Here is a 71,774-nt window from a genome sequence, read left to right on the forward strand (position 1 = left end):
ACAAAGGTGACATCAAAAACAAAACAAAAACAAAAACGGCTTGAGATTCAAGAGAGAAATAAACCTCCCAGAAGTGACCAAAATTTGGGCTCCAAATAGAATGAACATTCAAGCTTGGAAACTGTGGTCTTCATTTTGTGAACAGGAGGACCCTTTGTTTTGGGGCTGAATTTATTGTTTTAAAGAGAATGTTGGAACATTCTGGAGAAGATAATTAAACCCAACTGTAATGATAATGATATTTTACATCAAAGAAAAATCTCACTCACAAATTCTCTTGTCTCCATTCACACAGCTTCATTAACTCTCACTTTTTATCACTGCACTTAACATAGTATTTCTCCTCCTGAGTCAGTAGCTGCCAAGCCTACAGACTAAAATCCAGTTCTGTTCTCTTGACTGAAGACTTCCACAACGTGGCCCAAACTACCTTTCCAATCCTAGTTCTTGGGCTTCATCTCATATACTCAGTGGCAACTCAAATCCTAAATGGTACATGTATTGTCAGCAGTTTGCTTGGTTTATTTTTTGTATAAATTATGAAAATAAATATTGCTTCCTTTAGAGAGTTCTGCTAAATTCAAATCCCACTTTCTGTATTTCTTAGCATACATGTCCTGTTTTTGATAAGCATTTTTTTATGTTCCAGGTATAATCATGTATTGTATCTTCCTACTTTGAACTTATCATTCATATATAACTTCTTGTGTTTCCTAAGCTTAAGGAATAGTGCCTTCATAATGAAGATATAAAAAATAACTGTCCTTTATGTGTAATCATTGTTTTTGTATCAAGAAATTATAAATATCAAAAACTTCTCCCTTTGAATACATATTTATATTTGCTTATATATGCATAATATATATCTGGAATAAACAACTATCAATAATAACTGTCTATAGGGAAGAGAAAATTTCACTGTATACCCTTGTATATGCCTTTTAAAAAAAACATGTGAACTTATAATCTACATAAAAAAATTAAATTTAAAAATTATGAATACTGTGAATTTAAAGGAAAACAACCTTTAGACCACAAAGAGAGCTAGGAAGGATCCTGTGATTTAAGGGGTTGTCAAAAAGCCATCTTCCTCAAGAACATTTTTCCCACTAGCCACCATGACTTAACTCCCCTGGTTAAATTGCAAACATTCTGAAGACAGTAAATTTATTATGCCATTATCCATTATCAAATTATTGAGGGTTAGTTTATCACATTAGCATAATAAAGGAAAGTCACAAAGAGGTTGTATATAATCTCCCTAATCCCGGTTTCTTTTTCCTTTTTCCCCTTAAGTAACTAAATTAAGTTTGTTTTACTCAAAGAACTTTTGTATTCATAAAAGAACTCATTTAGGAATTCTAGAAGTCCTACCCAAGCCAACTGGCACCATGGATTGCTGTGTGAATATTTTACTGTCTCTATAAACATCTGGCCTCTCCCATCCAGTCTTCTCTATCACTCCCATCTACTCAGCCTGAGAGGGCAGGGACAGGGAGATTCTTGTTCATCTTTGAATCCTCCCCAACACTAAAAACATTGCTCTGCATTTCCAGAGAGCAATTTCCCAAGCTCTTGGTAACACATATTGCAAGGCTCTGACCCTTCTCTAGGATGCTGGAATTAAAATTTTGATTAAAAATGGCAGTAGGATTGTCTTGTCTCAAACAATAATCCATTTATTCAGGCAAAACTGATCTATTGAGAGCCTACTATGTGCCGGGCACAGGCACTCAGCAACTAACTAGGCAAAAAGTGATCTAATAAGATCATAATAGCAGATATGTAGCAGATATTCGGTAAATTCCTATTAATTAGATTTGATCAACCACGTGAACTCTTCTATCTGCTTGAACTTTGGAAAGTCTCTCATTAATGTTTTCTTCATATAGCAGTGGACTTTGGTTTCCCATATGCTACTAAGGGGACTTTCTTTTATCAGCCTTCTGATCATCATGAATTCATTGCTTATTTTTGAATTTATGGGCCATAAATGAAGAAACATCTAGTAAGTAACAATGTGAAAGAGAAAATCCATAGACTATGAGAATAATTGTAAAAATCATTTTCCTTTTTTCCATTATATGAAGATGCACTTTGTATGGCAGGTCCAGTAAAGAAAATATGTTTTCTAAACTACTGATTCACTTTTGCCATTTTTCTCTTTCTGTTGCCTTGGTTAGATGATGTGCTAGGGTCAAGTAACTGTGGCCAGTGAAGCTGAGGCTCTTGGGCCAGACAAGTTAACTGGCCTGGCATAAGACAACTCTCACCCCAGGAGCAGGGCAGCCCCAGGGCATCATAACTCCAGTCCACTGGCCTGTAACAAAGTCCAAGTTTTTCTAAAGTGGGGCCCAGATATCACCTGTAAGACTTTCCTGACCTTACAAAAAAGCTTCCTTAGTACCTGTATATACCGCTACATATTATTTCTACTTGAGTTGAAAATTATTTTTACTATTTTAATCAATAGTAATTCCTGCCCCCCAAAAAAATCAAAATTCATGCACATATGGGAAATTCCCAATAAATACTAATACTGGATTAATGGGAGGGGGAAAGCATGAGAGAACAATTTTCTTTATCATCATCTGCAAACACTGCTTGAGTTCTTTCTAAGTGCAAGATATAACAAAAGGTGTCAATCATGGGTGCTAACCACATGGAGTTTACAGTCAATAAGTACACTGTGAAGCATGCAGAAGCATTTTAAACACTCTAGACACAAAAACCCCTTGTCACTTTTAGTTTGGGCTTCTTTGAGGTTGTTTACTTTTAACGGTGTATGCATTTTTTTTTTCTCTATAGAAGGAGACCAAGAAGAAAAAAAAGAGGAAGGAAGAATGGACAGCTAGAAGGATAGATCCCAGCCTCTGACCTGTCTGGCTGATACTAGAAGAATCCAAAATGTGTAAGAAAAATGAGGATTCTTTTCTTCATGCTGAATCAAAATTTCTGTAGTGAAGTAGTCACTGTATCTTAAGAGGCACCATTTGGTTCACTACTAAACAGCCTCCCCCTCCACATATGTTAGATGACCTGTGTGGTCCAGCGCCTACCCCCACAGAACTGACATGTTTTATACTACACCACATGCTTATGCTTCCATTCATAAAGAACAGAACATTAAAAAAAATACCTAAATACAAATTAGAAATATAGCACAACTAGAGGAAGGGGTAAAATAAATAAACAATACAGCACAACTAAAGGCTTGAGTAAATAACACCAGTCCTGTCAAAAAAATAAAATTTTATGTGAAAAATACGCATTTCAATTACAATATAGAGCTTAGAAACTACATTTTCCTAATGTCCTTATTTTCTCATTTAAGACTACTCTAAGAATCCAAGTTCCAAAGAACGACCAATAATCTACTTTCCTTAAAATTATACTTCACTTCTTCTATTAACTGAAATCTTCCGGTTGTATACATTAAGGATTACATATACTGCTTCATTTTCTGTCACCTTTAAAGTACGATTTTCTCGGGGCACCTGGGTGGCTCCCAGGGTCCTGGGATCGAGCCCCGCATGGGCTCCCTGCTCCACCGGGAAGACTGCTTCTCCCTCTCCCACTCCCCCTGCTTGTGCTCTCTCTCTCACTGTGTCTCTCTCTGTCAAATAAATAAATAAAATCTTTAAAAAAAAAAAAGTACTATTTTCTCGAATTCCTCTACTAAACCATCTTTCTGGATGCTAATCCAAGTTTTATCTACCCAGAGGTATAAATGAGCTGGGGGGGTTGGGGAAATGTTGGTAACCCACAACATAAGGCTTCTACGGCTTCAGAGGCAAAATGCAATACCCCGGGTTTTGACCCTGACTTCATCATCTAAACTTCCTGCTCTCACTTACTAGGAACTCTTAATCATTTGACTCCTATTTTTTGTCTCATAAGTATTTATCATTATCTACAAATATCTCATTTGTTTATGGCCTGATCTCCCATAAGAATATAATCTCCAGAGAGCAGGGTTCTTATGTGTCTCACTGATTCAATCCCAGCTTCCAGAATAATCCCTGGCTCATATAAAACACTCGATAAATACGTATTGACTGAATTATAATTTCTTACAATACTCTAAAGAATGGGGACATCATTTATAAATCAATAAACCAGCTTGTAAAATCGGGATCCTTATTTTCTATCATTGTAGAGAAAAATCAAGAGGAAAAATACACCTGCCCACCAACTCTTGCTAAATTAGATAGGAGAAAAAAGGACTGTTACATGAAGGCTTTTAAAAGAAATTAACATTACTAATTTTTGAGACTACTGAGGAAAACAGAAGCTCCTGTTACTTAATATACTGAACTTTTTTTTTTTTTTAAGATTTTATTTATTTTTGACAGAGAGAGAGTGTACAAGCAGGGGAAGCAGCAGACAGAGGGAGAGGGAGAAGCAGGATCCCCACTGAACAGGAAGCCCGATGTGGGACTCAATCCCAGAACCCTGGGATCATGACCTGAGCAGAAGGCAGACGCTTAACCATCTGAGCCACCCAGGCACCCCAATATACTGAACTCTTAATCAATTTACAGAGTGAGGATGCCTGACTCCCTTACGTACAACCCTCCAGCCATTATCTGAGGGCTGCACTCAGAAGTGACCGATTCAGGACAGGGTAATTTTGATGAAGAGAGTGATGATATTTACAAAACAGTAAGCAGATCATATTATAAGCAAATACAAAACCCAAGGGGGCAATGGTCCTTCTAACAAATATTTTTATGAAGTTGAACCACTGCCATTTCCCTCACCCTAAAGTGGTTGGGCAATTTCAGTTTAATGACAGTATCATTCAGTCAAGCAGTGAGTGCCAAATTATATTGTGTATTGGTTATGATTTCAAATCCACATTTTTAAATTAAGTGAAGTTGTTTGATCGGAGGGTGAATTTGAGAAACCGTGTCAAGATGAGATCTGCAGAAGCACTGTGCTCTTGAGTGCTTAGCCATCTAAACCTATGGAAGAATAAGTATGACGTAATGGACACTCAAACTTTAAATACCAGTAATTTGTGTGGACTCTACCCAGAGTGCTCAGTCTGGGCAAGGCTACTCTCTGCTGATCTGAACAGCTCTCTGCAGATCTTGAGACACTTGCTCTTGCTGTGGTCAGGCAACTCTTGGTCAGCAGGGGTGTTAAACCAGGCAGCAGTCTCAGGAGGGGAAGGGACATCTGTTTCTGCCTTGGTGAGCCTATTTCTCACAGGCAGTGGTGCAAACTGTGTAACTGTCCCTAAAGCACTAAACTTCAGAGCAGCTCGCCTTGCCTGCCAACACAAACGCCACTGTCCACCAGCTCTGTGTCCCAGCAGCTAATACCCAGCTTTTGGTTGAAAGCACCGACTCTACCAAGAACCAATTCCAAATCAATCAGTCAGTCAGTCAATCTGGACTTTATTTCCCCATCGCCTAGAACAATAGTGTATTCATCTACCACTGGTTTATGGAGTATAGTTATTTCTTCACGGGCTTATTTAGAGATATTATCCTGTATCCTATTGGCTTATGAAATGTTATAATTCTCTTAGTAAACCCATGTTAAATAAATCACTGGCAGAAACAAATCTCAGCCTCAGCATAATGCACCCCAAACACAACAAGCTAACAAGCTACAACAGAATCAAGTTTAACTTAGAGGGTTACCAGAGGAAGCCGGGAGGTTGATCAAGCAGCGGTTTGGCACTAAGGCAGAGAAGAGCTCATTCCCATCTTCCCTAACCACCGCCCTGCTGTCTCACACCTCACTGGGGGTACTTTTCCTTTTGTTGCAAACTGAAGTCATTTCTGACATCCCCTTTCGAAATCACAGACACTAGCTGGGGCTGCGCTACTGATCTACGTAGTGGACGGCAGGATGGGGTGGTGAAAAGTGAACACAGCGTTGGGTGAGAGGTACTGCCAAGCCAAGTTAGCCTCTCTGAACAAGTTTCCGCGTCGGTAAAAGGTCATCAAGTTACCTCCCCTAGGGAACGGTTGGAAATACAATGACCGATATAGGGGGCAGCGCGTGCGCACAGTGAGGGCTCCGTCGCCAACCGCAGAGCGACATCCAAGATTTGGGATGATTATTCAGCTATCAAGGTTGAGCCCGGGGATGGCTGTGGAGCAACTACATAGCCTAACAACGTGCATCTCGGCGAGCATCTCGCAAGCCCGGAGGAGCCCGGAGCCCGCCTCCCGCCGGAGCTGGGGGATCGCTCGCAGCTGCCGGCCGGGCCGAGCAACGCCAGCCCCGTTCCCCCCGGGCAACCGGGGCGGAGAGGACGGGCCCCGCCGCCGCCACCCGGGGCTCCGAGAGCGGGCGGCTGGCACCGGAAGCGGGGGAGGGCCGGGCCGAGGCCCCGGGCGCGCGAAGCAGAGGAGAGACCCGTACTTACCCCCGGCGCGCGGCGGGCGGCCGCGGCCAGCCGTCTCCAGGCGGCGACGAAGTCGGGCGGCGGGGCTCGCCGGCTCCGGCAGACGAGGGAGAACAGGGTCCCCAGGAGGAAGGCGGCCGCGGCGCAGCCCGTGTAGAGGCTGAGCCCGAGCAGGACGGTGCACGGCCCCGCGCCTCCGGCCGCCTGCCACCAACCGGGCCCCAGGCAGGAGAGGCACACGGCGGCGAGTGCGGCCACGGCCACCGGCACTCGCCAGCTCCCGCCGCCAGGAGCCCCCGGTGCCGCCGCGTCCTCCCGGGGGTCCGGCCGCAGCTCGCCCGGGGCGCTCGGGGCACGGCGGCCGCCGGTGGCTGCGGCCGGCGCGAGGTTGAGGCCGGCGCCGCTGCTGTCGGTGGCATCGGGGTGCATGCTGCTTCTTGTGCCGCTAAGGACAGGCACATCTCCTGCCCTGGACGGTGGCCTCTGCGCGGCGCCTCCTCCCCTCGCCGCTCCCGCCGCCGCCGCTCCTGAGGCACAGGCAGTCGGCGCTCATGCCCTCGCCGGCGGCCCACCGAGGGAGCGGCTCCAACAGACGCCGCCGAGCTCCTCTCAGCGAGCCCTCAGCGCCGCCACCCGGCGCCCGCCCCGCAGCCGTCCGGCCGGGCGCGCCCAGGTGGCCGGACCTCGTTGTGACTTAAGCGGGCGAGGCCCGCGGCGGAGCGGGGGTGGGGGCGGCCCCGAAGTGCTTCTCAGGCGGGGGGGGGGGGGGGGGGGGGGGGCCGCCGCGGCCTGTTGAGGGGGGGGGGGGGGGCGGGGGGGCGGGGAGCCGCCGCGGCCTGTTGAGTGACAGGTGGGAGGCGCCCGGCCGCGCCCGGCCCCCACAGCCCACCCGCGGCGCGGGGGCGGGGTCCGACCGTCGCTGCCCCTCAAGCGGAGGGGGCGCGGCCAATCGCCGGGATAACGGCTCGGTCCGGCGCTGCTCCTCCCCTCCCCCCAGGGTGCCTTGCGTGGATGGAAAATTTTGCTGCAGGTGTCAGAAGCAGTTGTGATTCTCCGGCTCCGGTGATCCCTTAATCCTCGCTCTCCGCTCTTCCCTGACAAGTGATCTCCCATGCTTACGGTTCCCCAGATTTCTGCTTTGTTTTCACCTGCTATTTAGATAAAATCGGCAACCATTCCTGATCCTCACTTTTTTTTTTTTAAAGATTTTTTTATTTATTTATTTGACAGAGAAAGACACAGCGAGAGAGGGAACACAAACGGGGAGTGGGGAGGGAGAAGCAGACTCCCTGCCGAGCAGGGAGCCCGATGCGGGACTCGATCCCGGGACCCCAGGATCACGACCTGAGCCGAAGGCAGTTGCTTAACCAACTGAGCCACCCAGGTGCCCCTCTTTTTTTTTTTTAATCATTTTTTTTAAGATTTTATTTATTTATTTGAGAGAGAGAATGAGAGACAGAGAGCAGGAGAGGGAGGAGGGTCAGAGGAGAAGCAGACTCCCTGCCGAGCAGGGAGCCCGATGCGGGACTCGATCCCAGGACTCCAGGATCATGACCTGAGCCGAAGGCAGTCGCTCAACCAACTGAGCCACCCAGGCGCCCCTGATCCTCACTTTTAATACAGTTTCCCCCAACAACCTTCTTTTATTTCCTTCATGGAAAGAATCCGACGAACGTGGAAGAGTAATGAAGCCTGCAAATGCTAGTTATCGAAAGGCCCAAAAAGTCGCCCTGGTGCCAAAAGTGTGTACACAGCTGCCGTAATCACTTTGGCTCCAAGTCCCTATATTTTCGTTACCAAAGATTCAATACCAATGTTATTACCTACACAAGCGAAAGAGGTCCAGGTAATTTTTAGAGTACATTATTTTCCTATTCTCCTATCATGATCCCATCGTTAATATACAGATGTTTACTGAAAAGATGCTAATATGCTAAATACTAGAAATTACTACTAAGACCAATAAAGCAGCAGCTGTATCTTTGATAGATGAAAGAATTGGAAAGGAAATGAAGGAATTCTGAAGAGATTAATGATTTAAAAGGATGGGTGATAGGGCCAATCGGGCATAGAAAGAAAAAAGGGAAGAAGTAAATGGATGAGTGATACAGGGAAACAAAAGCAAAGTCTCAGAACTCTCTTCTTGTAGCAATCCTGAAGAATTTCAACAGTTCAACAGCACTATTGTTTTCCAATCAAATGAGTTATATCCTGCTTCCCAGGGAGCATAGTGAAGAAAAGTAAGCATTAAAATATATTTTTAAATTACTATGACTATACTGTTTTTCTATAAGGAATCATCTGTGTATTTCAACGAAGGAAAAAAATACAGCATTCATAGGAAGTAAGATATTTGGTGGATTTTTTATTATTTTTAATTCTTTTTTGTAATTATTTTTTAATAATTTACATACAATGAGCCGTGCAATTTGATTTTTTTATCTGCCAAATATTTTTGTTTGTTTCAAGTTTTTATTTAAATTCCAGCTAGTTATTTATTCTTTTAAAACTATTATCCAGGGCGCCTGGGTGGCTCAGTTGGTTAAGCGACTGCCTTCAGCTCAGGTCATGATCCTGGTGTCCCAGGATCCAGTCCCGCATCCGGCTCCCTGCTCGGCAGGGAGTCTGCTTCTCCCTCTGACCCTCCCCCTCTCATGCTCTCTCTCTATCTCATTCTCTCTCTCAATAAATAAAATCTTTAAAAAACAAAACAAAACAAAAACTAAGTATTATCCAAGAGGTTATTATCCAAAAGAAGACACACTGGAAATATGGTGTGTCAATTATCTATTGTTGCATAACAAGCTACCACCAAATAACAACTATTTCATTTGCTTATGCTTTTGTGGGTCAGCAATTTGGACTGGGGTCAATTGGGCAATTCTGCTCTTCTTGCCTGGGGTCACTAATGAAACTATGGTCTCCTGGTTGCATAGGCTGGCGCTGTTAGATCTATGGAGTCTCTATTGAGATGGCTTGTCTCTGCTCCCTGTGTACTTACCCTCCAAAAGGTCAGCTTGGCCTTCTTCACACGACAGTCTCAGGGATGCCATGTGCAAGGTTTTTTTAAGCTTTTGCTTACCTTACGTTTGCTAATGTCCCATTGGCCAAAGCAAATCATATGGCCCAACCAGTAATTAAACAGGGAGAGGTCTACACATGGGCTTAAATATGGGGAGTAAAATTCATTGGTTGCATTACTTTAACAACCTACCACAATTTGCTTTGACAGAATACACTAATCAGTATCTAGTGGATCATCTGGCTGCACACCAAAATCAGTGGTATCCAGTGACTTATCACTGTAAATATGTTAAAGTTCACATTTCTTGTTCCTGGAATTGATAGTTCTTCATAATCTAATCCCATTTACCTATAAAATGAACAAAACGACCTAGGGAAGGATAGGGGGAAGGGAGATAGTATACAACTATGTTTCTCAGTGAAGAGTTTGGGGTTATAGCTATATCATTTAGCTTTATTTTACTCTAATATTTTCAAGTTATGAAACAAAGTGAAAAAAATTCTACAGTCACTTAGATTTGATATCCAGTATTATTGGGCAGCAGATGATAAAGAAAGAATATAAATTGTGTTTACTTATTATCTAATTTCTCCAAAATGCATGTGGGCCAAAAAAAAAAAACTTTTTGAACTGATCTTTATGCTTTTTCATGATATATATTATGAGCAGAGTAAAATATAAAGTAGGCAGGACACAATATTGATTAAATGTACTTGCATAAATTAGGAAAGGATTTTGAATATTTTCAGATTAACACTATATATTTAATATTATATAAAGCTTTTATATACTGCCAAAAAGAAGCCCGTGTCTTTCATTTGTCATTTATTTGCTCTAGGAAAGAGAACATACCTATAGAAAGTAAAAATTAATATTAGAGTATGAATAGGGGTTGCACAGAGTAGGCCCTTAATACTTTTGAATGAATAAATCTGATATTCTTCCATGATACTATATCTAGAATAATTGAGTAGACCCAAAAAAGTAGTAAAAATAATCTCATATTTTAATGGAAACTTTTTTTTTTAAGATTTTATTTATTTGAGAGAGCAGGAGAGCACAGGCAGATGTCCCGCTGAGCAGGGAGCCAGATGCTGGGCTAGATGCCAGGACCCCGGGATCATGACACCAAAGGCAGACACCTAACTGACTGAGCCACCCAGGTTCCCCTTAATGGAAACTTCAACTTTTGGAAATCCTTTTTAAAACATATGTTCCTCACTATAACTCTATTATAAAGGACATAAGGTAAATTTTATAATCTCATTTTCCAGATTAGGAAACTGAGGCTCAGCGAAGTTAAATGACTTGTTCAAAAATCACACAGCTAGTAAGTGGTGAACCTAAATTACAAGATTCTCCTCCATGATGCCATCTTTCAAATAGTTAAAAGTATTGTCAAAGGGCAAAACAAACTGCTTTCTATATTATACAAATAATGTCCTTACAAAACCAGTACAATAATAATAGCATTCATCCGGCTTTTAAATAGACTGTAAACTTCTGGAAGGTAGTATGTGACTTTTATTCATTCTTTCATTCAGTCCAAAAATATTAGCTAGGTGCTTTGTTAGAAAACAGTATAAAACACAGTCTCTGGGGACGCCTGGGTGGCTCAGTTGGTTAAGTGTCCCACTCGTGATTTCAGCTCAGGTCATGATCTCAGGGTTGTGGGATCGAGCCCCACATCAGGCTCCCTGCTCAGTGAGGTCTGCTTGAGATTCTCTTCCTCTCCCTCTGCCCCATCTCTCTAAAATAAATAAATCTTTAAAAAAATATGGTCTCTGTCCTTGAAGAGCTCACATTCTAATTGGGGGGGGGGAAGCATAAAGCAATGTAATATATATTACTAAGGTATTATAAAGTTCTATGGTGGCAAGAAGAGAGCTACTAATTCTGCTTTGTGGAAGTTCAGGAAATTCAAATGTGAATCTAAGTCATTTTGCTTTCTCAATTTCCTTTTACAGCATTTAGATATTTTGAAGTACCCCCCTTTAGATACTTAAAATATATGAAACTTAACTACATTTAGTTTCAATTTGGTTTATAAACTTCAACCCCGGAAAGACTTCATCCTTCAAAACTTAATTCCTAAGTTTTTTTAAAAAAATCCATTTACTCATAACATAAAGTTTAGCATAGATGAAAAAACCTCCAGCTATTATGCAAAAAGGTCTTTTAATAGCTCTCTACAGAAATAGTCAAGCCTATATTCTGTTTCAAGAAGTTTTTAATAAGTGAAAAACAACTTTTGAAAAGGGGTCAGGGGATATTATTTTCATCTTTTCTGATAAAAGAGTCCAGATTCAATGAATCTGGAGAAGATCCTTTATTTCACTTACAAGTTGATGACCGTTTCTGACCAGAATTATGAAGCGGCACAAAGAAATTAAAATCTCTGTCCTGAAGAAGCTTATTTATAGGGGTGCTTGGGTGGCTCAGTCGTTAAGTGTCTGCCTTCCGCTCAGGTCATGATCCCGGGGTCCTGGAATCAAGCCCCACATCGGGCTCCCTGCCCCGCGGGAAGCCTGCTTCTCCCTCTCCCACTCCCCCTGCTTGTGTTCCCTCTCTCACTGTGTCTCTGTCAAATAAATAAAAATCTTTAAAAAAAAAAAAAAGCTTAGGGCGCCTGGGTGGCTCAGTTGGTTAAGCGACTGCCTTCAGCTCAGGTCATGATCCCGGAGTCCCGGGATCGAGTCCCGCATCAGGCTCCCTGCTCGGCAGGGAGTCTGCTTCTCCCTCTGACCCTCCCCCCTTCATGTGCTCTCTCTCTCTCATTCTCTCTGTCTCAAATAAATAAATAAAATCTTAAAAAAAAAAAAGCTTATTTACAATCTATTTCATATGTTCATTGATTCATTCATTCAATATGGACTAATGAGGATGTGCTCTTTGCAGGAAAAGAAAACCAGGGAAAAGACAAAATTTTATAAATTTATAGTCCAGAAAGAGCCAAAATTAAAGTTTAAGATATAATCTTTTTTTGTTATTTTTTATCATGATAAAACATACACAAAATTTAATATTTTAACCATTTTTAAGTGTACAGTTCAGTGGTACTAGGTACATTCACACTGTTGTACATCCATCACCAGTATCCATCTCTAGATCACTTTCGTCATCCTGTACTGAAACTCTGCACGTATTAAACAAGAACTCCCCCTCCCCTCTCCACCCCCCAAGCCCCAGGTAACCTCTATTCTTTTTTTTCAAAGATTTTATTTTTAAGCAATCTCCACACCCAACATGGGGCTCAAAACCGCAACCCCAAGATCAAGATTTGCACACTCCATCAGCTGAGCTAGTTAGGCACCCCACTTCTAGTTTCTGTTACTGTGACTTGCCTATTTTAGGTACTTCATACAGGTGGGGTCATATTTGTTCTTTTGTGCCTGGCTTATTTCACTTAGCATAATGTTTTCAGGATTCATCCATGTTGTAGCATGTATCATAACTTCATCCCTGTTTATCGCTGAATAATATTCCTGTATGAATATACCACATTTTGTTTATCCATCTGTTGATAGACATTTGGGTTGTTTCCATCTTTTGGCTTTGGTGAATAATGCTACTATGAACGTGGGTGTACAAATATCTGTTTGAGACTCTGCTTTCAATTCTTTCGGGTATATACCCGAAGTGAAATTGCTGGCTCATACGGTAGTTCTGTGTTCAATTTATTGAGGAACTGCCATAGTTTTTCCACAGCAGTCACACCATTTCACATTCCCCTGAGCAATACACAAGGTTTCCAATTTCTCCACGTTTTTGTCAATCCTTTTTATTTTCTCTCTTATTTTTATAATAGCTATCCTAATGTGTGTGAAGTGGTATCTCATGATTTGTTTGCATTTCCCTAATGATTAGTCATGTTGAGCATCTTTTCATGTGCTTGTTGGCCATTTGTGTAACTTCTTTGGAGAAATGTTTCTTCAAACCCTTTGTATAACAAACTTTTGACCACAGAGTAGACACTCGTCCCTGGGAAATGGTACCAGCATAGTTTCATCAAGCAGAATTAAGTGAAATCCTGCCTTTTAGCCTACAAAAACAACAAAATGATCCTGTGTACTTGTTGGCAATTACAACCCAAAAGTACAAGATACATTGTAAAGCACAAAAATAGAGTCAATTCCTTAGTGACACTCCCTAGGATATGGGTAACCCATAGTTCCTAGTTTTCTTTGCACTTTCATGTGAAAACTGTATTGAGTACCCATTGCATTAGGTTTCTATTGCTGCTGTAATAAATTACTACAAACTTAGTCTTTAAAACAACACAAACTTATTCTTTCTGTTCTGGAGGTCAGAAGTCTAAAATCATGGTATCGACAGGGCTGCATTCTTCCAGGAGGCTTCAGGGAAGAATACCTTTCCTTCCCTTTGTCAGCTTCCAGAGATGCCTGCTTTCCTTGAGTCAAGGCCCCCTTACATCACCCTGACCTCTTGCTGCTCTTTTTAAATTAAAAAAATTTTTACAGTTTTATTAATATAACTTATATATAACAACATATAAGTCTAAGGTGTACAACATAATACATGTATATATTGAGATGAATACCACAATAAGTCTAGTTAACATCCATCACCTCACAGGTACATATTTCTTCTCTTGTGATTAGAATTTTTTTTTTTTAGAGAGAGACAGAGAGAGAGAGAGTGAAAGTGAGAGGAGGGGCAGAGGGAGAAGGAAAGAGAGAATCTTAAGCAGGCTCCAGCCTCAGTGCCTAGAGCCTCACATGGGGCTCCATCTCACCACCCTGAGATCATGACTTGAGATGAAATCAAGAGTTGGGGGTTTAACTGACTGAGTCACCTAGGCACCCCTGAGAACGTTTTTTGTCTGTGATGAGAACTTTTAAGATCTACTGTATTAACTTTCCAATATGCAGTACAGTATTGTTAACTACAGTCACGGTGCTCTACGCTACAACCTCTTGCTTCTACGACCGCCACTCCTATTAATGGCTCCAAACTTCTTGACTCTCTTTTAAAGATTTTATTTGACAGTGGGGCGCCTGGGTGGCTCAGTTGGTTAAGCGACTGCCTTCGGCTCAGGTCATGATCCTGGAGTCCCGGGATCGAGTCCCGCACCGGGCTCCCTGCTCGGCGGGGAGTCTGCTTCTCCCTCTGACCCTCCCCCCTCTCATGTACTCCCTCCCTCTCTCTCAGATAAAAATAAATAAAATCTTAAAAAAAAAAAAAGATTTTATTTGACAGAGAGACACAGCGAGAGAGGGAACGCAAGCAGGGGGAGTGGGAAAGGGAGAAGCAGGCTTCCCGCTGAGGAGGGAGCCCGATGCGGGGCTCGATCCCAGGACCCTGGGATCATGACCTGAGCCAAAGGCAGACGCTTAACAACTAAGCCACCCAGGCGCCCCTTGACTCTCATTTTTAAGAATCTATATGATTATATCAAACTCACCTGAATAATCTAGGTTGATTTTCCCATCTCAAGATCCTTAACCACATAGCACCGAGTCCCTTTTGCCATGTTAAATGGCCTCTTCACACGTTCCAGGGATTAGGAAGTGTACATATTTGGGGCACCATTATTCTACCCCACCTACTGTGTGCCTGTTGAGTTCAAATCCGAAAAATTATGGCATTCAGCATATTCCACAGATTTTTTTTCTTGTTTTAACCACCCACTTCATTCACCAGTAGTCAGAGGACTTTCTAATGTGTTACCAGCTCTTGGATCATAGAACCAACTGGTTCTTTGATCTGAGCTTTGCTGATAAAAAGAATGACAAAGTCACAGCTGCCCCCATTTACTACTGCTGTTGTTTTGGTAAAAACTTAAAAGATAATTGAAGCCACTTTCCCGATCAGCCACCGTAACAACTAGGTCCACCCGCATTGCCATTAATAGCGAGGACAGTAGCAGTAAGACCCTAACGGTGCACTGGGCAACTAACGGCCTCCAAGGTTTATTTCTTCACGTGTCCCTTCCCGCTCGGGAGTCGCGGGCCTCGCTTCCCCCTCCCCGCCTCCCGCAAGGGGGCGCGGCGCTCGAGCCCCTCTAGGCCTTCGGCGGGCCCACCGCGCTCTATGACGCCCTCCGCGAGGAGCCACGAGGAGGCGCCGAGCCGCACGCTCCGCCTCCATCCAGTTCCCGCGGTACTCGCGCCGCTCCCTCTGCACCCCCTCCTTTCCCTTTCCGTTCTCCCCGCCTCCGGAAGCAAGAGCCGTGCCGCTGGGAGCCGCGTGCGGGGGTTGCGTGCGCGCGGTGCTGCGTGCGCGCGACCCTGGAACGCCGCTGGCGGCGTGCGAGACGGCTGCGACGGCCACGGCAGCCAAGTAAGCGGTGCGCCAGCAGCCCCTTGTTCCCCGCCCGCGACGCGCCCGCCACGCTCGCCTCCGTTCGGGATCCGTTTCCCCTCTCTGGAGCCCAGACAGCGGCGAGCACTCAGGGTCGGTATGAGGAAGCCAGCGCGGGAGGTTAGGAAGGCGGGCGGGCCGGGACCCCCAGCCCTTTGCTCCGTCGGCCCTGCGGCCCAGCCAGCCCCTCGGGTGGCGTGTGTAACCACAACAAAGGCGTCCGAGCCCGCGGCCGGCGGGTCCGTGGGGCCGCCCGCAGCCCCAGCCGGCCCCTATGGGAACCGCCGGGCCTACCTCCGGGATGCGTTCGGGGATGGCCTGGGGGCGTCGGCCCTGAGTCAAGAAGGGGTGGTTACTGGGAGCCGGGTTCGGGTCGGCGCCGCCCACCCCTGAGGACTCGACTCTGAACTCCGGAGCCTCAGGGGCTCTCAGTTATCTTCTGCCTCCCGTGCGGGGCGGGGAAAGGGGATGGTCAGGAGGGGGTGGTGAACGGGCCCTTGACTCAAGTCCCTGGAAAACGGGTGTTTACTCTGGGCCGAGATTTTCGTGGACCCAATCTTGTTTGGACCGTATTATACACCTAATTACAGAAATAATGTGATGTCACAGTAACGAAATGACAGTTTAAAAAATGCCAGATTCTTATTTGTGTTTTCCTGATGTATCTTAAAAAGCTTTAGTATTTCTGTTGCTGGCCCTGCAGGAGCGATGCAAATGGTGGTGAGTGTCCAAGTGACGCTCAGGCAGCTTTGACAAATACCGGTTTTCATTGAGCCCCAAAGACTTATTAAAGGAATTATCATTTAAGTTTTATCCTTTCCCAATATGTTGTAAAGAGAATCTTCACAATCTTAAGTCCACATTTTTATTTTCCAATGTAAATTGAATCTCACTAACTTTGAAATAAGTGTTATCGGAAGGATTGCTTAGTGGATGGGATCGTTGGATAATTTTCCCATAAATTCAGTTAAATAACCAGAGAGCTTAAATCCTTAATAATAACCCTATCTGTTGGATGTTATGCCTGAAAAGTCTCCCAGGTGTTATGTGCCACCTCTCATGAACTGTGACGACTTAGTAAGGTGGGTCCTTAACTGTTGAGGACTACATCAACCATGTGAATACAGATAAGGGGATGGTTAATTCTGGTGTGTGTGGTAGGGGGGCGGGCGGGGGGGACGATTGTGGGAAACTGTCAAGGAGCCAGCTCAGGGAAAAGCAGTGATTTTTCTGCTTACATAGCAAAGAGCAGAACTAGAGTTCAATCTTAAGTCTCCTAACTCCACAAACTCCTTCATCAGATAAACATTCTTTGAATGTCTAATACTTGTCAGATCCTACGTTAGGCACTGCGGATATAAAGATGAGCAAGATCCAGGAGTTCCCTGTTTGGTAAGGAGATAAGGCACAAACTGTTAGCTATGAAAAACACATTTCAAAGAACTACCTAATCATTTGGATTACAAATAGATGTTGGGATTTAGACCTAGTTCATAAAATGTTATGGTTGGGAAAATGATATCCTCCTAATGCATGAATTCCCTCTGTGGCATCCCAACAAGTGGACATTCAGTTTTTGCTCCAACGTTATCTAGTGACTCGTGGCTCATAATCTTAGAAAGTAGCCCATTCCATTTTGAACAATTCTTAGGTTGATTTAAGAACAGGTTTCTTATATATTACATCTATTGATGCAAGTTCTACCTCTGAACTACAAATAACAGCTCTAAAATTTTTTTTTCATATCACAGTCCTTTAAATATCTGAGCATACCCTTTCTCTTAGCCATTACTTTTACTAGCTATGAATCCCTTGTTCTATGAACCATTGATCATGACTTAGATTCTAGACTCTTCACCATAGCACTGAGAGCTAGATGCTTCATTCAAGAAGTAGTTTGACCAAGCAGTATATAATGCAAGTTACCTTAAGACTGCATATTGCTATCCCGGTATGATTTAAGAGCATTTTAATCTTGATTTCTAAGTCATGCTTTTGCCACTTGGTAAGCTCCCAAGTCTTTTTTCAGTAAACCTTCTTTTAAGCTGGGGCCCACAGTGCACCTTCCCTCCTCACCTTCCCTCATTCTGTGTCTGTGCTATTGTGTTATTATTTGGCTATTTCAAATACACCTCCCCATTAGGTTTTTGGCTTATTAATTTTCCTCTGCTTGTTTCAGTATAGCAGAATCAGTAAGACTGCTGACTGTCTGGATTCAAATCCTGACTCTGCTGCTTTCTAGCCATGTGGTCTTTGAAAATGTCAGTTAACCTCTGTGCTTCAGTTTCCTTGTCTCTAGCCTCAGAGTTGTTACCAGTATTAAATGGTCAGTGAAAATAATCCATGGTAAGTGATCAATGAAAGAGTGCTTAAAACAGTGCTTGGCACATAATAAAATCTATATGAACATTAGCTTCTTTTCCATTTATCCAGAACCTTTGAATCCTTATTTTCAACTGTCCATCTCATTTTTTTTAATTCACAAATTCGATAAAGCTTGAAGTCGTAAAAGGCATACTTGATACAAACTAATTTAAATTGTTAAAGGCATTTAAATTGCTAGGCCTTAGTCTCTTCATTCCTAATGTAAGGGGGTGAAATTTTTTCCTTTCAGGGCTGTTGGGGAACTCTGAGGGTAGGGGAAGGGTATTAGCTCTAACTTGATTATTTTGCCATGCACCTTTGTAGGGGACTTTAAATAGGTCTCACTCAAGGTTATCAGGGATCACAACATTTGACTTGATATGCCAAACACATAAAGAGGAGGCATGCTGGAAACATTTCAAGTTAGTGACTTCCAGAATTGTCACTCTCCTTGTCAGAAATACCTTTGGAACTCACTACTGTCTTTGGAAAGGTGGTTTGGTCACAAGCTCAGATTGGGATAGAGAGGGTCATAAGTTAATTTAAAGTTCTGAATTCTTATTACCTAGATTAACGCTTTTTAATTTACTCAAGGCTACTACTGGTTTATTTAATTTATGGTTCCAGTGAGGTTTGTTCCCATTTACTTTGTTAGTGGAAAACTGCTACATAGCAAATAAATCCCAGCAAAATGTGTGACAGTCACTGGCATGTGTATCTAATTGTAACTGTACAGACCATCCTTTTCTGTTCCTAAATCCATATTGCTAAATAGGTCCCATTTTCCTTTAAAAGTCCCAGTGGTGAGAACATCTTGTTATCTTGCTGACAGTTCACTATCAGATAAATCATAGATATCACAGCAATGTATTCTAAAGGTTAAAAACAAACAGATCTTACTTAAGGACCTTACTTTGAAGCAGAATAAACAGTGATTAATAACATCCTTAAACTATGCCTGCCTTAGAATCATGGCTGTGCCACTTACCAAGCTATGTGACTCTGGGCAAGTTCTTGCGCTGCTTCATTTTTCTCATTGGTAAATGGGAATGATAAAAACCTCTTAAACTTAGATACATTTTAGCTGTTAGTTGTACTAGAATAGTAGCACTAATACAAATGAGACTTAGTTATGTTAGTAATTTTGTGTATTTCCTGAAAAATGTAAACAAGTTTTTCTGAGGCATGGTAGTGAGAATGATTTGGATGATTTGTTTTTGAAAGAGTTGTTTTTTAAACTGACTAGGGAAATTTATGCTCTGGGCACTGCCATGAAACCATTTGTTTTTAAAATTTGAAGAAACTTCAAAAAAAATTTTTTTTTGAGAGAGCGCACAGGCAAGCAGAGGCGGAGGGAGGGGCAAGAGGGAGCAGGACAGAGAGAATCTTAAGCAGGCTCCATACTCTATCTCATGACCCTGAGATCATGGATCTCACGACCCTGAGATCATGACCTGAGCTGAAATTGAGAGACCCTTAATGAGGCTGAGCCACCCGGGTGCCCCGCGCCCCCCCCCAAATTTCTTTAATCACAAAGGTATTCTTAACCACGTAACAAAGTGAGAGAGAAAAAATATCTGCAACCCTTTTTTATTCCATCCCTTGACATTTGGATTAAAGAGTTAATTACCTTACAAAAGAGGGTAACTTTATTGAGAATTTGATGACAAAATAATGTTTATAAGAGCTATCCACCATTCAGTGGCTGCTTTGATCTGTTGGTTTCCTTTTTGAAGTCAGGTGAACAGAATTAGATTGACAATGTTCAGTCATAATTTTTTTTTTTAATTAAGTAGGCACTACGCCCAACATGGGGCTCCAGCTCACAACCCTGAGATCAAGAGTCACATGCTCAACTTGCTGAGCCAGCCAGGTACCCCTCAGTCCTATTCTTTGTGATGTGAAGACCAATGATCACAGGCCTCTGCCAGGTTCTTTATTTTTTACCCCCTGTGGGCTTCTTCACCTTCATCCTTTCTCTCCCCTTACAGCCTCATACTCTTAGCTGTTGAACGATGTCCTTCCAGTCCATGCTATGTAATTTTGTGCCCATGAGGAATTCAGTATCATGTGTGTTTTAAGTTTTATATAATTGTTCATTTAATTCTCTCTTTTTTTTTTTTTAAAGATTTTATTTATTTATTTGAGAGAGAGAGAATGAGAGAGAGCACATGAGAGAGGGGAGGGTCAGAGGGAGAAGCAGACTCCCTGCCGAGCAGGGAGCCCGATGTGGGACTCGATCCAGGGACTCGATCCAGGGACTCCAGGATCATGACCTGAGCCGAAGGCAGTCGCTTAACCAACTGAGCCACCCAGGTGCCCCCATTTAATTCTCTTTTAATAAACATTTTGTATATCTCAGCTCATCCTTTTTGATGGACATATAGTATATCTTATACAACATTTTGCTTATCCGTTTTCCTCTTATTAGACACTGAGTTTTTTCCTAACTCATTGCTATTACAAACAGTAGTGCTATGATGAACATCCTTGTACATGTGCCCAGAAACACAATTGGGAAGTGGCAGAACCAAGTTTGAGCCTGAGTGTGTCTGACTCCATTCATTCTTTATCATTGTGCAGACTCCCAGTCATCACTTATTTGCTTAATTTATTGCAGGGACACTATTCTAAAAACAGTAATGGAAATATTAAAAATGCAGTGGAATTGTTGGTTTTCTTCTAACAGGTCAACTTAATTTTGCCCTTTCCCCCCTAGTTTTTGTTTAAATGTGTAAATTGTATTATTATTCCAGTGTGGATAACAGGGGTTTTTTTGTTGTTTTTTTGTTGTTTTTTTTTAAAGAGTTTATTTATTTATTTGACACAGAGAGAATGAGAGAGAGAGAGCACATGAGAGGGGGGAGGGTCAGAGGCAGAAGCAGGCTCCCTGCCGAGCAGGGAGCCCGATGTGGGACTCGATCCAGGGACTCCAGGATCATGACCTGAGCCGAAGGCAGTCGCTTAACCAACTGAGCCACCCAGGCGCCCTGGATAACAGTTTTGTATTGTGCGTTTTTCATGCTGATATATCACCTAAATCAGGGGTCCACAACTTTCAGTAAAGGGTCAGTTGGTAAATATTTTAGGCTTTGTGGGCTATATGGTCTCTGTCACAGCTGCTCAACTCTGCAGTTATAGCTGTCAGAGACAATATCTAAACCTGTGGCTGTGTTCCAGTAAAACTTTATTTACAAGAACAAATGGCAGGTCAGATCTGGCTCATGCACAGTAGCCTGCTGACCCCTGATATAAATAATTCTTTTGATGGAGTCATAATATTCTTCTCTTCAAGTTTTTTTCAGTATTACAGGTAATACTATAACGCACACCATTCTTTCTTTTTAGTATTACATTCTTAGAATGAATTTCAGAAATGAAGGTACTGATTCAAAGGCTTATGACTTTCTTATGGCTCTGAAAATTAATTGCCAAATGCCAAGGAGATAAGTTTCAATTTTTATAAATTAAGAAAGTAAACTTTAATTTCAATGTGGATAAATATGACATCTGAAACCTTATTAAATATCTTTGAGGATCTGTGGAGGAGGCATCCTTCTGTTGATTTGAGTTTTGAAACTTACGAGGGCATTGATCTGTGCTGTGGGAAATAATATTTCTTGTATTTATTATTTCGGTATAAGTTATCTGATTTTTCTTAAACTTTTAAGATCTGCTTACATATCTTATCTCAATTTAAATCTAATAATGTGTTAGAATTTTAAAACTCATTTGTACTTTGATTAATCTTCACTTAGCTTAATTTTCCCTGAACATTCTATACTGTTTATGAACAGCACAACTACAATTTTGGTGTATTTTATTTTCTTAAGTACCTTGAACCCCTGACAAGGGATACTTACACATCTAATAAAGGAAGTCTAGCTAAGCACTTAGACATTTTTAGTAAATCTAATAAGTCTTAACTTACTAATTCAATTAATCAGATTTCCTTAAGCATTTAAAAGTTGATTGCAAATAGTTAAATTTTTTGTTTAATATGTCAGAATCTCTTAAATTCTTCAAAACCTTAAAGGCAGAAAAAGTTACCCAATGATGATAAAATGTATTACCACACATACCTCGAATCTGTCTTATTAACCTATTACTAATAGTATGAATTTGGTTGACATTTAAATCATGTTTGTACTTGTTTTATAGGTTGTGGGATCACTTAAGCAATTAAAGGCTCCAGAGTATTGTGGCTGATTTAGAAGACAGATTACATAATTTTTTATTGTAGTAGAATTAATCATAATTTGAATATACTGAGTGCATAATTGGATTGTTGGCTATATATTACTAGAAATTTATACTTACCTTTCTTTAACGTACCTCATATTATTTGCCCTTTTGAATATCTTTACGAACTAATAGCTTTCTACAGAAGTACTTTTTCATTTTTAAGTATATTTTGTGTGATTTGTTTTCCAGTACTAAATTGTCCAGTGTGGACAGTGGAAGCCCCTTTAAACTAGAGCTGTTGTTGTATTACCACGATATCAGGCATATTTGAATACTGTGCCTTCTGATAACAGTAAGATATTCTAGGCCCTTGTTTTTCTTTCCCTCCAAAAATAGAATCAGCTGCCTTCCAAGTCGTTACGGTTTTTTGATTGTTGGTTTTTGTTTTTTGGGGTTTTTTGTGTGTGTTTTAGTGGAGAATAGTATTAGAGGTCAAATTCTAAATTCAAGATGGCTTAGCTGATGTGGGGAGGTTGTAACACCATCCCTTCTTATTCTAAACTCTAATTGTACTTATAGAAGGTAGATTTTCCTTAGGGTTCACCTAGGTTCACCTAGGTGTATGGATATTCACCTAGGTATATGTTTGTGATATGTTTGCCTTGAGTACTCTTGTGAACTGAACTATTAGACTTACTTATGTTTCAAATCACAATTTATTATTACCCATGTAGCCTGATTATCGCTTCACTGAGTTACTATTTTTTTTTGGTGTTTTTTTGTCATGTTTCTCTATAATCAAACTTCTCAGTTTGGGATCTGCAATTACTATAAAAAGTGAAAAGTATTGGGAAATTATTCTTTGGTTTGATGATAACACTGGCCTCTTTTTCAGATATATTTTTACCATCATGGATCGGTTTATAGATGTATCAGAAGGTGAAGTGGACCATTCCTTCTTTGACAGTGACTTTGAAGAAGCAGAGAAATGTGAAAGTAACTCAGTTTTTGGCAAGCAAAATGATGACCCTAAAGAGAGGATAGATAAAGATACAGAAAATGTAAACTTGAAATTTGGAATACAAAGGAAGGAAAATGCAATAAAGGAGAAAATTACTCCAGAACACCACCCTGTAGAAAATGATAATATGCAAACCAGAAATTCTTTATCATTGACCACTTCAAGATCAAAAAAATTGTGGGATGCTACAACAGGGCATAAAATACACTTGCCCACTCCAAGTAGAAGTCCCAAAATTATAAAAGAAGGTGAAGATAATTATTATACAGATGGAGAGGAAAGCAGTGATGATGGGAAAAAGCAACATGTCAGGTCCAAGTCAGCTAAACCATCTAATAACTTTAAAAAAAACATAAGTAAAAAATATTCCAAAAGTAATTCCTCCTCCTCCTCTTCCTCTTTGTCCTCCTCATCTTCAAGTTCAGGCACAGATTGTTCAGATGCAGGGTCTGATATCTGTATTTCTGATTCATCGCCATCATTAAAGAAACGTCTATGTGGTGTAACCCACTTGTCACCAAAACAGAAATATAAACCAGGAATGAAATCAACAGGAATACAGCCTTCAAGTGCTAAACCAACAGTCAATGACTACCATGAGGAATCTGAAGATACTGTGACAGATGTCACTCCTCTGTCAACTCCAGACATCAGCCCTGTTCAATCTTTTGAACTGGGAGCATCAAATGATCAAAAAGTAAAAGTTAAAAGGCAAGAAAACGTGAGTCAAGAAGTATATGGAAATGTTGAGGATTTAAAAAATAATTCAAAATCGATGAAATCAACCAAAAAAGGGCAAGATAAACATGGGCCTGATCTCACATCAAAATCTTCAGTGTTAGATTCCAGTTCAGACCACAGATATAAACAAAAAGCCCTACATGACACAATGGACCTCAATCATCTGTTGAAAGGTAATTTTCTTCTCTTTTTAAAAGCTGTATATATTGGACTTAGATATTAAACTTCATGGTATTTTGAGCTTAAATATCAAATGCTATGAATTTGCATTGATTTTTCTATTAGATATATTTTATTGTTTGGGATAATTGATGTAGTAACTTTACCTAATATCCTATTTTACCATAAAAATACCTGGAATATCATTAGTTATAATATTGAAAAGCTAATTAGGACTAGAAACTACTGCCCTAATTCTGTTTTAGTGTCTTACAAAGTCATAAAGTCTAGAGGGACCAGATAGATAACAGAAATGAGAGAAGTGGAGCCAGATGTTTTTCACTTTTGAGAGATGTGTATAAGATACATTTCACTTTCTTCTTTAAGAAAGGCAACAGTACTAAAGTTAAAATAACCTGACCTGTTGTCTTCATATCAGAGAAAGTGGCAAAAATGCTGGCAAATGAAATTTTCAGAATAAACTGTAGGGAACTATTCAGACTTTAAGTTAAAGGTTAAAGAGGATTACTTGAAAATAATTACCAAGTTGATGAAATAGCATAATTCAAGTTTCAGTTCCTTTAAGATGATAAATTTTTTGAGGTATAATTGACACAGAGTATTTTGTTGGTCTCAGGTATATATATATATCACAGTGATTCAATACTTTTATACATTATTAAATGATACCCATCATAAGTCTAGTTACCATCTGTCACCATACAAAATTATTACAATATTACTGACTTTAGTCCTTGCGCTGCACATTACATCCCTGTGACTTAATTTATTTTATAAATGGAAGTTTGTTCCTCTTAATCCCCTTCACCTATTTTGTCCCTTCCCATCCCCAACCCTTCCTCTCCTCTGGTAAGCAACAGTTTGTTTCCTATATCTGTGAGTCTGTTTAGTTTTGTTCTTTTGTTTTGGTATTTAGATTCCACATACAAGTGAAAGACAAATATGGTCTATTTGTCTTCATCTTATTTCACTTAGCATCATACTCTCCCCGTCCATGTTGCCACAAATGGCAAGATCTCTTTCTTATGGCTGAGTAATATTCCATTGTGTATATATACCACATCTTTATCCATTCATCTGTCGATAGATACTTAGGTTGCTTCCGTATCTTGGCTGTGGTAAATAATGCTGCAGTGAACATAGGGGTGTGTGTATCTCGTCAAATTGGTGTTTTCATTGTCTTTTGATAAATATCCAAAAGTAGATTGCTGGATCATATGGCATTTCTGGTTTTAATTTTTTGAGGAACTTCCATTCTGTTTTCTGTAGTGGCTGCACCATTTACATTCCCAACAGTATAAGAGGGTTCCCTTTTCTCTACATCCTCACCAACTCCTGTTGTTTTTGTGTTGTTGATTTTAGCCTTTCTGACAGGTGTGAGGTAGTACCTCATTGTGGTTTTGATTTGCATTTCCCTGAGGATTAGTTACGTTGAGCATCTTTTTATGTACCTGTTGGCCATCTGTATGTCATCCTGTCATCTTTGGAAAAATGTCTACTCAGGTCTCTGCCCCCTCCCCCCCCTTTTTTTTTATTTTATTTTTTTAAATATTTTATTTATTTGACAGAGCGAGAGCAGGAACACAAGCAGGGGGAGTGGGAGAGGGAGAAGCAGATCTCCTGCGGAGCAAGGAGCCCGATGTGGGGCTCAATCCCAGGACCCTGGGATCATGACCTGAGCCGAAGGCAGACGCTTAACAACTGAGCCACCCAGGCGCCCCCCCCTTTTTTTAATTAAAGTGTAATTAATATACAGTGTTATTAGTTTCAGGTATACAATGTAATGATTCAGCAGTTCTATACAGTACTCAGTGCTCATCATGTAACAAGTAAGAACAAGTGTTCTGTTACTCCCCTTTCTTTATTTACCCATCCACCTACCCAATCTCCTCTGGCAACCACCAGTTTGCTCTCTGTATTTAAGAGTATTTTTTTTGTCTTTTTTCTTTGTTTTGTTTCTAAAAGTCCACATATGAGTGAAATTATATGGTGTTTGTCTTTCTCTTATTTCTCAGTGTTATACTCTCTAGGTCCATCCATGTTGTTGCAAGTGAAAAGATCTTATTCTTTTTTATGGCTGAGTAATAGTTCATCGTACATACATACCATGTTTTCTTTATCCATTCATCTATGTATGGACACTTGGGTTACTTCCTTATTTTGGCTACTGTAAATAATCAGTAAACAAGGGTGCATATATCTTTTCAAATTAGTGTTTTGTTGTGGTTTTGTTTTGTTGTTTTTTAAGTAGGTTCCACGCCCAGCATGGAGCCCAGTGTGGGGCTTGAACTCACAACCCTGAGATCAAGACCTGAGCTGAGATCAAAAGTTGGATGCTTAACCATCTGAGCCACCCAGGTGTCCCACAAATTAGTGTTTTTTTATTTCTTTGGATAAATACCCAGTAGTGGAATTACTGGATCATATGCTATTTCTATTTTTAATTTTTTTTAGGAACCTCCCTTACTGTCTTCTACACCAGTTTTCATCCCCACCAATAGTGCATGAGGGATTCTTTTTCTCCACATCCTCACCAACACTTGTTATTTCTTGTCTTTTTTATTTTAGCCATTCTGACAGGTATGAGGCAATATTTCATTATGGTCTGCTCAGGTCCTCTGCCCATTTTTTAATCAGGTTATTTTTGATAGTTTTTGAGAGTGTAAGTTCTTTATATATTTTGGGTATTAACCCCTTATCAGATGTATGATTCAAATATCTTCTCCCATTCAGTAGATTGCCTTTTCATTTTGTTGGCGGTTTTCTTCACAGTGCAAAAGCTTCTTAGTTTGATGTAATCATATTTATTTTAGCTTTTATTGCTCTTACCTGAGGAGACTAGTCCAAAAAAATATTACAAAGACTGATGTCAGAGAACTTACTGCCTATGTTTTCTTCTAGGAGTTTATGGTTTCAGGTCTTACATTCAAATCTTTAATCCATTTTGAGTTTATTTTTGTATATGGTGTAAGATGGTCCAGTTTCATTCTTTTTGCATATAGCTCTCCAGTTTTTCTAACACATTTATTGAAGAGACTGTCTTTTCCTCATTGTATAATCTTGTCTTCTTTGTCCTAGATTGACTGGATATGTGTGTGCTTATTTCTGGGCTCTCTGTTCTATTCCATTGATCTGTGTGTCTGTTTTAGTGCCAGTCCATACTGTTTTGATTACTATAGCTTTGTAGTGTAGTTTGAAATCAAGAAGTGTAATACCATGTTTTTTTAATCCTTTCTTAATATTGGTTTGGCTATTTGGGGTCTTTTGTGGTTCCATACAAATTTTAGGATGCTTTGTTCTAGCTCTGTGAAAAATGCCATTGGTATTTTGATGGGGATTGCACTGAATCTGTAGATTGTTTTGGGTAGTATGACATTTTAAGAATATTAATCTTCTAATCCATGAGCATGGTATATCTTTTTGTAAGCTATAAATATTTTTTAATTAGTAAACATTTTTATTGCTGTATTTCCATATCAATTTATTATTATTTTTTGAACATATCAATTTATTATTATTTAGTGTGAAAGAAACAATTTTTTCCACGTGAAGTAAAAACAACTTGAAACTTTACCTTTACACTAGTAAATGTAACTGTAATAGGTTTGCAGGTTAGATTTTAGGTCATTTGAAGATAACATTTTTAAATTGTAAATAGTATTCTTTGTCTTTGTTTGAAATGCTGTTGAAAGAACAAATCTTTAGGTACATAATTTATATATGGTGGTAATGTAAGAAGAGTATAAGCAAATCCCTTATGTAGTCAAATGATTCTCACAGTCAGAAGGGTAAAGTATTTTGGAGGAATTTACGCTTGCCCCCTTTTTTGTAGGTTTTCTTTTCTCTCTGCTCTGATTGTACCTATTGACTGTTTAGTGTGTTGAAAAATCAGGCTTTTGGAATTTGGCCATCACCATCTAGTTGTTACGCCTCCACTCCTTCCACTCAATCTCTTAAAACTTTCAGTATTCAGTTTTTTTGTTCTTGCCCCTTTGCTTCTTCCCCTAACAACCCGAGTGATCTTTTAAAAATAAAACTAGTCTTACTAGTTTCCTTCTTAATTCTTCAGTGGGCTCACTCTTATGTTAAGAATAAAATCCATGGGGCGCCTGGGTGGCTCAGATGGTTAAGCGTCTGCCTTCGGCTCAGGTCATGATCCCGGGGTCCTGGGATTGAGCCCCGCATTGGGCTCCCTGCTTGGCGGGGAACCTGCGTCTCCCTCTCCCTCTACTGTTCCCCCTGCTTGTGCTCTCTCACTCTATCAAAGAAATAAAATCTTTAAAAAAAAAACAGAAAAGAATAAAATCCAAATTCCTTATTGTAGCCTAACAGTCAATGTCAGTGATTCTCATCCCAGGCAGTATATTAGTATCACCTGGAAGACTATTAAATTATTAAACACAAAACAAATACTGATGTGTAGGCTCCACAGAAATTTTGATGCAGTTAGTCTAATAGGCTGTTAAAGTTGATGAAAACCATTACATAGTGTGGTTATTGCTTGCATCTCCTTTAAAAAAAAAAAATCTTTCATTACCTTGCTTCAGTCACAGTGCTTTCTTACTATTCTCAGATACTTTGTATTTATGGGGCATTTCCACTTACTGTTGCCCTTTTTCTTTGCATAGACACCTTCTGTCTGTTTCTCAAGTCTTGGTTTATGTATCTCCTCCTCAGAGATACTTTTTTCTGGATGTTCTATCTTTCGTAGTTTCACATCCCTCCCCTTGGCGGTCACAAAAGCCTGGTTTCCTTCCATCAGGATACTTATCAGACCCTGGAATTAGTGTAGTTTACTTGCTTATTTCTCTCACTGGAGGGTAAGCCACATAAGGGCAGGGTCTTAGTCATTGCTAGAATCTCCAAATCTAGCCGCTGTTGGCGCAAAATAGGCAGTATTTGTCAGTGAAGGAACCAAGGAAACTTCTGTTGTTGCACAGCTACGATGGTTAGGAAGTGTATTTTGTATGTTTCACTGACATTTGATTTTTTAACAATTACCTCTTCCTAGATTGGCATCTGAAAGACACAGAATACATCTGTGCCACCATCAAAATTATAATTGCTAATATATTTGATTAATATTCTTTTTTAGGGAAAATCTCTAATTCTTTGTCAAGCCATCCACTGTAAAAATTCTCACTTTTTAAAAAAATTTTAGAGCTACTTTCTAATCTGTAAGATCAATTGTATGATCCATGAGGTTGATGAGTGATCACGTTGAGGACTTCGTCTATCTTCAACTCTTCCAGATTTCCAGCACCAACCCCAGTGCTCTAGCACAACGATTTTCAAACTTTTTGGCCCTTGGACCAGAAACATTTACACTCTTAAAAATTATTGAGGACCCCAGAGAGCCTTTTGTTTATGTGGGTTATATTTATAAATATTTATCATATTAGAAATTATATTAGAAATCTAAGCAATACTAATTCATCTGAGAATAATGGTAATAAACCAATAATGGTAATAAGTAGGTTTTATAAAACATAACTATCTTACCAAAAAAATGAGATTAGCAAATCTCTAATGCCTGGCAATAGAAGATAGCTGGAGTCTCATAGCGTCTTCTGTATACAGCTGTTGATATTTTGGTTGAAGTACATGAAGAAAAACTGGCCTCACACAGATCTTTAGAAAATGGAGGAGTATTTTAATGCCCTTTTCAGTTAATTTTAGATATTCTTTGATACCAAGATTCCACAGGTATTGGTTTCTTAAATGTTAGTTATAATGTGAAATTTGAGACTAATTAATTCGTAGTGTATTATTTTATAACATTGATCTTAATTTTGAATGTGTCTTTTCCCCTTTCATGGTTTTGTAACAGGATGTGTAGGTTATTTGGAAAATATTGGTTCATTGAGCTTACAAATGACGTATTTCAGAATACACTATATAGAAATTATAGTTGTTAATATCACTACCAATATCATCAGAAGGCTTTTGAGAAGCTTTCAAACTCAAGTTTACCAAAAATTCTAATTTTTACTAAAACACTCAGATTGTATCATCACCAAAAAATACTGTCAATTGTTTTCCTCAGAGTTGACAGAATTGTTTTACTTACTTACTTATTTATTTATTTATTTATTAAGGATTTTTTTTTTTAAAGATTTTTATTTATTTATTCATGAGAGACAGAGAGAGAGAGAGGCAGAGGGAGAGGCAGGCTCCCAAGGAGCAGAGAGCCCGATGCAGGACTTGATCCCAGGACCCTGGGATCATGACCTGAGCCGAAGGCAGACGCTCAACCATCTGAGCCACCCAGGCGCCCAAAGATTTTATTTTTTAAGTAACCTCTACACCCAGTGTGGAACTTGAACTCACAACTCTGAGATCAAGTCACATCATCTACCAACTGAGCCAGCCAGGCACCCCAACAGAATTGTTTTTTAAAAATAGTATTTGTAATACAAATATTGGAAGGTGTTTGAAATTAAACCATAAAAATTTATCTGATGAGATAATGTAGACTGGTCACTAATGCTTTGTATTAATAATGTGCATCTAATATATTTACTTTTTTTCTTCTGTGTTATTTCTAGTGCTGCGTTGTTCTTAATTTCTAATGTGATTTATATGTGTTTAAAAGTAGCAGCCTAACATTTGGCATATAAAGTATCTCAAAACTGTCTTTAGGGGCGCCTGTGTGGCTCAGTTGATTAAGCATCAGACTCTTGATTTCGGCTCAGGTCACCATCTCAAGGTTGTGAGATTGAGCCTTCAGTGTGGAGTCTGCTTGTCCTTTTCTCTATTTCTACCCCCCACCCCCACATGTGTGCTCTCCCTCTCTCTCAAATAAATTAAAATCTAAAAAAATTTTTTTTCTTTACAATTAGGTTGAAAAAAGTACAAATGGGTATTGAAAAAAAATAATGTTACAGAAAATTAGTGAAAAATATATATGACTTACAGGTTTTATTGTGTTTTTTTAATACTGTTTGACTAAATTATAATTTGCATTTTAAGGGCCCACTGTTCCAATTCTTATTTTTATAATACTTTTTGATTCCACAAATTATTATTCTTTTTTAAAGATTTTATTTATTTGAGAGAGAGAAAGCACAAGGGGGGGAGGGTCAGAGGGAGAGGGAGAAGCAGGCTCCCCACTGAGCAGGGAAGCCTGACGTGGGGCTCAATCCCAGAACCCTGGGATCATGACCTCAGCTGCAGGCAGCCGCTTAACCAACTGAGCTACTCAGGCACCCCTTGATTCCACAGATTATAAGGACCACTCTATCCTAGGAATGAGAGGGTGAGAGAGAGGGGACACATCCAATAAAAAGCTTCTTTTAGGAAGAAAACACTTCACTCTTTTGGAATTGTCAGATTTTAAAAAGCCATCTAATGGAAAATAATTTGTGATATCTGAGCTTTATGTTCAGGACTATCAATGATCATCTCTTTGTGTCAGGATCATTTTGGATGCAGGAAACAGAAATTCCTAATGAAACAATGTTTCTCACCTAACAAGAATTCCATAGATAGACTAGGCTTGAGAGTTGACCAATTCAGTGGCTCAAAAATGTCCTCAGAGACCCAGGTTCTACCACTTGTTCCCCAGCTGTAGTGTTTGCTTCATTCTTAGGCTAGTGGGAGATGTCTGCAGCAATTTTTAGTATTTATATCCAGACATGAGAATGTCCAGAGAAAGGGAACTATCTCTTCCTCTGGCTGTCTCAGAATGGAGGAAGCTTTAAAGAAGCACTTTCAACTGACTCTCTTATGTCTCATTGCCCAGAATTGGGTTATACTCCTATTTGTAAGACAGTCATTGGCAAGAGGAATAGGATTATTATGGGCCAGACTCACCCTGAAGTTAGGAGTGGGAATCAGGAGAAGGGTGGTCAGCTTCCCCTTAGGGACAGGGCTTCAGGGAAAGGGATGTAGGTAGGGGTCTTTAAAAGGGGGTGGGGGTGGGGAGATTTGTGAAGAATTAAGAAGGAGGAAAGTAGAAGTGTATGTTAATTGGGCAACCAACTTTATCCACTAGGCCAGAGTTTCTCAAACTTTAATATGCTTTGCATACAGGGGCACTGGGTGACTCTGGTTTAAGCATCAAGTATCCCTCACTATTCCTAATTCATTTTTGAAACTTTGTTGGATATGGAAAGCCTAAGTATTTTTCCCACCCAAAATCCCTGAACAGTTTCTCCAAGTGTAAATGAAGCACTGAAACATTGTTCAACACAGAAACTGAGCTAAATGTAGAAGGAAAATTTATTCATACTGCTACAGGGTAGTGAGCCCTGATCTGAGTGACCTGATTTAAGTACTGCTCAGAGCTTTTAAAGGCACAGGAACAAAGGTGGCATTTTGCCACTTGGTACATCTGTTGCTGGAGTCCTTAATAATCCACAAAGGTTTCTTTATAACAGTAAAAGATTTTAAACACTAATTATAGCTATCAGTCTATAGCATAAAGCATTTCTTTGTATTACTTTAGTTTTTCAAAATTGTTATTCATGCTCGATTGACCCACTGTTTTTCAGATCCAAGAATATTTTCATAAGTTTTCTTTGTTTTCCTCATAAAACTAAATTGTTGGACCTGGTGAGAGGGAGATGTATGCATGGCCAAGCTATTCCTTTCCTCACTCATTTTTCAAGACGCTTTATCACTTTCAACTTCTTTTCTATGGGCTGTTCTAGGCCTCTGGCTCAGCTAATTTCCTCACAACCTTTTCCACTTAACGTGAAGAAGACAAGAGTGATAATGCATAGCCCATCTCACAAATTATGAGCAGAAGATGTGATCCTATCAGAGAACAGCTGAGGTGGGAACACAGCACCCTCTCAGTTTTAAACATTGTCACTAGTTTAACTGAAAAGATACATTGAAATAGTTTTATTGTTTTGAAGAAAAAATTTAGTTATTGAAGTATTGGGCCCAGATAGTGGGGGATGCCTGTACAGCCAACAGTTTAAAATAACATCTTAACTGAGGCACCTGGGTGGCTCAGTCCTTAAGCATCTGCCTTGGGCTCAGGTCATGGTCCCAGGGTCCTGGGATCAAGCCCCGCATCGGGCTCCCTGCTTGGCGGGAGGCCTTCTCCCTCTCCCACTCCCCCTGCTTGTGTTCCCTCTCTTGCTGTGTCTCTTTCTGTCAAATAAATAAATAAAATCTTAAAAAAAAAAAAAATAACGTCTTAACAAGTTTGTAAATTTGAACTATAAAATATTAAGCCTGTGAAACAAAGGTTAATCAAAGAATGTAAAATCAAGTATCCCTATTATAGGCCAGAGAATAGGAAACAGTATTGAACTTGGTTACTTACATAGTGAGGTGAAGAAAATTCTAGAAGTGGAATCAGAAGACTTTTGGCTTCTGAGTGTTATCCATGTGACCATAGACAAGCAATAACTATTCTGTGCCCCAATTTCTTCATTTGTAGAATGAGGCAGTTGATACAGGTTGCTAAGGTTCGTTCTAAATTCTGGGCTATGGGGTTCTGTGAGAACTGTTAGAAGGGAAGATTAGTGTAGGCCAGCATTATTAGATATTTGGCTTTATTTATCTGATATCTGACTTTAAAGTAGATCTTGAAAATTTAGTAGAATTTCTAAATATTTCAGCCTCTTTTAAAGAGCTCAATAAGGGCGCCTGGGTGGCTCAGTTGGTTAAGCACCTGCCTTCGGCTCAGGTCATGATCCTGGAGTCCTGGGATCAAGTCCTACGTCGGGCTCCCTGCTCAGCAGGGAGTCTGCTTCTCTCTCTGACCCTCCCCCCTCTCATGCTCTCTCTCTCTATCTCATTCTCTCTCTCAAATAAATAAAATCTTAAAAAAAAAAATAAAGAGCTCAATAACATGGCTGATTTGGGGGACTTCCTACTCCCACCCCAAGCCTGCTTTTGCTATATAAATGTTGAAAAGGTGTGGTTGTAATTGGTTCTTTGGCCTTGAGCTATAAAGCATTGAATAGGCAGGCAGAGAGGATGTTATAAAAATGGAGTAGTGGAGTAAACAGAAGTTCATATATTGGGTTATGGCATGAGTCTGATATTTGGAGAATAGTGAATAAATTGACATGACTAGATTTGAAGATATGTTTCATTCTTTGTATAGGTAAAATTATGTCAGTTTAGGAAGAAACTTGAGGGCAAAATAGACAGTAAATTTTAGAAATGCACCACCTCAAATTTGACTACCTAGATTCTGTGTGAAATACTTAGATACATCATTAGAGATGTACTCTGAGAAGAAAAACTAATATAAGAGAAAGAAATGGGATTGAGGAAACATTGATGAGTAAAGAAAGTGGTTAAACTTACTGCTAAACTGACACCAAAACAGGAGGGAATGTAGCAAAGTGCCTTACTCAAGGGGGAAGGTATGGACCTTGTTTTACTCCGTAAGGAAGAAGCTGCCTGTCCTGGGCTTGGCTCCTACCCCATCCTCCCTGGTGGCACGTCTTAGCCCTTTACTGGCAGGCTGCAGCAGACAGGATTCAGATAGGGGAGTAGGAAGTGTCAGATCTCCTCAACTCACTACCAAGTGTTAATCAACTTTTGAGAAAAGCTAAAATCAACAGGGAGGCACCAGATTCACAGATGAAGAACATAAACTTGAAACAGAGCTCAGTGATTTTAGAGAAGAGCTGCAACGACAACACTATTTTCACTGATAAAACTAAGGCATGAGGGGCGCCTGGGTGGCTCAGTTGGTTAAGCGACTGCCTTCGGCTCAGGTCATGATCCTGGAGTCCCAGGATCGAGTCCCGCATCGGGCTCCCTACTCGGCAGGGAGCCTGCTTCTCCCTCTGACCCTCCTCCCTCTCATGCTGTCTCTCATTCTCGCTCTCAAATAAATAAAATCTTTAAAAAAACAAAACAAACAAAAAAAACCACTAAGGCATGATTTGCCTTTTACGTTCTCCTGTCACACGTGCATAGTGGATTTTCCAGGGGCTATACTACAATGACAGCATGCTGTAGTGAATGCAGAAGCAGATACGAGCATCCAGCTGTCTTCTATTCAGCCAGGCATTAAAATATTTGCAAAATTGTTAAACTCTGCCACTCTCCTCACTAACTTCTTTTTGTTTTTTTATAAAAGAATGATGTTAACCTAATATTGGTTTATTATTTTCAGATGAATTAATATCTTTAGTTTTTTTTTTTATTTCTAACATGGTAAATATTGATAAATGTGACTCACATAAACATTCTTTGGAGGGTCCTGAGACCAAGAAATTTAAGAACATCTAGGAGGACAGAATTAGAATATATCATTTGCAGTGTATTAGAGGAAAAAAAAATTAGCATAGTCTTCCTGAAGGGGTAAAAATGGGAAAAAATAAAAAAGCATTTTATTTTTATTTTTTCTAAGATTTTATTTATTTATTTGACAGAGACAACAGCGAGAGAGGGAACAGGGGGAGTGGGAAAGGGAGAAGCAGGCTTCCCGCGGAGCAGGGAGCCCGATGCGGCTCTATCCCAGGACCCTGGGATCATGACCTGAGCCGAAGGCAGACGCTTAGCAACTGAGCCACCCAGGCATCCCACAAAAAAGCATTTTAAAAAAGGAAGATTGTAGAAAGAGATCAAACAGTGTAAGTAGATGGTTTTAACTTACCAGAAGATACCATCAGAGCATCTTTAAGAATTTAAATCCAATCTATAAAGACATTTTAAATTATATACTATTATACTCCTATACTAGGGGAATGAAAATAAAGAGGAAAAAATGGAAGTATCGATCCTAATAGTTTACAAAATAGAATTCAAGATGGGAAAAGCACGAAAGGGACAAAGAAGTGCTTTACATTAATAAGCTGACCAAATCTACCAAAATTATTGACCAGCCATTGATTTGAAATGTGTGATCAAAAGCAAAACAGAACTAGATCATGAAATGGGCAAAGCCATAATCACTGTGGAAGACTGATAATTATATCATACACACCAAAATTAGCTGCCTGTGTATGGGCTGAGCATGGTCCACAGGTATTTTGTCTGTTACACAGTATTTTTTTTTTAAGTGATAAAATGCCAGTTACTATTACTACAAAACAAATCACCCCAACACTTGGGGTGTGGAGAGACTCAGAAGCGGGGGTGACTTGACAGTAGGGACTGGAGTCCTCTACGTGCTGGTTTATTGACATGTCAGGTGTCTGGGATTGCGAGACTTAAAAGACCAGAACTGCTGAGCAGAGGGCCCACATGCGGCTCTCCATGTGTCCTGGCTTCACATATGGCAGCCTCAATACAGCTGGATTTCTTAACATGGTGACTCAGGGCTCCAAGTACAGTATTCAAGGAAACAAAGCAAAAACCTCATCACCTTTTATGACCTAGCCTCAGAATGTGACCATGCCAGTCACATAGCATCATTTCTCCCATATTCTATTAAACGGTTATAAACTACTTACCAGGTTTAAGAGGGAGGGACACACACACCCTCCATCCTAATGGGAGGACTGTCAAGTTTATGGACAGGTTTCAAAACCCCTTCAGCCTGTGGCCACACATTGATTTACATTTCCTTCAGATGCACAAACACATTCCCCCTTTCCAAAGATCCCACTCCCCCACCATGCCCCACCTCACCCTTCCAGAGTCTAAATCTGGTCCAAGTGCAGCTAAACCTCCTCACTCATGGTTCCTCAGTCATAGCTCTTTGAGTATTTGGACAGTCTTCTGCCAGGAGAGATTAGGAAGGAGTAGTAGATAAATTTTTGAGCCACCTAAGTCCTAGTTCTTTTGTATTCTCTCTCTTATTGACTAAAAATTGATCAGTTCCCTTTTTTTTTTTTTTTAGCTTCTCTCTCTCTTTCATTATTTTGGATAAAATAAACCATTGATCCTTCCAGCATCCTTCATGGGAATCTACTTAGCCAAATCCACCAGTGGCAGGTATTTTCCCCATTTTCCTTGTCACCACAGCCAAGAGTTTCGCTAAAATTCTGCCACTTCATCCTCTACATTGACCATCTCCTCCAGACCCTTCCAGCTCCCTACTGCCACCAGTCTCAAAGCTAGTACCATGTATTTTAGGTTTTTGTTACAGTAGTACCCTAATGCCTGGTACCAGATTTTGTATTAGTTACTATTGCTCTGATAACAAAACACAAAACTTAGATGTGTAAAGCAGCAACCTAGGATGACTCAGAAAACTAGGATCATAATGCCTACACATGGCCCTTTATGTGGTTTGATTTCCTCACAACATGGCAGCCTCAGGCTAGTCAGACAAAGAGGGTGACTCAGGACCCCAAGCACAAATATTCCAGCAAACAAGGTGGGAGGGTGGTGGGGGACTGCATCTCCTCCTTTGCCTGGCCTTGAAAGTCACACTTTGGGCTGTATCATTTTGGTCCGCACAGTCACAAGCCTGCCCAGAGTCAAAGGAAGGGGACAGGAAGAATGTCCCAGAATTTCTCATCTGACAAGTTGTTCATAAAGAAGACAAAGAAATTTAGTAAATTTGATTATTCCTTGAATTGTGACCTCTTAACTACAAGTGTTGGATTTTTTTCTTTAAACCTTTAAAAAATAATTTATACCATTGGTTTGTTGTTGTTTTTTTATAGGGATCATGAATATGCCTACAGGATGGATTTTTTTTTTTTTAAGAACTAATATATGAATAAGGACTTAATATAGTTTGGAATAAAATTTCCAATGATAGCATAATGTAAATTTTTTAAATGCTGTGTGTCAGCCTAGGTGAAAGTAAAGCTGATGCTTCTAGTGAGTGATTTGTGTTAGATGACTGACTCAGTAAGTGGATCTAGTGATGATGGGCATGATATTGAAATACTATAAAGAGTTGGACAAAATTGTTTCATTAAAGAAAATTAGGAAAAAACAATGTTTCTTAAATATGTGAGTTTAAATATATATGTACATGTTTATATAAATATGTTTGTATTCTTGAAAGTTTATTCACATTAAAAAATTTTTTTAGATCTCAAGTGAAAAAATAATGGACCAAGTATTTGAGGTTGCCTCATACTAAAGCATATAACCACTTTAGAAAAATGTAATAGTGATATGTGATATCAGTATATACTACTAAATATAAGTAGTATTCCATATATACTTTTTCCATCATGGAAAGTTAGAGTGCTATTTTTTTTAATGAATTAGATTGAACTTCCTTTATTTATATTTTTGCTATTGCCTTATTTTACTTCTAAAAACTCTGTTTTTTATTTATTTTTTAGATTTTATTTATTTGAGAGAGAGAGAGAGTGACAGAGATAGCAAAAGAGAACGAGCGGGGAGGAGAGGGAGAAGCAGGCTCCCCGCAGAGCAGGGAGCCCAACATGGGGCTCGATCCCAGGACCCTGAGATCATGACCTGAGCTGAAGGCAGACTCTTAACCCACTGAGCCACCCAGGTGCCCCTAAACACTTTTTTTAAATGCCATTAGGAAAATAGCTTTTAATTCTCTTTAAAATTCAATTTTAAAGGCTTTCATATGTGGCTACATTAATCTAGAAACCTTATTAAAGTCTACAAAATGTGCATTTCTCGGAAGCAAGATAATTGAATTATGTACAGCGTACGTGTATCTTTCTAAATGTGTTCTTCAGGTTTTGCCATTAACTTGGCATGATTTTCAACAAATTATCAACCATTAATTCTCTCATTTTTCCTATCAGAAAGCCACTGTTTTTATCTTTTTTTTTTTTTTTTAAGTTTCTGTAATCTTTGATAGTCTTTGGTTTAAACATAGGGAGGTAGACTTCCAGTTCTTTTGACCTTGTTCAAATGATCTGACTTTTCTGCACCAGTCACATTTTAAAATTGGGGTTAAAAATGTCTCTTCCCCTTATAGCCCTCTGCTTTTAACAGTGTAAAATGCTGAGCAAGTGAAAGAATTAAAGGTACTCAAGTAAAAACAAATAATAGTTACTTTAAAAAAATATTGTAAACAAATGTTCCAGTTAATCTGATATAATATACTCATTTTTAGTACAGATTTAAGCTGAAGCATTCAGCAAGCTTAATATTTTAAAAAAACTTTTAACAAACGTTTAGTAATTGTGACTTACTGAAAATTGTTATGGAAATTTAAAAATTAAGCATGTTAATAAAATTTCATTTGATAAAAGTAGTATGCAAAATATTTTTTTAAATTTTTATATGATGTATTAATTTTGGCTTATGTTTACTTAGGAATAAAATGTTTGACTTTTACTGTAGAAATATTTGTTTTAATGTTAATATTAAGACCATAAAGTATTTTCAGATTAAGTTGAAAGTTTTAGAATATTCTGGATTTGTTTTTGCCAGTTTTTAACCCTTGTTTCCATCAGTCATTGCTGAGAACATTTTATATTTTAAGTATGCCCTCCAATTAACAAAAACTGTCTAAGTTGAAGTATTGTGTGTTGATGCACTCAACCAGAGGTTTCTAACCTTCCTAACTATGAAGCTGCCTTACAGAAACATAAAATGGACATGACAAGGGCATTTTCCATAAAATATACCTGTCTTAGAACTCATACCATTTATATTTCTTATTAAAATATTTTCACAGTTCAGTGTATAGCTTTTATTCCCAAAGAATCCAATAAAAAGTAAAATTCTAAGCTGCCTCTGAATTTCTTTCTACATAATTGTAGTCTGGATGTCATTAACACTATTTCATACATGCCTTTTCATGAATTAATATAGTTTCCATTTTTAAGAGTTAAGCATCAGTATGCACCACCATGTTGCCGTGCTCCTTGTTTAGTCATTTTTCCTTTTCTTGTTCACTTCTTTAGCATTTCTGCAGTTAGATAAAAAAGGACCACAAAAACATCACTTTGATCAGCCTTCGGTAGCACCAAGGAAAAACTACTCTTTCACAAGAGAGGAAGTGAGACAGATTGATAGGGAAAATCAGAGGCTTTTGAAAGAACTGTCAAGACAGGCTGAAAAATCAGGAAACAAAAGTACGATTCCTAGAAGATCGATTGTTCATCCCCCTAAGTTATATCATAGTGCCCTCAACAGACAAAGGGAACAACAAAGGATTGAAAGAGAAAATTTGGTAAGTAACTAAAATTTTTTAGTCATCAAAGAAAATGAATTGTAATGATTTGTAAGGCCAGCTTATAGGAAACCAGATACAGCCACATTTTCGAACTTAATTATGTAAAAGTAAGTATAGATATGTATGGTATGAAATACATAACGAGCTGGAAGGTACAATATGTGCCTTTTTTTTTTTTTTCATCAGACTATCTTTTAAGGGAACATTAGATGAAAATACTGAAAGCTCTCTTGTTTGGCTAGGTATGTTAAGTCAGACAGTAGTATGGGAAATGGTATTCCATGGGTCAGATACACGTATCTTCTGTGAAGTATTCAGTCACTAGCCAAATCTGTTTCACTGGATTGTATCCTTGTTGGGCTGCTACTTGAATGTATGAAAGACACTGATTATTAAAAATCACAAAGTTAACATTTCGGTGTTCTAAGGAATATATATGGGGACTGTTGAAAATCTTCACATTAAAGACTACTCTTGGTAGCATATCATTTTCTTCATAAAATTGCATTCATCATAATTGCTGATGTTTACTGAGCTCTAAACTAAACTCATTGTTCTAAGTGTCTCCAAATACTAGCTTATTGAATCCTGCAATAATTCTTTCTGGTGAGTATTGTTCTCATCCCCATTTTACTGATAGAATAACTGAGACCAAAGGGGACAAGATAACTAGCCCAGGGACACAGAACTCCTGAGTAAGGGGCTGAGCCAAGATTTTAAACACAGGTATTGTCTTAAACTAAAATTAGACCTTAATGAGCACGTACATTCGGAGCTAAAATAATTGATAAAGCTATTTTTAAAATGACTGAAACAGTTTTCAGAATTCATCCTCATTATATTTCATCACCAGTATGCAAAGTAAAAAGTAAAAAACTCCTATTTAACCATATGCTTACCCAAACTTGTACCAACTCTTGTAAAAAATTTTTATTGCCATCACTAATTTCAAGAGTTGGGGAGCTGGGAGATGTATTTACAGAAAACAGTGAAGTCTGGCTTACCCTGCATGTGGCAACGAGTAGGGAACAGCAAAGTAAGTTGAAACGAGGTTGGTGGGTAATGAGCTACAGGATAGCTTTCTGCACATGACTGTAGCAGTTTTCCAAGATTCATTCATGAGTTTTGAAAATTTGAAATGATGTCATGAACATTTGGGTTTACCTTTTTTGTCTGTTTTTACTCTCCCACATGACTCTGGAGCCTGTTTTATTTAACAAGCAATTACATAGTGCATAGTAGTTTACAAATTTTAGGTCATTTAATCCTCATAGCAGCCTAATGACATAGTGTTGTGATGGAAGAGAAAAGGAGGCAGCACGGGTTGTAGGCACTTGCTCGAGGTCAGACAGGTAGCAGGAGTGTATGCGGGTTACCAGTTTGGGGATTACTTTTTTTTAACAGCTTTTTGAGATAATACACATACCATAACCATTTAAGGCATAGAATTCAATGGGTTATTAATTTTGTTAAGTTATAGTAAAACATATAATGTAAAATTTGCTATTTTAACTGATTTAAGTGGTCATTTCAGTGGCACCATCAGTATTTCCCAAACTTTTTTCATCACCCATATAGAAACCCTGTATCTCTTCATAACTCTCTCTTCCCCCTTCCCCTCAAGTAATCTGTTTTCTGCTAATCTGCTTTCTGTGTCTATGAAGTTGCCTATTCTAGATTTCGTATAAATGGAATAATACAATATTCATTGTTTTATGTCAGGCTTATTTCACATAGCATAGTGTTTTCAAGGTTCATCCATGTTGTAGCCTATATCAGAGCTGCTTTCCTTTTTCTGGCTGAGTAATACTCCGTTATATGTATGCACCACATTTTGAATATCCATTCATCTGTTGATGGACATTTGGGTGATTTCCACCTTTCGGCTATTTGTGAATAATTTTGGAGTGAACACTGACATATAAGTATCTGTTCAAGTGCCTCCTTTCAGTTCCTTTGAGTGTATATCTAAGAGTGGAGTAGCCGGATCATGTGGTAATTCTGTGTTTTATCTTTTTGAGGAACCTGGGTTTACTTTTGAACAGTTGAAACCATTAATATATAATGGCTACTCTGTGTATGACTAGGATGAAACCTGTTAGCTTCTGTTTACGGATTCCATCATCCCTTAAATCAGTTGTACATTTCAGCTGTTTTCAGAAACTGGAGAATTACCACTGTTTTGTTCTTTTTACTTTGCATACTTAGTAGTTTGTATATGTGAGCAATATTTTTGTCCCATTTGATAGATCTCATTTGGTGTATTTGAGAACAGTAGAAATATAATGTGAGCCACATGTGTAATTTAAAATTTTTGAGTAGTCACATTAAGAAGGTCAAAAAAAACAGGTGAAATTCTGGTAAACTACTTTATGTACTGAATAAATTCAAAATGTTATAATGTGGAACCAGTGAAAAAAATTAATGATGAGATACTTTACTTTTTTGGGTACCAAATCTTTGAACTCTGTTGTAGATTTTACATTTAGAGCTCATCTCAATTTGGACTGGCCATATTTCAATGCTGTGTAGCCACATGTGGCTAGTGACCTCGGACATTGCAGCTCTAAATGAAAAACTAATTGATGCAGAAGTGAAAAAAAGTAACTTAAAGCTGAACAGCAAAATAAAGATTTTATTATAAAATATTATTTGTTATTACAAGGAGAACTCATCTTCACATTTATGTTTAACTCTTCAGTCTCTAAACAAAATAAAACTTTTCTTGGCTGTTCCTACAATTCTTCATAATGACTGATTAATTTTTCTTTTTTAAAAATCTGTTAGAAATTTCCATTGGAATTGTGTTAAATTTATATTTTAACTGGAGTGTTTGGCACTCTTAAAATACTACCATCCCATAGTATGTCTTTGCATTTATTCAAGCCTTCTTTTTTTTTTAATTCAACCCTTCTTAATATTCTACCTTAGTAAAGTTGTGTGGTTTTCTTCAAAACTATATATTTCTGTGCTATTGTGCATGAGATTTTTTTATTACATTTTCTAACCGCTTGCTTTTATAAACTCTTGATTTTATTTATTTTATAATCAGCTACCTACCAAATCCTTATTTAGGTCCACATTAGCTCTAATAGTTCCTCTGTATGAGCTGATAAACTTTTTATTGTTTGCTAGCCTGTTCATAATCAAACACACATGCATGCGTACACATATCTACACACACAAGCACTTTCGTAGTTATGTGTCAAATGTGCTGCACAAGCAGGGTCCATTCCTTTACATTTTTATGATTTGTGTTCCTTCATTTACTCCATCTCTAGTGATAGAGACCAATGCAGATGGCTGACAGACACAATGGCTAAAGCAGTTCTGTTCCAGTTCTCTTGAGGTTGTTAGCCATCCAGAGGCTATTTAGACTGACCATTCAAAACAAATCATTCTGTGTTGAGTAGGTAGAAAAGGAGGGCAGGGGCGCCTGGGTGTCTCAGTTGGTTAAGCGACTGCCTTCGGCTCAGATCATGATCCTGGAGTTCCGGGATCGAGTCCCGCATCGGGCTCCCTGCTCGGCAGGGAGTCTGCTTCTCCCTCCGACCCTCCCCCCTCTCATGTGCTCTCTCTCTCTCTCAAATAAATAAAATCTTAAAAAAAAAAAAGGCAAAGATACTGTATAAAACTGAGTGTGCTGTGCTTTAGAGTTCAAAGCATACTATTAATCTTTATGGTGAAGTTCACAGTCTTCATTATATGTTTCAAGAGGCAAATAATTAAATAATTGCCTTTCCTTCTCATTCACAAGGGAAATAAATAAAAGGAATAAAAAAGAAAAAGTAATCTTATCCAATAGAGGGCGTGCTTGCTACATAAAGACTCAGTAAGAACTTGTTAATTTCCAAAAGGGGACTCATTTTTTAATTCATGAATTTTGACATATTCATGTTAAAGCATACCTCTTTATCTTCATTTGAATATAATACGAATCCTATTTTCATGAAAGAGCACCCAGAATAATCTTACCAGAAGGCGAGGGGGTCATGTGAGTGAGGGTACTTAGTTTATATTTCTTTACTGTCCAAAAGAAATGAGATTATTTCATTATCTCAAATGTGTATCAATTTCCTGAGCTGTGAAAGAAGGGGGTGAGGAATAATTGAAGCAAGATCAGGGAAAGAAGTAAGGTTCCTGAAGGAATGTGTAAGGATTAGAGCCTAGAGTTCAAATGGAGCCCCAAAATATTTTTAAAGTAAAAGTAATACATATATAAATTCAGAAAATTCAGACCATTCTTAAAAACATTAAATGAAAAATAAAATCCTCCTTCCATCTTCTGTTCTTTGCTAGTCCAGAAGAGGAATTTTAGACCTCTTAAATAGAAAATGAATTAAGGGGGTGCCTGGGTGGCTCAGTTGGTTAAGTGTCTGCCTTCGGCTCAGATCATGATCCTGGAGTCCTGGGATGGAACCCCAGGTAGGGCTCCCTGCTCAGCGGGGAGTCTACTTCTCCCTCTCCCTCTGCCCCTCCCCTATGTTCCCATGCTCATGTGCATGCTCGCAGGAGCTCGCTCTGTCTCAAATAAAATCTTAAAAAAAAAAAAGTGAATTAAGGGGAGAGTGATATGTTGTCACAAAAATGAAGATTTATAGTAAATCTCATCCCTAGTGTAAGGATTCAAGTGTGAGTGTTGATTAATCTCAGTACCTTTGCTCTGAGATCAGTCTGGGTTTCCTTCTTTGGTTATTGTCTGTGTCTCCTTTCATAGAAGAAAAAAGCTAATGATAACTAAGTTTGACTTCAGTTGTAGAAAAATAAGAACCGTTCTGGTTTTCCCTGACTACAGAAGGCTTGCTACCCTTTAATGTCCTTTAGGGTCTTTGCTTTTATCACTTCAGAAAAATCAAGCACTTCTCCTCTGCTGCAGACATCATTAACATAATATTCATTTGTTTTTAACTTTCTATTTCCAAAGAGGACAGGATTCAGGCTGGGTTAGTTTTCTTTCCAAAAAGAATAATATTTCCTAAATAGAAAAGAAATCTTTGGACAAACTATTTTGGGACTCATTGTTAGAATCTGATTAGAGTAGCAGTTCTAAGATTTTATAAACCACAAATTGGTTAAGTAACCATTCTTGCCATTTCTCAATTGATGAAACATAAATTTGTTTAATGTCTGCTATGAGCTATATGTAAGACACCGGAAGGAATATAAAAATATATATAAAATATTGTCCTGTCATATAATTTATAACTTAGCTAGGAAGATAATACTATTATATGTCAAACAACTAGAAAATATACAAAACAGTGTTAATAATAGCATTAATATTTAATAACTATACTGTATGCCAGGTATTGCTGTGAACATTCTATATGCATTATCTCACTGCTTACAACTGACTCTTGGAAGTTATTTCATTGTTAATATCCATATCCAGTCATGTTGCCTGTAATCAGTGGCCAAGCCAGGATTTGAATCCAGGTCTTTCTGACTAGGGAACTTATATTTCTGGTCACTAATACAAATGTTAAAATATTTTAAACTGTCGGGGCGCCTGGGTGGCTCAGTCGTTAAGTGTCTGCCTTCGGCTCAGGTCGTGATCCCGGGGTCCTGGGATCGAGTCCCGCATCGGGCTCCCTGCTCGGCGGGAAGCCTGCTTCTCCCTCTCCCACTCCCCCTGCTTGTGTTCCCTCTCTCGCTGTGTATCTGTCAAATAAATAAATAAAATCTTTAAAAAAAAAAAAAAATTTTAAACTGTCATTGTTAAAGTTGTACCCAGAAGTTCTAAACAGTTGACTAGATTAAAATGTATCTACTTTTGATTTTAGGATTTAGACTGTAATCAATACTCCATATTTTGATAGTCTCTATAAGCAAGAGCTATTTCTATTTGATAACCCTTAGGTTTTGCTTAGCTTGTTATATTCTTATGAGACATACAAACTCATATATGATATGTTCCATGTGGTTTGGATAGCAATTTCCCGAAGTTTCTGCATATAAACTTGGTAAGTGACATATCAGGCCAACAGAATGGGTTTATTCTTTGCCTTATTGTCAACTTATTTCAAAACTGATTTTGATCTTAATGACTTTATATGTTTTACATCTGATGAATGCGCATTACAGTTTTCTTAAAATTAAAAAAAAAAATCTAGCCAAGTAAATTTAGGAAATTAGTTTATCTAAAAAATAATGAGGCTTCTACCAGCAAAAAATCAAAATTAGTAGTTTAACTGCACATACCAAGTTTTCCGTCCTCTCCATCCTACCGTCCACAGCTCAGGGAGTAGTTAATAGGATAATCAGCACAGCCAGTGTGGCTCTGCCCAGTAGAATGCACTGACAGTGTGGTGCATAGGAGGTTTCTTAGCTAGTTGTAAATGTCTCGCAGTAGTGTTCTCTTCCCAAACTATAAATTACTTTACAAGGCAGTATTTTATATTTTTTTCTTAATATCCCTTCCAGTGTCTTACAGCGCTCAGAGCAATTACAAACTGTAGGTTGAAAAGGTATATAATCTTAGGAGGTTTTGCCCCTAAATTATACAGCTTCTCTGTGTGCAACGAGAGAAGGACAGCATGCTATGATGTGGCAAGACCGTGGACTTTACAGATGGAAGCGTGTTTATTTTATTTTTTTTTTTAAGATTATATTTATTTGAGGGCACACAAGCAGGGGAGAGGGAGAAGTAGGCTCCCTGAGCGTGGGGCTCGATCCCAGGACCCTGGGTCGCGCTTAACTGTCTGAGCCACCCAGGCACCCCTGCAGCCGTGTTTAAATCGTAACTGTCAGCTCAGCAAAGAAAACCACTAACGCTAGTTGGGTCTGACTTCCTGAGGGAGTTAACGTCTGTTCTAGCCTTGGAAGACTAAAAACTGAGAAAGGCCATTTCATGCACAAAAAAAAAAAAAGCTGGCAGGCTGAGCTCTCTGTTGGTCAGTTTACTGCTTCCTGTGCTCTGTACCTCTGCCATTTGTCTCCAGGCTCAGTTCATTTCTGTTAAGACCTTCCTTCTCCTTTCTCTAAACAGCTGTCCTCCGGAATATTTTGACTTGTTCTACCACCATCTCACACTTCTCTGGAATTACTCAGAACACCAAATCGAATAGAAGGGCGGGGGTGAGACTGTAAGAGCAAACACGAAGTTGAGAAAAAGTTTTGGAGATGATTGGTGGCCATGGTTCATTATGACATGAGTATACTAAATGCCACTGAACTGTATGTTTTTAAATGGTAAAATGGTAAATTTTATGTATATTTTGCCACAAAAAAAACCTCAGTTGAGGCAGAAGGAAAAAACAGATTGCGCGAGAAAATTTGTCCTGTGACTGAACTCACGAGGCTGTTTTTTTAACGAGAATCCGAGTGCTGAACAACATTCTCTTTTTAAATGAAGATCACCTTGCTACAGAGATAGTTTAACTCAATAAAGAGATAATAAAACAACCATAGATCAGTTCCTTGATCCGTTTGGTCTGCTTAAATATTCCTTTCTCAACAATGCCTGTCAAAATCAAGCAAAAGAAACTTTCCACCTTCATATGTGAGGAAAGAAAATAAATTTGGAATGTTACTCATTAGATTCTGTTGCTGAATCATATTAAAATACCATGTTACTGGATGTTATGTTGCCTTGGCTAGTTGGTTTATATATCCTTTTAAAAGTTTTACATTCTAGGGCGCCTGGGTGGCTCAGTCATTAAGCATCTGCATTCGGCTCAGGTCATAATCTCAGGGTCCTGGGATCGAGCCCCACCTCGGGCTCCCTGCTCAGCGGGGAGCCTGCTTCTCCCTCTCCCACTCCTCCTGCTGTGTTCCCTCTCTTGCTGTGTCTTTCTCTGTCAAATAAATAAATAAAATCTTTAAAAAAAAAAAAAAGTTTTACATTCAAGAGTAGTTGATTTTCAAACTTCTTACCAGTAAAAGCTTTTTCTTCCAAACTAAATTTGATGCGGAATCTTTAGTATATAAAGTATATAAAACAGGTGACATGGAAAGCATGGAGGGGCCGATAGTGGGAGTGGGGGACCTGAGAGCCCTGGGCACTTGGCCTCTCCTCAGTGTCCTATGTTAGGGCCCAAATGGAAAGTAAACAGCTTGAAAGCCAGGGCTCTGTAATCATATACGAATTTATAGTAGTTTAGATAGGTTTATGGTGATTTCTAGGGTTGAACACACTGGGCTTTTAGCATTATATTACTCCCATTATGTCCGTTCTGTGGTTTAGGAATTTCAGCTTATAGCACCTTTCCTAAGACTGTAAGCTGACGTAAAAGAGAGATGTGCCTGTGATCAGGTTTTAAAATCATAGTGGTTTTACAGGATAGGTGGACCCTTAGATTTTTCTGAAAGTATATTTTTTTCATATAGTATCTCAAAAGTGATTTAAAATCTGTAATATAAGGATCTATCAAGTATTTTCCTATTTAACACTAATTTGAAGGAATATCTGTACCCCTATGTTTATCACAGCATTATTTACAATAGCCAGACTATGGAAGTGGTCCAAGTGTCCACTGAGAGATAAATGGACAAAAAAGATGTGGTATATATACAATGGAATATTATTCAGCCATTAAAAAGAATGAAACCTTGCCATTTGCAACATGGATGGATCTAGAGAGTATAATGCTAAATGAAATAAGTCAGAAAGACAAATACCATATGATTTCACTGATACGTGGAATTTAAGAAACAAAACAAAGGACAAAAAGAGAGACAAGCAAAAAAGCAGACCCTTAACTATACAGAACAAACTGATGGTTACCAGAGTGGGGGCTGGGGGGATGGATGAAATAGGAGATGGGGATTAAGAGTACATTTATCATGATGAGCACATGAATAATGTATAAAATTGGTGAATCACTGTATTGTACACCTGAAACTAATATAACACTGTGTTAACTATACTGGAATTAAAATAAAAGTTTTTAAAAAGTATTTGCCTTTTTAAAAACTTATTGCTGTTATTTTGCTAAGTTATTACTATAACTTACTGTTTATTGATACTTACCTAACATTGACTTTCAAACTGATTGTCTTTAAATGAAGGCTTTATTGAAAAGGCTTGAAGCTGTGAAACCAACAGTTGGTATGAAACGCTCTGACCAACTGATGGACTATCATCGCAATATGGGTTATCTCAGCTCATCACCGTCCTCAAGACGAGTGAGATCAACTCTTGGCCAGTATAGCCCATTAAGTAAGCATATTCAGAATTATTTTGTATTTATGTTTGTGTATTTCATCCTTTTTTAAAAATATAACGTGCGGGGCGCCTGGGTGGCTCAGTCGGTTAAGCGACTGCCTTCGGCTCAGGTCATGATCCTGGAGTCCCTGGATTGAGTCCCGCATCAGGCTCCCTGCTTGGCAGGGAGTCTGCTTCGTCCTCTGACCCTTTCCCCTCTCATGTGTTCTCTCTCTCTCATTCTCTCTCTCAAATAAATAAAATCTTAAAAAATATATATATATATATATATATATATATATATATATATAACGTGTTATTGGATAGAGTTTAAAATAGCTGACTTCTGGAGTGCACTGTTATTTTTCACTGGAATGTTTTGTCTTTTGTTAGTTCACTTAATTTCAGGCTTCACTCACAGCATGTAATGGCAGCATAGGAAAGAAACCTATAAAAACAGTTGAAAATATCAGTAGTGTCTTCGATAATGGAAAGACTTAATTTCATTACATTTATTAAAGGAAGAAATGAGTAGATAACGCTGTTTAAAAGCTGCTGAAACATTCCCCCTAACCAGTTAAGAACTATTGTTAATATCTTCCAGCCCTTATATGTACTTTGTCTTCCTCACTGGATATCTAAAACAGGAATTAGTCTGTAGAGTCATCAGATATAATCCCTCCTGATGGTTGATCTGTGATCAGCACACACCCAGCTCATGGTATATCCCAGAGAATGTAGCATGCAGTGACCACGTGTGCTAGGGTATGTGACACACAGAAAGGCTGGACATTCTCATGTACAGAAGTCTGTGCTGTTATTTCACGGATGCGTTCTAAACTATAAAAAAGAGAAGCCAATATTAGAAGAACGTTGGACCCACATAAAATGTCCCAACTCCCCAGTGCTCATGTGAGTCTTAAACACTCACATGACTAGTAATTCCATTCATTCATTTCATTCTTCAAGCATCACTTCCTTGGTATAATTAGTGACCAGGGTAGGTTCTTGTTCCAGTAGTTCATACTTAGCATTGTGCCTTGAATGTGGTAAATTATTTGTTGAATAAATTCATAAATGGTTACACAAAGTTTTTTTTTGTTTTTTTCACTTGAATCAATTTAGCAGCTTTTTAAAACCTTAATTCCCATCCCAAATCTATTGAATCAGAATCCCCTAGTGTAGAGTCTGGGCATGTTTATTAATACATGTTTAATTTCCACAGGGAATTCTGAAGTGCATTCCTGTTTGAGAATTATATTAGACTAATAAAAATGCATGTGAGATAGGGAAGAAAAAATTATTCTGGACTTTAAATTAGGAGAGGAAGTTTATCAGGTGATGATGTATCTATTTAGTTTAAATAAAATTATTTTTTTTCTTCATATATTTTCAGGAGGAGCTTCTAGAACCTCCAGTGCTACCAGTGGTCTCAGTGGTCTCAGTTGTAAGAGTGAGCGACCAGTTTTTGACACGTCAGGTGGCCTGTTGCTAAGACCTAAGCCCCCTAATGTTCGTACAGCTTGGTTATAAAAACTTTTTGCTTTAAGCATTGTTCATCCAGTTCTTATTGAAGTGCTCTTGTACATTACTACAATTCTCTGTGTAAACATCTCTAATTTAAGATCTACAACGAGTTGTAATTTTATTGTAATTCAATGCAAAATTGTTCTCAAAAAGACAGTGTAAAATCAGTGTTTCCTATAAGGATGTGTTTCTATGAGATGTATATGTATTTGATAGAGAAATGGTAGTATGCATGTATATTTTCTCAACATAGAAATTGATTCAGCTCTTATACTGATGAAACAGTTGTGATAATATTGCTATAGCACATTGGACCCAAGATGTTAACGATACTATTCTTGTTTTATGTGGTTTTTTAGAAGCTTTAAACCATGAGCATAGCTCCTAAATTTGACTTTTTCTCTTTGCTCCAGAATTTAGATGGTATAACTCATAATTTGATTGTAAGACTTGATTGTACACTTTCTTATTATGAAACAGAACTTGAACTTGTTTTCATTGGGGGAGCTGATTTAGATTTGGTGAGCAGATTGAGAGAAGCTTGTGCTAGGGCAGTCCTTGTGATTCACCAAAGGCATCTACTACCTCTGTATAAGTGTGCTGAGTTAGATCTGAAAAATGTGATCAACCATTCCAGACCATTTCAAACTGTGAGTATTAGGAAGTTCAACTTGGAAGGCCCTCTTCCATATTCTTACACATTGAGGTGAAATACCACTGATGATTCTGAAAAATGAGGTAGACTTTAGAGCTACAGTCCACTACATTGTGAATAGGTTGTCCAAGGACCAGATATGACCATAAGCAAATAGTTGTTGAGCAAAATAGCACCACCAGTTTGAGGAGCCAAGAAGCAGATCCTCAGTTGTGTCTGAACAGTGTTTTAAGTGATACTGTTGACAAGTTGTGTTATGTTTAGTGTTTGCTGTATTGAGAGAGAAGATAAGAAGTGCATGGTATTGAAGCTTTAGAAATTCCAACTACAGTTTTTAAGAGCTGAGAAAGAAAACTAAAATATAAATGGTAAAGGAGAAATATCACACATTTGTTGAGGCTCCTTTAAATGTCATGTAATATTCTTGTATTGTTTGGTTTGGGCTTTTGGGTTGAATCCTGGAAGTACCATTTTTTACAATGCCACTTTTGAAATCCTAGTAATCTTAATGGAATTAGTAATGGCAAATAGGGTGTCATGTAGTTGACTTTTGAAATTAGAATATTTTTCTGTCAACCTGTGGGCTCTCATTTCATAGGACAAAGTGTATCTCAGTTGTGGGTGCTTCTGCTGTCTTGGTCATCATTGTTTCATTACTGGCCTTTTCAGTATACCTTTGGAATGTACTGGAAAGTTTCCATTTTAAATGCCAAATCTTTTTTTTAAAACAAATTCTGGATCTGTAGCCACAATAATATTTGTTGTTTATTTTTCCAAGTTAGCGCAAGCTTTGTAGCATGTTTTCCTGAACTTATTTTTCTTAACCACCTTGGGCAGTAAGCCAGACTGCATTTTGCTAAACTATCAGTTCAGAATTTCTTGGTATTAAGTTGGTATTGATGGATTTTTGTCTAGGATAGGGCCTGTGAAGTGTGGGAACAATGGTGTGAAAAAAAATTCACATGACCACAACCTGGCTGAGATTTTTCGCTGCTTTCTTTATGCTGTAATGTTTGTTGATTGTTATTTGATGCTGTGTTCTGGTGACCAGGTTCTTAGATCATTTAGTGCTCTGCTTTATTTATTAATTGTAGTTATACTAAACCAAGGGTGTTTTGTTTTGTGTTTTTAGCTTATTGCACTTTTAATGTTTGTATAACAACTTATCTTTACAAAGAGTTAAGATAATGCTGAATTTAAAACTCAGCATTTGGACACCTGCCTGATATTGTAAGCCAGTTTTTAAAAATTGGGTTTTAAGTTGTTAGGGAAAAATATATGTATATATGAAACCTTTAAAACCTTTTACATTCATAATGACATTGGTCTCTGAATATATTTTATATGGCCTTTGCTGTCCTATGTCCAGATACAACACAAAATTTTATAGATAAAGCTATACTTTGATTTTAGATACTAATTTAATGCCTTTAGTTTTTACTGCTTTGACAAGGGAGGTTAAGTATTGCTGATATCAGGGATTCAACTTGAAGTAAACGTTGGGAAGAGCAACAATATTCATCTTTTCAAGGCAGAATTTATAATTCTGTTGTCATTATTATTCCTATATGATAAGTAAAAATAGAAGGTTAGGAGTTGAATATGCTATTCTCTGATAAAAGTCAAGGTACTTTGAAGTTGTTATGGTTTAGGGACACTTTTACGAAGGAATCATAAGTATACTATTTTCATTTTCAAGAACTTATAAAAAGGTAAAGAATCATCTAGCACTGTTATATATTTGGTTCACTTGGACCTAATACATACATTCTTTGAAGATTTACATCTGCAACTAGAAATTATACTAATCCAAGATCTAATATTATTAGGCCAGATTCTTACTGAGAATTATTCTCAGATCTGTCAAATGTTAAACTAATGCTGCCTCCTAAATTTTAATAAGATTTTATGAAAGATTTTGAACTATTAAGATTATTTCCTAAGGGATAGCTGTTATCTCACACTTTCCCTACTTTTTTTTCAATTTCCATTAAAAAGCTGCATTCTCCAAATAAAATTTTTCTGTTTTGCTTACAAATGTAGTGTAATGCAGTTGTTTTCAAACCATTAACCCAGTGTCCAAAATGGATATCTAGACAACTTTAAAAAGAGGTCATTGTGATGCTTGTGTGCTTCTCATCTTCAGATTCAAATACTGCACACTATGAAAAGTATTATGACCAATAGAAAGTTGGAGACACAAGTTGAATTTATTTTAATTACATTCATAAAATGTTTAATATCTTAAAAGCCAAAATCTTAACCTATACGTGATTGTATACCATCCTAAAAAATGTTCCTAATGGTAATGGCTACTTTATTTCCATGAATAAATTAGTAATAAACTTAAAAATCAACATCTTTTTTTAATTTCCCAGTCTGTTACATGTTTTAGGCCTGAAGAATTAGCTTGACATAGTGAAGAAAGAAATGAAAGGATTAAAGATAACTGAGTTTGATCCTGTACCCATCTCTCAAATGCATTTTCTTTTTTTTCCCATAAATTGTCAACTGCATTTTATTGTTCCCATTTTAAAAATTAGAATAATAACTTTTATGTGCTTTTACAAGCCTAAGAATTAGAATGAAGTTGGAAGGAGGAGAAGGTATTAGCTATTTATATCTTTGAAAGTATGACATTTATGTGGGAAAGAGTTTGCTTATAATTACATTGTTGGTCATTATCTCTTCAAACCACATCATCTAATTTGTTCTGTAAAATTGCTATAATGCTGCATTGGACACTCTTAAAGCCTCATGGAATTTTATTTATTTATTTATTTATTTTAGAAAAGATTTAATTTATTTGACAGCGAGAGCAGGAACACAAGCTGGGGGAGTGGGAGAGGGAGAAGCAGGCTTCCCGCAGAGCAGGGAGCCCGACGCGGGGCTCGATCCCAGGACCCTGGGATCATGACCTGAGCCGAAGGCAAACGCCCAACGACTGAGCCACCCAGGTGCCCCAAGAAATACCCTTTTTAAAACTTGCTTTTAAAACATCAGTTTAGGGGGGCGCCTGGGTGGCTCAGTTGGTTAAGCGACTGCCTTCGGCACAGGTCATGATCCTGGACTCCCTGGATCGAGTCCCGCATCGGGCTCCCTGCTCGGCAGGGAGTCTGCTTTTCCCTCGGACCCTCCCCCCTCTCATGTGCTCTCTTTCTCATTCTCTCTCTCTCAAATAAATGAATAAAATCTTTTTAAAAAAAAAAATCAGTTTAGGAACTGCTCAGTGATTTATTCCAATGGCATCGTTGTTATTAAACCCTCATAAAAAAAGGTCCTAAACTGATTTATGAGGGTTTAATAACAACGATGCCATTGGAATAAATCACTGAGCAGTTCCAGCAGTAGTGTATTTGAGCTCCCAACTGCAGAGTTCAAGATTGCTTACAGCAAATGAGATTACGTCATAGCAGAAAGTTTTGATTTTAAAGTTCTGGTGATTGTTTTTTTAAGCCACTGAGAGATTTCTGGAGCCATCATGATGCAGTCTTAAAGTTCTGTGTCTCTGTTTCAAAGTATACTTCGTTAAGTTCAGGTAAGTTGCACTATTTAAATATTCTAAGATGATGTTTTTAAGAGTTTACTGTTTTACAAAGTAAAACTTAAGAGGTAACATGTCATTAATTTACTATAATGAGACATGGGGATTTTTCCCTAGGGACCTAATTTCACATCTACTGTTTTAAGATGGTAAAAAAAAATTTAATCACCAAAAAACTATTAAAAACTATGGTTCCAAATTCTTAAGGTATTTATGTTACAATGATAGTCTTTACCAACAATCACACATTTATTTCATGTATTTGGAAATTATAGCTGATCTCCCAAGTTTGCAGTATGCTTTGTTTATTTTATTCTGAGAATGTTTTATTTCATGAAGAAAAAACCTGGTACTAAGTAAATATATCATCTTAGCATGTAGTTATGTATACTAACTAGAAAAACTTAATTCTACCATTAATTTGAGAAGATACAATTTGAAATTATATTTTGGGGAATGTGAGAGGGACATGAGAATGGCATTCCGAAGATTTTGTTAACTGTTTATGTAAATATTACAGAAAGAGGCACAAAACATAAATTGTTGCTGTTACATATATTGTATATTGTTAAAAAGCAAACACGTGCATCACCACTAACCAGATCCAGAGTTAGAATATTGCTAGGACTCACAAGATCCCCCGGGTGGGGGGGAGGGGGCGGCACTCCCTACTGGTCATGACACTCTTTGCCAAAAGTAACTACTATCTAGACTTCTAACACGCTTGTGTGGTTTTGCCTGTTTTTGTCATACGAATAGAACTAGATTCTTTTGTGTCTGCCTGCTTTTGCGGAGCATATTTGTTATGTTTCTGACATTCTTTCATGGTGTTGCATGCCGCTCTAATTCATTTGTTCTCATTTCTGTATAATAGTCTAGCATATGACCATACCAGGATTTATTTATCCGTTCTGTGGTTGACGGACCTTTGAGGTGGTTGCCAGGTTTTCAGTTATCACAAGTAATGCTAATATGAAGATTTTCTGTAGATGTGTCTTGATTACATGTGCCTGCATTTAGTTGGCATGTACTTAGGAGTGGAGTTGCTAGGTTATAGAGGCCACATGGAGTTTTCTAGCGTGAGTGTACCAGTTTACTCTCCCAGCACAAGTGTACTAACTAGTTCCTGTTGACCATGTCCTCACCAACATTTAGTGTCAGTCATTTCCATTTAACCATTTGGGTGGGTGTGTGTGCAGTATTATCATGTGATTTGATCACACTGCTCTAATAGGAGATTGAACACCTTTTCGTGTTTATTGGCCATTGGGGTATCTTTTGTGGAAGTGTCCATTTCTTGTTGACTTGTAGGAGCAGTTACATGTTCTGGATACAATACAGTCCCAGTGTGAGTTGTGTTACAAATATTTTCTCCCCGTCTGGCTTGCTTTCTCACTATAAATGATGTCTATGGACAGAAATGCTTAATTTTACTTTAGTCCACTTTATCAGTCTTTTATATTTTTATAGTTAGTACTTTTTTTAAATGTTGGATTTTATGAAATTTTCATTTACCCAAGCACATGAAGATATGCTGCTATATTGTTTTCCAGAAGTTTTGCCTTTCACATTTAGTTATGTAGTTCATGTGGCATGTTGTCTCCTTTTCATGAATGATACCCTTACCTTAATTATCGGCTTCCCGCTTTATTCTTTGGGCTTAATTTGCTGTTATTTTTCTAATTCCTTGAAATGGATGTTCACTGATTTTCAGCCTTTTTTTTTTTTTTTAAAGTAAACTCTACATCCAATCTGGGGCTCAAACTCACGACCCCAAATCAAGAGTTGCATGCTCTCCTGAGTCACCCAGACCCGCAGCCTTTCTCCTTTTCCAGTAGATGCATTGAAGGCTGTCAGTTTCTTCTGAGCATAGCTTTAGCTGTTTCCCACAGTTTTGATAACATGGTATTTTTCTTTTCATTAAGTTCAAAATATTTTCAAGTTTCCACTGTGATTTCTACTTTTTTTTTATTTTTTTTTTTTTTTTAAGATTTCATTTATTTATTTGACAGAGACAGAGAGGGAACACAAGCAGGGGGAGTGGGAGAGGGAGAAACAGGCTTCCCACAGGGAGCCCAATGCGGGGCTCGATCCCGGGACCCTGGGTTCATGACCTGAGCTGAAGGCAGTCGTTTAACCAACTGAGCCACCCAGGTGCCCCTGTGATTTCTACTTTTTAACCCATGGGCTCTTTTAGAATATACATATATATCTACATATACACACATATATATATATCTACATATACATATATATACATAGATAGATAGATAGATGATAGATTTAAGAGTGATCATGCCTGCGAGCTTGGGAGGGGGAGAAGGAGAGAGGGGGAATCTTAAGGCTCCACCACACTCAGAGTGGAGCCCAGCATGGGGCTCAGTCACATAACCCTGAGATCATGACCTGAGCTGAAATCAAGAGTTGGATGCTTAACCGACAGAGCCAGCCAGGCGCCCCTAGAATGTATTTTTAATAGGATGTTTTAAAGTTACGATTCTGTTTTGGGTTTATACGAAAAATTGTAGAAAAAAACTTGAAACTCTAGATCAGGGGTCAGCAACTTTACAACCCATGAGCCAGCAGCCTAGTGTCTGTTTTGTGGCTTTTACCTTTTTAATTGGTTTTTTAAAATTAGAAGAAATATTTGTGACGTGAATATTACATGAAATTCACATTTCAGTGTTCATACATAAGTTTTCCGGAATGCAGCCATGCCTCCTTCATTTTTCTTGTCCAAGGTTGCTTTTGCAATATGGCAAAGCTGTGTTGTGTCAAAAACCATCTGGCCAACAAAGCCTGAAATATTTACTGTCTTGTCCTTCCGAGAAAGAGTTTGTTGACCCCTGCTCTGGATGGTGTTTTCTTCCAGACAGGATTTACTTTTGCTCTTGGCAGGCAGCAAGGGTGCTTGAAGTCTCAAATCGTGTTAAAACAAGATGGAGTGGGCATCAGTGACCACAGGGGCTATAGTTCCCATACTCTCTTATTGTTACAGTGTTGCCCTTTGGGGTAACACATGGATGTTTACCTCGGAAGGCCCTGGATTCTGGGTTTTGTCATTTTTTCCCCAAGAGGTTTTCAAACTCTGTTTCTAGTTCCTCATCCCTGCGGCTCTGTTTTCCACATACTGAAGATCCCCCCCCCCCCCCCCCCCGGAGAAAACTGACCCTCAGATACTAGGCTCATTTCTCAGGGTTGTCTTCCTCCAAATCGTGGCCTTGGCCCCATAATTTCACGTGCCTTATTAGCTCCCCAGTGCCTTCAAGCAGATTTTTATTGTAAATACTTTGAACCCCTTTTCTAGTTTTTTTCAGAGGGAGCATTGTTTGCATTACCTAGTCTGCCAATATGGAAATGCTTTATAAACCACAAACACACTTGGTTTTTTAAGAGAATTCTTAGATCTTACAGTGAAACTGCCAAATGAGTTGTGCTCATCTTGAGCCTGAAGGTGTTGGGCAGCTGTCAAATGGAGCAGCCCAGTTTTCTCTTCCCCAGTGTGTCCTTAACAGGGTAGGGGATGGTGAGGAACGTGGTCCTTTTGTCCTTCCACACCAGTGACAGAAGCCTGAGGGTAAGCCTGGTCTCCTCCCCCTTTTAACCCCACTCCAGTCCCTAGTCCTCAGGTGGTCCCACTGCTCCTGCTTCGTTTCCGCTGCTGTCTCCTTGCCCCCAGCCCATTCTTCACAAAGTGCTAAAATGGAAATTTGATTATGTCACTTCCCTGCTTGTCCTCTGGCTTTTTTTTTTAAATTAGGCTCCATGCCCAACACGGGTTGAGTCACATGCTCTACCCACGAACCACCCAGGTGCCCCCCTTCAACAGCTCTTTATAGGTTGTTGTATACGTATCATGCTTGAAGAAGGCTTATCTGACACACATTTTCTCCATAAGGCACATCACTGCCTAAACACTAAACAATGTCTGTGTCCCAGGCACTGTTTTGGGTTCCAGGCACATGACAGTGAAAAAAGTAAGAACCAGGGGAAAGATGGCGGAGGAGTAGGGGACCCTATTTCAACTGGTCCCCAGCCTGAGATGTAAGAAGATCTGGATCTCACAAACAGAATATCACAGGTGGTTGGTTTTGGGGTACGAAGCAGGGAGCCGTGATTCCATGGGCAGATATCAGAGGAAAAACGGCAGTGGGAGGGTGCCTGGCCGTGGGGATCCTACACCGCCGGTGAGTGACAGCCTCGCGCGCTGCGGACGGGGCACAGACTCGCAGACCGGTAGCGGTGGGGGAAAGGACTTTAGGGCAGCCCCCGGGACGGAAACCCGGAGCAGCGGGGTCGCATGCACGCGAACTGGGAGCGGCTGGCGGTTTTAGAAGCACAAAGGGCAGAGACGTGCTCTGACCTGGAGGCAGGACTGGGAGCGCCACGGAGGGGCGCAGAACCCAGGCCGCTGCGGTTTATAGCAGCACAGACAGAAACAGAGACGGTGTGGCCTGGAGAGCTCACTGAAGAACAGACTGCGATCTCCCTGCTCTGAGGCAGAGGGTTGTAAAATGGTCTCTTCTGCTCTGACTCGCGGGAGAGACGTGGAAAGTCCCCAGGGAAAGCCGCCAGAGAACAAAAGCCCCCAAAACTGATTCCCACTGAGCCCATCCCCCACCATAGAGGCACAGGGCAACTCCGCCCGAACAGGGTTGCCTGAGTAACAGTGCGGCAGGCCCCTCCCGCAGAAGACAGGCTGGGAAAACAAGAGGCCAGCAACCCTAAGGTCCCAAGAAAACAGGTGCATCTTGCTTGGGTTCTGGTCAATAATTTGGACTCTATACATTCCCTCAAACACCAATCAACAGAATGACTAGTCAAAACAGAAAAGACTCAGAGATTATGACTTATGCTGCAGATTTACAAATGGATGCAGATATAACCAAGATGTCGGAGATGGAATTCAGGCTAGCAATTGTGAAGACAATGGCTAGAATGGAGAAATCAATTAATGGCAACACAGAGTCTCTAAGGGCAGAAATAAAAGATGAATTGGCAGAACTTAAAAATACTATCAATGAGATCTAATCCAATCTAGATAATCTAACAGCTAGGGAAACTGAGACAGAAGAGAGAATAAGCGCCCTGGAAGACAATATAATAGATAAAAAGGGAAAAGAGGAGGCCAGGGAAAAAGAACTCAGAATCCATGAAAATAGAATCAGAGAAATAAGTGACACCATGAAGCGTTCCAATGTCAGAATAATTGGAATCCCAGAGGGAGTGGAGAGAGGACTAGAAGATGTATCTGAGCAAATCATAGCTGAGAACTTCCCTAATCTGGGGAATGAAACAAACATTGGAGTCCTAGAGGCAGAGAGGACCCCTCCTAAGATCAAGGAAAACAGGCCAACACCCCGGCATGTAATAGTAAAACTTGCAAATCTTAGAACCAAGGAAACCATCTTAAGGGCAGTTTGGGGGAAGACATTCCTTACTACAGAGGGAGGAACATCAGAATAACGTCAGGGTTGCAGATTGGATAAAAAGACAGGACCCATCCATATGCTGTCTACAAGAGACTCATTTTGAACCTAAAGATACATCCAGACTGAAAGTGAAGGGATGGAGATCCATTTTCCATGCCAGCAGACCTCAAAAGAAAGCTGGGGTAGCAATTCTTATATCAGACAAATTAGATTTTAAACTGAAGTCTGTAATAAGAGACATAGAAGGACACTATATCATTCTTAAAGGGTCTATCCAACAAGAAGATCTAACAATTGTAAATATCTATGCCCCCAACACGGGAACAGCCATCTACATAAGCCAACTGTTAACCAAAATAAAGAGTCATACTGATAACAGTATGTTACTTGTAGGAGACCTCAATACTCCACTCTCAGCAATGGGCAGATCATCTAAGCAGAAAATCAACAAGGAAACAAGAGCTTTGAATGATACATTGGACCAGATGGACCTCAAAGATATTGACAGAACATTCCACCCTAAAACAACAGAGTACTCATTCTTCTCGAGCGCACATGGAACTTTCTCCAGAATAGACCATATACTGGGTCACAAATCAGGTCTCAACCGATACCAAAAGATTGAGATTATTCCCTGCATATTCTCAGACCACAATGCTCTAAAACGAACTCAATCACAAGAAAAAATTTGGCAGAAATTCAAACACTTGGAAGCTAAAGACCACTCTGCTCAAGAATGTTTGGGTCAACCAGGAAATCAAAGAACTTAAACAATCCATGGAAATCAATGAGAACGAAAACACATTGGTCCAAAACCTATGGGATACTGCAAAGTTGGTCCTAAGGGGGAAATACATAGCCATCCAAGCCTCACTCAAAAAAATAGAAAAATCCGAATTCACCAACTAACTCTACACCTTAAAGAACTAGAGAAAAAGCAACAAACGACGCCTAAGCCACGCATTAGAAGAGAAATAATTAAAATTAGAGCAGAAATCAATGAATTAGAAACCAGAAACACAGTAGATCAGATCAATGAAACTAGAAGTTGGTTCTTTGAAAGAATTAAGATTGATAAACCACTGGCCAGACTTATCCAAAAGAAAAGAGAAAGGACCCAAAATAAAATTATGAATGAAAGGGGAGAGATCACGACTAACACCAAGGAAATAGAAACAATTATTAGAAATTATTATCAACAACTATATGCCAATAAACTGAGCAATCTGGATGAAATGGAGTCCTTCCTGGAAACCTATAAGCTGCCAAGACTGAAACAGGAAGAAATTGACAACCTGAATGGGCCAATAACTGGTAATGAGATTGAAGTAGTGATCAAAAACCTCCCCCAAAACAAGAGTCCAGGGCCTTATGGATTCCCTGGGGAATTCTACCAAACATTCAAAGAAGAAATAATCCCTATTCTACTGAAGCTGTTTCAAAAGATAGAAACAGAAGGAAAACTTCCAAACTCATTCTATGAGGCCAGCATTACCTTAATCCCCAAACCAGGCAAAGACCCCGTCAAAAAGGAGAATTTCAGACCGATATCCCTGATGAATATGGATTCCAAAATCCTCAACAAAATCCTAGCTAATAGGATCCAACAATACATTAAAAGGATCATCCACCACAACCAAGTGGGATTTATCGCCGGGATGTAAGGGTGGTTCAGCATTCACAAATCAATCAGTGTGATAGAACACATTAATAAGAGGAGGGAGAACCATATGGTCCTCTCAATTGATGCAGAAAAAGCATTTGACAAAATACAACATCCTTTCCTGATTAAAACTCTCCAGAGTATAGGGATAGAGGGAACATTCCTCAAGTTCATAAAATCCATCTATGAAAAACCCACAGCGAATATCATCCTCAATGGGGAAAAGCTGAGAGCCTTTCCCTTAAGATCAGGAACACGTCAAGGGTGCCCACTCTCGCCACTATTGTTCAACATAGTACTAGAAGTCCTAGCAACAGCAATCAGACAACAGAAAGAAAGAAAAGGTATTCAAATTGGCAAAGAAGAAGTCAAACTCTCTCTTTTTGCAGACGACATGATACTTTATGTGGAAAACCCAAAAGACTCCACCCCCAAATTACTAGAACTCATACAGCAATTCAGTAATGTGGCAGGATACAAAATCAATGCACAGAAATCAGTTTGCTTTCTTATACACTTACAATGCAACAAAGAGAAATTAGAAAATTGATTCCATTTACAATAGCACCAAAAACCATAAGATACCTCGGAATAAACCTAACCAAAGAGGTAAAGGATCTATACTCTAGGAACTACAAAACACTCATGAAAGAAATTGAAGAAGACACAAAAAGATGGAAAAATATTCCATGCTCATGGATTGGAAGAATAAACATTGTTAAAATGTCTATGCTACCCAGAGCAATCTATACCTTCAATGCCATCCCGATCAAAATTCCAATGACATTTTTAAAGTGCTGGAACAAACAATCCTAAAATTTGTATGGAATCAGAAAAGACCCCGAATCGCCAAGAAAATGTTGAAAAAGAAAAAGCTGGGGGCATCACATTGCCCGATTTCAAGCTATATTACAAAGCTGTGGTCACCAAGACAGCATGGTCCTGGCACAAAAACAGACATAGACCAATGGAATAGAATAGAGAACCCAGATATGGACCCTCAACTCTATAGTCAAATAATCTTTGACAAAGCAGGAAAAAACATGCAATGGAAAAAAGACAGTCTCTTCAATAAATGGTGCTGGGAAAATTGGTCAGCCACATGCAGAAGAATGAAACTCAACCATTCTCTAACACCATTCACAAAGATAAACTCAAAGTGGATGAAAGACCTCAATGTGAGACAGGAATCCATCAAAATCCTAGAGGAGAACATAAGCAGTAACCTCTTTGACATCAGCCACAGGAACTTCTTTCAAGTTACATCTCCAAAAGCTAGTGAAACAAAAGCAAAAATGAACTTTTGGGACTTCATCAAGATAAAAAGCTTCTGCACAGCAAAGGAAACAGTCAACAAAACAAAAAGGCATCCCACAGAATGGGAGAAGATATTTGCCAATGACACTACAGACAAAGGGCTTATATCCAAGATCTATAAAGAACTTCTCAAACTCACCACCCAAAAAATAAATAAGTCAAAAATGGGCAGAAGACATGAAGAGACACTTCTCAAAAGAAGACATACAAATGGCTAACAGACACATGAAAAAATGTTCATCATCATTAGCCATCGGGGAAATTCAAATCAAAACCACATTGAGATACCACCTTACACCAGTTAGAATGGCAAAAATTGACAAGGCAAGAAACAACAAATGTTGGAGAGGTTGTGGAGAAAGGGGAACCCTCTTACACTGTTGGTGGGAATGCAAGTTGGTACAGCCACTTTGGAAAACAGTGTGGAGGTTCCTCAAAAAATTAAAAATAGAGCTACCCTATGACCCAGCAATTGCACTCCTGGGTATTTACCCCAAAGACACAGATGTAGTGAAAAGAAGGGCCATATGCACCCCAATGTTCAGAGCAGCAATGTCCGCAGTAGTCAAACTGTGGAAAGAACTGAGATGCCCTTCAACAGATGAATGGATAAAGAAGATGTGGCCCATATGTATAATGGAATATTACTCAGCCATCAGAAAGGATGAATACCCAACTTTTACATCAACATGGATGGGACTTGGAGGAGATTATACTAAGTGAAATAAGTCAAGCAGAGAAAGTCAATAATCATATGGTTTCACTTATTTGTGGAACATAAGGAATAGCATGGACGACATTAGGAGAAGGAAGGGAAAAATGAAGGGGGGTAAATCGGAAGGGGAGATGAACCATGAGAGACTATGGACTCTGAGAAACAAACAGGGTTTTAGAGGGTAGGGGGGTGGGGGGGTGGGTTAGCATGGTGATAGGTATTAAGGAGTGCACATACTGCATGGAGCACTGGGTGTTATATGAAAACAATGAATCATGGATCCCTACATCAAAAACTAATGATGTATGGTGACTAACATAACATAATAAAATTAAAAAAAAAAAAAAAAGGAAAAAAGAAAGAAAAAAAGTAAGAACCACTGCCCTTGCAGAGAGTTTCCATTCACGTTGTAGATATTTGTCAATTTTGTCTCCACACAAGCTATGTTGTATGTATTTTACACAAAGTAAAATAGAAAGGAAATAGTTGAGATTTAAACAGTTGAGGCAAGTTGTAATGTTCAGTTACCATTATGGGCAAACCTCTTATCCTTCATGGTTTTCCTCATAGATTCAAAATATAAAATAAGATAGCTAAAAAGATGCCTCTAGGTAAGGCTTAAAGGGAGAAAATACATAAAAAATGAAAAGGACTTTCTTGGGGGGGTGCGTGGTAAGAGCAGGGCTGCATTTAGGGAGAGAGCTTTGCAGGAAAGGGGACTAATGATGAATTCCTGAGGGCAGAAGGCTCAAGTCTGAGTTGTTAGTTTAAACCCTGTGCATCTTCCCAGAACTTCCAAGTGTGACAGCCTGGCAGAGTGATGGTCCTGTGAGGGAATTTGTAAAGGTAGGATGTCCCTGGCCAGATGACAGCATCCTGACAGAAGCTTCGTTCTAGGAGTCTTTAGGCAAATTTGCACTCCCCAAGTACAGTCCAGGTAACCTCAGCAGAGCGGGGAGGCTGACCTCTGGATCACACGCACAAGGCAGATAATGTGTACCTTGTAATAAATGGTGACTTCTCCCCTCCGTTTCCTGTTCTCCGTTTCCTGTTCCATGCCAGGGAGGACTCAGTTAAAAGATTAGAAAACAAGTTTGGTTCTTGGTTGGGCTGGGAGAACCTACTGTTTCATTCATTGCTTTCCGTTCCTAGCTGCTTTTCATGGCTCCTCCCTCACCTAACTCTTAGGTTTCAAAATACTGAAAGGGCTGCTGGCCTTACTTTAAGATGAGCTCCACAAAAGTATCTGCCCTACTAGCCTGCCCTGCTTTTCTTTCCTCTTCATCAGCAACAGAATTTGGACCATTCATCCCATCCACGGGATGAAAAGCAACATGAGGATATAATGTACCCAGAAGGTTTATGACCTGGCCTTGAGACAGGATTGAGAAACTTTTTCACGCCTTCGCCTGTTCCATCGGCATAGACATGCACTACAGTAGAAGAGATGTAACCTTGGATATTGTGGTATAACAAAGCAGCCGATTTTTTACCAGGGAGGTAGGAGTGAGTAGGTGGAAGAGCTTGGGAAGGAAGGTGAAGAACAGGAGTTCCAGAGTCACTGCACCCCTCAAACCATCCATCAGGGAAAACATAAAACACATGGGCCTGCCTTTCAAGCTTTGCGTAGGGTATAGGAACTGGTTTCCAGCAAATCACTAACAGGCTCATGCTCTATGAACTGTTTGTGGTCTTCTGGACCAGAAGTTAATTTCCAACTAGAAACTATAATTTTTTCTCTTGCTCACTAGTTTTTGAGAATCAAATCCAAAACTGACTTTGCCTCTAGATCTTGATAAATTGTTACCGTAAAGAAGTGCTAGCAGGGCGCCTGGGTGGCTCAGTTGGTTAAGCGACTGCCTTCAGCTCAGGTCATGATCCTAGATTCCCTGGATCGAGTCCCACATGGGGCTCCCTGCTCAGCAGGGAGTCTGCTTCTCCCTCTGGCCCTCCCCACTCTCATGTGCTCTCTCTCATTCTCTCTCTCTCAAATAAATAAAAATCTTTAAAAAAAAAAAAAAAGTGCTGGCAGATACTTTCTATACTCGAGTATCTAACTATGCTATTTTCTTTCAGGTCCATCTCTTGCCACTCCCCACATTTCATGTTCCCCCTTCTAGTCCTACTCAGCCAAGATTATATTAGACAGTGCATTATATAATGATGGCCATTTCACTCCTCTCTCCTAACCCCTGGAAGTTTCTTCCAGAGTGGGTTCCTGTCTTTTTGTATCTTCCACAGAGCCTACCAGGTACTAAATACTAGCCTGCTAGCTGATTGTCAATGAATACTGCCCACCTGTCATAAAATTCTAGGCATCACACAGTTCTCTACAGGCCCTAAAACAGAACATTTCCTAATCTCGCAGAATTCCTGAAACTGTTTAGTGTAATCTCAGAGTTCCTGAAGATTGCATGAAAGTGCATAAAATCCGGTGGGATCATGAAAGCCAGGATCCATGCCACCACCTTGGAGCCCCCAGCACCACAGCATGAGGTAAGATAAAAAGAAAGTGGGTAAAAGCTGCCGAAGTTTGAAAACCAGAACTTTTAAGCATTGTAGGTACTCATATGATACATAGTAGAACATCTGACGTTCAGAAGCTGGGCCACTGAGTTATATAAGTGACTCATGCTAGAGAACATGCATTTATGGTCTTATGTTTAAATCCACGTAGCAGTTAATAAGAAGTCAAAAAAACATGGGGCATTAAGTGGTCTTTATTGAGATTTCACATTCGGTTATCTTCTTCATTATCAGTTCTTCAGTTAATTGTACAAGTATGATAAGTTATTTTCTATCTGACGGAATTTAAATGTAAAATAAATACAAAATACATTTGTGGTTTAATGAACACTCAGTGAGGCTTTTTTTTTCTGAGGTATTCCTTTCAGTCTGGTTTTATCCCAGATCTTTCTTTTACTTCCCATAGGAAAAGTCTATTAAACCACACAATGGATCTGGAACCAATGACCTTGAGTTTTAACTATATTAGACGTATTTTTTGATCTCATCATACAACACCAATACAAAAGCTCCGCCCATGCCTCTCAACACATTGGACCAGGCACCTTTGAAGAAAGCCTTGGCTCCTTCATCTTTTGCAATCTTCCTCCAGCAGTCCACCGTCCCACTGTACATAATATCCGCTGTGGAAACAAATGTTGGTAAGGGCTCTGTAATTCTGGAGGAAGAGGCTTTTCCTTTGAAAGACATCTACACACAGTGTTAGAAAAGCCAGTCACTTGAGCTCTAAGCCCCAACTCTATGCGGTGTCCAGCCAGACACCCCCTTCTTGCATAACCGTCAGGCAGCATTTCTTGTCAATCCTACTCCTTCCACCCAAAATCAGGTAAAGAACTAGGGCAATTAACTAGCTAACTCACACATGGTCAGACTGTAAAATGGGAGGGGCTGGGGTGGAGTGGAAGTATTAAGCTGGGTGGTCCCCCTTTTTAGGGATGAGAAAAGAAAATTTTATGGGCAGAGTCTCAGATTATATTGCCCAAGGTGGCACAGTTAAAAGAGATAACAACTGTTCGGTTGAAGCAAATGGAACTAATATTTGACTTTTCAACGCTAAAATTGGCAGTTTCATGTTTCAACCTCTGGAAGCCAAAATGGCTTCAGGCCATGTCACCCAGCAAAAGCACCCTCTCCCACTAAAACTTGTAACAGCTAGATAACAAAAGCAAGAATTATTTTTAAATAAACTGGCTAATTAATTAGTTTCCTGTATTTCTGTACCCAGGCTCTAAGGGAAAAGGGCCTACAGCCTCTATGATATTAGATACTTAGTTAAGTTCACCTCTAAATATCTCATTTTTGATGTTCTTATTTCTTTGATAGGAACACATTCTTTTCTCTAAAGGAACAGTTGACAGTGTTAAGGGGGACTGACTATAAAGCTTCTTTCCTAAGTTCTTACCACGTAATTTTAACAACCAGAATAGTGAAGACTGGAAAGAGCACTGAACTGCCCCTTGGGCAGAGAAATAAGAGACCAGTAGGTGTCAGGCTTACCCCCTTTCCGGCCAGACTGCATCATCATCCTACGGCGGACAGTGTCAAAGGGGTAGGACACCAGCCCTGCGACCGCTGTCACACTCTGGGCAATCATCCAGCTCACAATAATGTGCACATTCTTGGGGTCAGGCAACATCCCTGTGAGCAGAGGCAAGAAGCCAAATGGCTGTGAAGTGATTTCTCTCAGCAGCTCAGCCAAAGGCAAGTCGGGACGGAGAAGAGGCTACCATACCTCCAACTCCATGCCCTACCCTTCTGAAAGACCCTGCCCATTACGGGTGCCTCACAACCAGGCAGCCAACCAAAGCCGGGACTGCCCTCTGGATCCAGGGAAGCCAGAGTTGTGCCCAGTGTACAGGGCATGTTGAAGAGGCTCCAAGTTCAACCTGGTCACTGACAGAGCTGTGCCAAGGGGGAAGCAGGCTCCCTTCTTGCTCTCTGAATAATTCAAGGCCAGAGTTTATTTCAGAAGGGGACAAGGAGAGTCCTTTAGCTATTTATCCACACCATACCACCTCCTCATTCAGAAGCATCGTTTAGCCCAGGGACTAGAACATGAGTTACAGACCCCTGGGGACCTTCTTCCTCCCCACTCCGCACCCCCTGAGGCCCCTCTCTCACCCTTGGCAGTATCATAGACTCCGAAGTAGGCCGCTCTGTAGATAATGATGCCCTGGACAGAGACGTTGAAACCCTGGTAGAGACCCCTCAGGCCATCGGACTTGAAGATCTTGGTGAGACAGTCACCCAGACCACTGAACTCGCGCTGGGCAGCACCCTTGCCCACATCGGCAGCCAACCTGGTCCTAGCAAAGTCCAGCGGGTAGACAAAGCAGAGGGAGGTGGCCCCAGCTGCCCCACCGGAAGCCAGGTTACCAGCAAAGTAGCGCCAGAATTGCTTATGCCGGTCCACACCCCCCAGGAAGATCTGCTTGTACTTGTCCTTGAAAGCGAAGTTGAGAGCTTGGGTGGGGAAGTAACGGATCACGTTGGCCAGGTTACCCCTCCAGAAGGAGAGAAAGCCCTGCTCCTTGGGGATTCTCACCACACAATCAATGATCCCTTTGTACTGCTTCTCGGCACTGATCTGTTGGCTGGCATGCTGGACCTGTGGGGGGAGGAGAGGGAGGGGAGGAACTGGGTAAGGATGGCCAGAGCAGAGGGAGAAGGAAAGTGGACAGGAGCAAATGAACGTGTACAACTCTTTGATTTCCTTTCTTAAAAAAATATATGGGGAAATCAAGCAGATATTAACTAAATCTAAGTAAGTACGTTAGCTACTTGGAAACAAGCCAAAAAAATCCACTTTTGCCTCAGTTATCAGGGCACTTGAGAGAAAAGGTTCTTCCCCAAATAAACCGAAAAGATTCCATTGTAGAGTCATTTATGCACTGCCAGAACTACACTAGGGGCTTATCGGGAGATTGAAATGATTAAAGATCCCTGCCCTAAAGGGTACCTGCTCTGATATAACAAACATGATGGACAGGCAGGAGATAATGATTCCTCAGTCTCACTGAATCTCCCTGGAGACCAGGATCTCAGAGGAGTAGATACTCTCACAGAAGTAGAATAAATCCACTAGGTATTATAGCCTGAAAATTTTCAAGCAGATTATCCAAGTAATTGATTATTGAGAGGTTTGTTGCTGTGAGTGAGCAGTTGGGTTTTTTCTTTATCATAATTTTGACTCCCAAATTGAGGAGGCTGAGTTTCTCATTGAGGGGCCCTTGCCTTTTGGGCAAGTAGAGACAAACACGATAGACAGGATGAGAATGAGGATGAGGAGAAGACTGATAAACCAGAGACCAGACTGCAGAGGAAAAGATTTGGGGACGGGGTAAGTAAGACAATATGAGTCTACTCTGAAAACTGTTTCTTAATCTCTCAAAACCTCTTTCTTCAGCTGTAAAATAGGGGGAATAGTATCTATCTAACAGAGGTTATACAAAGATAAATGAAATATATGTCAGCCTACAGCATGGTGCATGGGACACACTACGCGAGTTTTTGAGTAATAATGATTCTGAGGTTTGTATTGTAGAAGGTGGATGCAGGAAAAAAGGGTGCAAGGGACACTGAAAATCTAAAGGTGAGGCCTAAGTGGAGGGTCAGTGCTGTCCCAGGAGCAGGATCTGGCTGGCTGCAACCTACCCCGGGTGGGTTTCCATATATAGACACCCGAACGCTGGGCGCCACCCGACACCAGGAATCTGCTACTGACGCTGGACCTGTCTACGCAGAGGGCACCTTCCCCTTCGCGTAGGCCGGGCGCCGGGGCCTGTGGCCTAGCACAGATTGGCTGCGGCTGGCCCGCCCCGCGCCCCCTCGCCGCTGCAGCTCGCCCGCGTCCCCCGCGCCCTGCCCGGCCCGCACCCGGCTCGCTGCGCCCGCGCCCGCGCCGTCCCCACCTGCAGCAGCAGTTTGACCCTCTCGATGGGGGCGACCGCGGTCTTGGACACGGCAGCGGCGACGCCGCCGGCCAGGAAATCCTTCAGGAAGCTCAACGCGTGATCACTCATGGTGACAGCCGGGCGCACACAGCCTCCGGGAGCCGCGCTCGCGCTCGCGCCCGCGCTCTCGCCTCCGCCCGGCCAGGCACGGCCGCCCGCTCTCCGTCCCTGCGCGACGCGAAGGGGCCGCTCGCCTCGCCCCGCAGCCCTCCTTATATCCCCCGCCCGGGCTCTCGCGAGAGGAGGAGGCACCCCCGCGGCCGCGCGCGCACTGCGCATTGGCTGCGCAGGTGCCTGCACACCCCCTCGCCGTCCCCCTCCGCGGCAGAGGGCACCCGGGGCGAAGGCGCTTCCGGGAGGCAGGGGTGGGCCGGGGGCTGTGCCTTCAGCTTGGGACGTTTAAAGGGCAAATTCATGTTATCTGTCCCGGCGAGCAGAGGGAACACCGTGTCTCTGCAGCATGTGGGCCGCTGTATTTATAGCACAAGAAGGCTTAGGCTGGGGCCGACCCGGGGACAGACACGGGACCGATGCCTCAAGCAGGGCTTTCTTTAACCTCGGGCTTGCACGGGACCCGCTGCTGGCCAAGGAGTTCAGGCTGGGTTTTTTTCCTCTTCCTTTTTTTTTTTTTTTTTTTTTTTAAAGATGTTATTTATTTATTTGACAGAGAGAGAGACAGCGAGAGCAGGAACACAAGCAGGGGGAGTGGGAGAGGGAGAAGCGGGCTTCCCGCGGAGCAGGGAGCCCGATGCGGGGCTCGATCCCAGGACCCTGGGATCATGACCCGAGCCGAAGGCAGACGCTTAACGACTGAGCCACCCAGGCGCCCTTTCCTCTTCCTTGTAACGGTGTCCCTCACCACGCTCACTGCTTGGATTTGGGCCTCTGAATTCAGAGTTGTGTGCTCTGCAAATTAATAAGATCCTCCAAAATAAATGCTAACCTCACAATCTGGCAACCTGCCGAATCCCCTCTTCCCGCCATTCAATCATTCCAATCGTTCATTCTACCATGAAATACTTACGGGCCTGGCATCCAGCGCCAGCAGGAAAGGGGAAATCCGCCCGAGTGCAGGGGGGACTGGACACTTCTG

The 71,774-nt window shown here is 40.0% G+C and overlaps 3 protein-coding genes and 1 long non-coding RNA gene across 7 annotated transcripts in view; 2 read left to right on the plus strand and 2 right to left on the minus strand.

The window, feature by feature from the left end:
* The window catches only part of SNX25 (sorting nexin 25), a 131,934-nt gene extending 124,859 nt beyond the window's left edge, over positions 1-7,075 (minus strand). The window contains exon 1 of one of the 2 annotated variants that reach the window (XM_035004238.1): positions 6,389-7,075. In XM_035004238.1, coding sequence (XP_034860129.1) covers positions 6,389-6,796 — 408 coding nt within the window. In that variant the 5' untranslated portion in view covers positions 6,797-7,075. The remainder of the gene's footprint in view (positions 1-6,388) is intronic. The other variant, XM_035004235.1, reaches the window with a different exon arrangement.
* Positions 7,076-7,989: 914 nt separating this feature from the next.
* On the plus strand, positions 7,990-8,678 carry LOC118010064. The gene is made up of 2 exons (XR_004679104.1): positions 7,990-8,213; positions 8,517-8,678. It is a non-coding gene; the product is annotated as an uncharacterized LOC118010064 (long non-coding RNA).
* A 6,941-nt stretch (positions 8,679-15,619) lies between these two features.
* On the plus strand, positions 15,620-53,569 carry CFAP97 (cilia and flagella associated protein 97). 3 transcript variants are annotated; one of them, XM_035004245.1, is made up of 5 exons: positions 15,620-15,695; positions 23,161-24,200; positions 39,933-40,201; positions 49,214-49,364; positions 50,746-53,569. In XM_035004245.1, the coding sequence occupies exons 2-5, from the start codon at positions 23,177-23,179 to the stop codon at positions 50,880-50,882; spliced, it is 1,581 nt and encodes a 526-aa protein (XP_034860136.1). In that variant the 5' UTR covers positions 15,620-15,695; positions 23,161-23,176; the 3' UTR covers positions 50,883-53,569. The 3 variants fall into 3 exon arrangements, with proteins under 3 accessions (XP_034860136.1, XP_034860135.1, XP_034860137.1); XM_035004244.1 differs by lacking the exon at positions 15,620-15,695 and adding an exon at positions 15,702-15,809; XM_035004246.1 differs by lacking the exons at positions 15,620-15,695; positions 49,214-49,364; positions 50,746-53,569 and adding exons at positions 15,702-15,809; positions 47,193-47,609.
* A 13,335-nt stretch (positions 53,570-66,904) lies between these two features.
* SLC25A4 (solute carrier family 25 member 4) lies at positions 66,905-70,896 on the minus strand. The gene is made up of 4 exons (XM_035004247.1): positions 70,640-70,896; positions 68,850-69,336; positions 68,226-68,366; positions 66,905-67,351 (listed from the first exon to the last, which is right to left on the minus strand). The coding sequence occupies exons 1-4, from the start codon at positions 70,748-70,750 to the stop codon at positions 67,194-67,196; spliced, it is 897 nt and encodes a 298-aa protein (XP_034860138.1). The 5' UTR covers positions 70,751-70,896; the 3' UTR covers positions 66,905-67,193.
* Between the last annotated feature and the right edge of the window lie 878 nt (positions 70,897-71,774).

Source organism: Mirounga leonina, unplaced genomic scaffold (assembly GCF_011800145.1).
Source record: "Mirounga leonina isolate KUSES-001 unplaced genomic scaffold, KU_Mleo_1.0 Mir_128, whole genome shotgun sequence".
In the NCBI taxonomy this organism is placed as follows: domain Eukaryota; kingdom Metazoa; phylum Chordata; class Mammalia; order Carnivora; family Phocidae; genus Mirounga; species Mirounga leonina.

What these genes read in the sequence shown, in the direction of transcription:
- CFAP97 (XM_035004245.1), top strand. Translation starts at nt 23,177, where the DNA reads ATGGATCGGTTTATAGATGTATCAGAAGGTGAAGTGGACCATTCCTTC. An exon ending in CCTCAATCATCTGTTGAAAG is followed by an intron (nt 24,201 to 39,932) that starts GTAATTTTCTTC and finishes TCACTTCTTTAG; the next exon opens with CATTTCTGCAGTTAGATAAA. An exon ending in TGGCCAGTATAGCCCATTAA is followed by an intron (nt 49,365 to 50,745) that starts GTAAGCATATTC and finishes ATATATTTTCAG; the next exon opens with GAGGAGCTTCTAGAACCTCC.
- SLC25A4 (XM_035004247.1), bottom strand. Translation starts at nt 70,750, where the DNA reads ATGAGTGATCACGCGTTGAGCTTCCTGAAGGATTTCCTGGCCGGCGGC. An exon ending in GGGTCAAACTGCTGCTGCAG is followed by an intron (nt 69,337 to 70,639) that starts GTGGGGACGGCG and finishes CTCCCCCCACAG; the next exon opens with GTCCAGCATGCCAGCCAACA. An exon ending in GCAGTCTGGCCGGAAAGGGG is followed by an intron (nt 67,352 to 68,225) that starts GTAAGCCTGACA and finishes TTGTTTCCACAG; the next exon opens with CGGATATTATGTACAGTGGG.